At 39.5% G+C, this 72,089-nt stretch overlaps 1 long non-coding RNA gene across 1 annotated transcript; it reads left to right on the top strand.

Moving 5' to 3' along the window:
- The first annotated feature begins 25,958 nt into the window (after nt 1-25,958).
- Nucleotides 25,959-71,281, top strand: LOC132070501 (uncharacterized). The gene is made up of 3 exons (XR_009418011.1): nt 25,959-26,264; nt 27,047-27,124; nt 71,158-71,281. It is a non-coding gene; the product is annotated as an uncharacterized LOC132070501 (long non-coding RNA).
- Nucleotides 71,282-72,089: the final 808 nt, after the last annotated feature.

Genomic DNA, 72,089 nt, shown 5'->3' with positions numbered 1-72,089 from the left:
TCCACAGGAAAGAACAGGGGAAAAAAACAACCCAAAATCCAACCCCAACACATGCCCAAAACCCACCTGGGGCTGAGGTCTTTGGAGATGACTTTGCTCTTTGGAGATGGCAGACAGATGCATTTCCAAAGATCAAGATAAAGAGTGAGTACACTTTCTTTTTGTAGTAAACGGATTGTAAGAGTTATTTACTTTACTCCATGGGTGAGGAAGGGAAACAGGCTGAGGGTAGACACAGAAGATGAAAACATGGGATGGCCCAGTGCCAGATGGGCTGGACATGGGGAGAGCAGGAGCTGTGTGGTGCTTCCTATTGCTGCTGCACCTGGGGAGGTGAGGGGGGAAAGCTGGGGCAGAGGATGGAGCTGGTGGCATGTTCTTACTGCAGTGTAATTGCTGAGGAGTGATACAATTACAGACTATTGCTTTTGAGTAGGTTAAACCCATTTGGGCCAGTCATAATTCTGGTGTTGCATTTGTTTTGTAGACTTTGTTTTGGTAACCTCCTGACCTTATGGCTGTTTAAAGGGGTATTGTTCGGGGTGGTGTTATTTGCTGATAAAAGAAACCTCAACAGGACATTCACCGCAGCAGGAGAATTCCCAAGCAAGATGTACCTCACCAGAGGGCTGCATCTGGGGAATCATCAAGGTTGTCCTTTAAAAGAGGAGCATTGTCACAATGGGCCATGGAGGGGTAATTATTAGCACAGACTCCCTGTATTTCAGAAGGCTGATCAATCTATCTTTATTAATAAACCCATTGCTCTTATAGACAGTTAGATTATAGGTGGACCCATTGGTCCTCCAATCCAAACACCATCACCACTGGCTAATTGAGAAAACACCCATTGGTAAACAAATCTCCATAACATATTCCATGTGTTCACAACAACAGGTGCAGCAAGTGAAGATAAGAATTGTTTATCAATCTTTGCTCTGAGCTTCTCACAGACTTTTCCAGGACGGTGCCTGGGAAAATTATGTGTTTCTCTTTGTGGCCAGAGAGCTGCTGCCACTGAGGGTTAGAGATTTATTCTGGTCTCCAGAATGGTTTAAAAGAATGGGAATTAAGAAATCTGTCTTGTCCACCATTTCTATGTCAAAACCAACATAATGGGTCTGTGCACATCACTACACCTCCATTCTTTCTTCAGGAGCCATGATGCTTGATAGCATCACAGGGAGATCTGATTTGACAAGTGAAAGGCTGCCTTTGACTCCAGTTCTGGCAGCCACAGGCTACAAAACTCTGTCTGAGGTTTTGAGTCCCTTGATCTGCCTTGCTGTGAGCCAGGGAAGAGCAGAAAGATGTGCCTGCCTCTGCCAGTGCTCCCTGACTGCTGAGGCACTGTGAGATGGTCCTTTCCCAAAGGCCAGAAAGAACCCAGAATGCTTTTCATGGATAAGGATTCAGTCCCAGCTGTGAGCACACTGGCAGAAATACATTTTCTGTTTGGACTCCTCTGGATGAAGCCCAGAGATGTTGTATTCTGGATTTCAGTGCTGAGAGGGGACATACCTTTTGGAAGCATTTAAAGATAACATCCTCCACAACTGTGGTTTCAAGCAGTCCAGCCTTGGGGTGTCTGGGAGTTGTTTGCAGGCTGGGTTCAGTGTCCTTTGCCCACACTGGATGTGCTGGATGCTCTCTTTGCCTGCACTGAGTGTGCCCCCTGAGGAACAGAAATAAATCACAGGCAGCTTCTCACCTCCAACCCCAGGGCAGCATCATGTGCATGGACGTGGGAATGGTTTATGTAGAAGAATTAACTCTACAGCTGCTCTTGTTCATGAGGGCCACTTCAGAAATTAAAGGCAGCGTTCAGGAGCTGGCTCAACTGTCTCCTGGCAAATCTGTTCCCAGTGAACAGTGTGTGCTGCTGGATGACCATAGTAAAATGCAATCTATGCCTCCCAAAATAACTGGTTTTCCCCACCTTTGGGTTCTTTTTTTCCACCTTTCTTCCACACCTGATGCTGTGCTCAGAATGGTGGGAGAAGCAAAGTGTGTGTACTGTATGCTCTCCATGTTCTTGGCCAGCTGGGGCTTTCTGGACTGGAGGCTGCATCATGTTCAAATCTCACCTGTTTTGTGTTTTCACTTCCCACTTTTATCATTGGAAGTATTTTTTACACTGTGAGAAAGTGGCGTGTGTGGTCACCTTGAAAAAGTTATTAGGGCTGAGCCAGGAATTTAGGGCTGCAGTGACAGAGCCAGTGTGGGGCATTTGGCTTGTACCTGCCCAGACCCAAAAGGACACCTTTGCACAGGGTTTGGGAGGAGCACTGGCTGCTGCCCCCATGGGGCTCAGAGAATGTAGCAATTTCAGAAGAGACACAAAACAGCATTTGCCTTGGTGGCAGAGAGGAATCAGGTTCTGCATTTATGGATGCAGCATGAAGCAGTCGCATCATCTGTAAGTTATACCTTGTGATTAGACAGGTCACTGAACTCATTTAACCTGTGGCTTTGGCAATGTGATTGCATCAAGAGAAGGCTGAGAAAAGAATTTCTCTCCTTGAAGAATATCGTAGATGTTGACCTTCTCTTTTGCCCTGGAGGAAGGCAAAGAAAGATGAAAATGCAGAGGTTTTGCAAAGGCAAAACTCACAGTGATTTCAATTTACTGCAGCTCTTTTACTCCATCAGGTCGTTTTGATGGTAAGAATAAAGTTACTCCAATAAAATCCATTCCACAATTATTTCCCAGAGGTTATTTCTGTTGAGTGCAGTTTTTCAGATGGGAAGCTCATCTGGAAAACCAGGAAACTTCCCAGCAGCTCTAGAGACCCACAGGTTTTCTGTGCTGGGAAGGACAGTGAAGCCCCAGCACTGTCTGCAGTTTGTCAATACCCGTGGCTGACATTACAGCCATGCTCAGCAGCATTCCTACACAGCCAAGAGCTGGGATCAGCTGAGTTTTGGGACAGGGAGGAAAGCTGATCAGCAGGAACAAGAAACCTCTCCCTTCTGAAATAGTAAAAGACTAAATGCTTGGTATTGTTAGGAGATTTTTGTATGTTTTTCTTAATGGGACCTTTTTTGTGCAAAGCAGCAGGATTCCTGCACAATATCCACTCTGATGCCAACACGGAACTTTCTGAGTGACACAGCTGAGTTTCCTGAGGTGTAACTCTTTCTCAAAGAATTATTTTCTAAAGTCCAGTCCCTTGGTTTATAGATTTGATGAGAAGATAACATGGTGCAGGAGGCTGCTTTACAGCCCTTGCCCTTTCTGTGAATGCTGTGCTTTTCCTGAAATTGTCTCCAGCCCTGTATCAATTCTATAGAGAACTTGTTTTAATAATAACTAGTCTAAAGAAACAAATTTCATTATCTAAGAATAAAAGGGAGCCTGGCTTTTAAAATATACAACCTGCCCATGTGACACACAGAGACCCTCTTTGAGCAGGATGGGTGGGAATCTTCTTCTGCCTCCTGACTTGAAGGTGTGTGAGAAAGACCTTTGCCTTTAGTCCTGGTCAAATACTTGTGTTAAAACCCCACCCTTGAAGTTCCCAGCTTGGCAAAATTCTTTGTTGCTGTTGTGGGGGGAAGTGTTGCTCATCACTTTGTCAGCTGTGTCTTGGGAGTTACTGGCAGTTTTCATTAAACTAGGATTTAGAATAAGCAAGTTGCTGTGGTCCAACCATAAATATCAAATAGAGGTTGTTTGAGAACTGATGCCATATTTTTGGGCAGGATAGCTGAAATGAATTTATTTCTGAAAGGAGTACTTGTGATTTGATAGAAACTCAGTGTACAAACTAGCAAGGGTGAATGGTGCTTTTTTGACTGAATAAGTAAAACCCTTTGGCTGTCTACAGAAAAAACCTTAAACAAACCCTGTTTGAGTAAAAATCCTTCATTTCCATTATTATGCAGGAAAACCTCAGGGGACCAAAGGTTTATATGTCTGTCTTGGCCTGCTTTCTACTGTGAATAGGAAGGTCATATCTGCAGCATGATCTGTCCTTCAAAAGATGTCAAAACTTTCCCTCCCCTTGGAGGTATCTGGCCTTGTGAGTGAAGGTGACTTTGCCTAGGCTGTCCCTCAGTGCTAAGGCTCCAAAGTCTGCTTTTCTCCTCCTCTTTTATGGGATGATGAAGTACAAAATCTAAACTTTCAGTAAAATAGCTCATAATTTATATGAGCTAGATCTGGTTATAGTGAGAACTTTGCCCTGTAGGTTTGGCTGGATATTATTTTTTTTTTCCTCTAACACTCTTATTTGGACTTGTGTATTTGTGTTTTGGTTTGGGTCTGTCTCAAGTTTCTAAATTTAGGTGAGAATGAAGATGTGCTTTTACCATTTCCCATGTGAATGGGTTCCTAGCAGCTTTACAGGGCTGAAAATAGCCAAGCATGGAGGCATGTGCTGAGAGCAGCACAGAGGGAGGCCAAATGAAGTGGGGAGAAAAGCCAAGACCTGCAATTCTACAAAATAGGGTCTCCCTTTACATTGGAACCAATCTTCTTCTTCCTCAGCCAAAGCTTTTCTCTTGCTACAGACACAAATCTCAGCTCATTCTTACTGCTGTGCTCCCAGTTTTATTTCTGTGGTAGCACTGATGGAATTGCTCAGCAGTAGGGCATGTGGCTTCCCACCAGTCTCTGTGCCCCAGCCATCAAATCTACTTTTCCCTTCCTCCTGCTGAGCCTTGAGCCACTTTCAAAGGGTCTAAAAGGAATTTGTGTGGTGCTGAGCTTTAGCAGACCAGTGCTATTTTCACCCTTATATTTCCCTTGAGCAAGTGAGAGCTGTTTATGACTATGGAGCAAGGACATTTAATTTTCATCAGTCATTCCTAGTTTTAGCCTTTACCTGAGATTTTAGGAATAACCACAGCTTCCCAGCAAGAGTCTGCTGTCTGTAGCACATTGTGTGATGCCCTCATGTCCACACAGCTTCAAGTAACTGAACCTGCCTTGGTTCATCAGTTTTGCTCCAGAGAATGTCTCAAGCTTTAACTGTGGCTCATTAATAGGTGTGGGGAATAAATAATGGCACCAAACTTATTTAACACCTCCTGCTTTTTACTAAGCCTTACTGCAGTGCCCACTGTACACAGATCAGAGCTGCTTGCCCCTGGGTCAGTGTTGCCAGAGAAGTGCTCAATCAATGAGAAAAGTGGCTGCTGTCAGGGATGTCGACAGGTAAAGGCATCACACTGTCATCAGGTTTTTAGCTAAGGAAGGACTCTTGCTAGGAGAGCTCTCTGGGAGCACTTAGGCTCTCATTGCCCACTGTCAAGAAGCCAGGTTCTGGATTAAGGAGGTGACAAAAAGCCAGCTGAAAATCACCCCAGGGCTGGGCTCTGGTGGGGATGTTTGTTGGTATTTTCTTGATGAAGAGGTGTTTCAGCAGGTGAAAAGGGAAATGGTGTCTGTTCTTGCCATCACCGTGACCTCTTTCCAAGCATGCAAAGCTCAAAGGTAATTGCAATTAATGCATTGTTAGCTTGTTGATACTCTGGTTATGTAACTGTCAGTGCTTCTACCCTCTGTGGTCTTTTCAATTTAGAGAAGTGAAAATGAGACTTACAGATTATTTTCAGTAAAAAACCTCACTGGGGAAGAAGTCTTTTATTCGGGTGTTTGAGGTGCATGTTGAGGAGGGTTGGGTTTTCTCTGTAAGCAAATGCATGCTTAGATCTGTTTCAAAAGAGGCAAATAGGAATGCTTCACTTTGGTCAGCACTCTGAGGAATTTCTGGCCTTTCTAAAGGTAGCATGACATTGTACAGCAGGTGGTTGTTCACAGGCCACATGGAAAAATGAGTGGTGTAAGGGAGAAGATTCCATCCACTCTGGCAGAGAAAGCAAATCAACTCAATGCCAGGGCATGCAGAGGGAGCCTGAGCATTTTGCACACCCTGAAAATCTTGGCTATCAGGATCATGGGAACACACTCTTTGGCTCTGCCCATTTGCAGAGGCAGCAGCAAGAAACATGTGAATCCTGCATGCTTCAGTGGCCAGCATAATTGAAATCTCTGATAAAATGTAAATTAACAGGGAGATCCTTCCTGTGCCATCCTGAGGAAGTTGCTTCCATTTTATTCAAGATGACTGTGAAGAGTGGACCTGTTATGGTCCACTGTGTTATGGTTATACCTTTTCTGGCCCCATAATGAAAACAGAAGGAGATTTTAATAATTTATGTATGTGTATGTATATATATATATATATATGCATGTATACATTTTAAGAAAATGTTGATAACTGTTGTCACAGAACATACAAAATTTCTCCAACAAGTGGCATAAAATATCTGCCTGAGTTTGCTTGTAATTAAGGAGCCCAATGCTGTAAATTGGACAGATAAGTGGCAGGCCCTGATTTGACAGTGCACTGGTGAATCCCAGTGTATGAGATGTTCCCAGGAAGCCACAAAGATGATGTTCCCTTGGCCAAAGAAGGATATACAGAAATGCTTTTCTGGAGAGAGGCCATCAGGAGTCAGGTGTAGGGACTGGCAGAAGCAAAGCACTAATAGAGTAGTAAAGTTGCTTTGGGTAGTGTTCTTACAGAAAGTAATCCTAATTTCATGAATAAGAATGGGGAAACAGGATGCTTGCAGCTGAAGGAAAGGGGCTCTGCATGTTTCTCAGCAGGCCCAGGGTGATGGTGTAGATTTTCTGTAATTATTTTTTTTTAACTTGGTAAATGTGTTTATCTTGTAGGATAAAACTATCTTGCTTAGCCAACTGCTGGAAGGTTCTGTGAGAAAGGTAAGAATTAAACTTGTTTCAGGATATTTACTTGAACAATTTGTATTCTCTTATTCAATCAGTTGTTTTCTTGTTATGAGGCTGAGAAAGGCTGTGAGCAGTGTTCAAGAAACAGGCTCTAAGGGGAGATGTCTCAGTTTATTGGTCCCATTTGAAAAATTGCATCCCTTCATCCCCTCCAAAAAAGAGCTGTGATCTCCTCCTGCTCCCACTCATCACTTGCAATATTGCAGCGTTGTGCAGCTTGTACTCACAGTGCCAGAGCAATAATACTTCTTCCAGACCTGCAGGAGGCCTGCAGCTCCCCACAAACACAAAGGAACTGCTGGCAGAGTTTTTCCACCTTCTCACCAACGTGCAAAGACGTGGCTCTCTGGAGCCTGGGAGATCTCAGCCCATCTGTGGAAATAAAGGGATTTCTGAAGATTTTTTTTTTTTTTTAACCTTGCAGGCTGGAAGAAGTGACATCCACAGCTGGTTACCCCATGGGTGTGGTGGAGAAAGCCAAGGAATAGAGACAGGAGTGTGTGCCACTAAATTAATGTACCTGCTCTGCTGTGGGACAGCTACATCAACATCACTGCTGTCACCTGGCACGACCACGGGCATTAAGTGAGAATGAGTCTGTCACACTCCATTTACCAGGCTTTGATGATGGATTTGGTGAAATTGTTGTCTGGGATGATCGACTTTTCTCTTGTATAAATGTCACAGGAGCACTTGACAGGTCTGATGGCATCAGCATGGTGGTGCAAAGGCAGCTGTAATGGACTAGGGGAGGCAGAGCTGAGGAGGAATCCCAGCTTTGGGAAGGGAAGGCTCTTGGAAGTCTGCAAGCTGCTACAGCAGCTTGGTCCAATGGATGAGTGTTCCCCTGTGGGAATAAACTCCAATAACCAAAGGTCTGGTTCAATATATGCACAGGGGAGCCCTGAGACCTATTAGTGCATCTTGTGGAGGCTTCACATTAATATCCCAACCCATGGATTGATCTCCCTGCTTCCAGGAAGGAAGCAGTGGGTTTAAAATAGATATCCAGAGATGTAAATAATGTGAGCTGTTGGTGTTCAGGACAGAACCTCACAGATACGTCCTGCAAAATCACAAGGTGTGTAAAGAGGGATGGAGAAGCTGCAGGCCACCTTTTTTATTCCTATTTGGAGATTTTCCATGGGGGGATTGTTGTAAGAAGTCCCTTGCTGAAATGATAGGGCTTCCTAATCTGAAGTCAAAATTGGGCTAGTCTGGAGCCCTTGGAAACAGAGAGTGATTCACTGGAGCTGGCCTGAATGACTGGATTTCGATGCATTTGGATTCCTGGCTTCCCTGGAAATCGATGTCAAATGTACCCTTTGGCATCTCAAATGCTTTTAAAATCTGGCCCTAAATGTATTTATGCTCCAGGAAGTGTTGGAGTTGCAATCAAAATGTGGAATTTATGATAGAATCTGACCTGTGGCAAAGTCTTAATGTTGCTCACCCAGAAACTAACAGTAAATGCAACACTGGTTATACTGCAGAGAGAAGTGGGAAAAAAATACATATTAAGAGAATTTATTTTTTTCTTCCTGAATTATTTAGCAAAGTATCCCAATCACCATAGAAAGTCTTTCTGGACCATGCTGCCAGTAGAATTATATGGGCTCAAATAATCAGTGATCTCTGTTTGAAGAAGCAGAATTTGGTTGGTGTCCCCTCGTGGTGGGGCACAGTTACTCCTGTCTATGCACTCATCTTCCTGGTTCCTCACATGTGATCCTCACCCACAGTACCACGAGACCCAGGACAAGCTTTGGATAGTGGCACAGGCAGAGAGGGGCTGGCTTAGCAATGCCCTGGGTGTTGTCTTGTAAACTTTCCATCAGCTCCCTGCTTTGAGTGTCCTTTCTTGCCCTTCCTGGCCTCCCACTGGAGCCATGCTGGCCTCTGGAGGAGAGTCCCCTGTGAGAACTGCTCATGTCTCTAGCTGTCACTGTCATATTTTCTGAAAAATTCTCTTTGCCCAGGATTCTTCTCCTGGGAAGCTGAGAAGCCTCAGAGAAAAAGGAAAACAATATTATCTCATTTGCTTCTCCTGTGTTTTGCTGCTTTGGAATGTGGTTGGAGATTGTTTATCCAACAGGTGGTTGTTTGATTGGTTTCATGTGAATTGTTTTTACTTAATGAAAAATCATAGTCCAGTCGTGTTGGGACTCTGGAGAGAGTAATGGGTTTTTAATTAGGATCTTATTAAGCCTTCCGTAAGTGTCCTTTATTATTTAGTATAGGTTTAGTATAGTATTCTTTAATATAATATAATATTATAAAATAATAAAATAGCCTTCTAAGAACATGAAGTCATATTTGTAATTTCCTCCCTCCATCCAGGGGACCCTGAAAATACCACATCTAGCCTCTCTCCATCAATCAGTAGGACATGCTTTTCCACCTGATTTTTGGAGCAGAGCCAGCTAAAGCAAGGCCATTAAAACTAATTAGATAAATATATATGTATTTCATAATCAGGCAGTTAATTATGGCTTAGGGAGCAGGTGGCAGTTCCTGGCACTCATCTCTTCATAGCTGGTTTAAAGTGAAGTGTATATATATATATATATATATATATATATATTGCATCTAATTATGACTCAATATAAAATTTGCAAGTAGTTGGGAACTTAGCCCTTGTCTCACTGCATGTTGTTTGTCTGAAGAGCTCAGGTTGTTTTGGGAGGCTTTAGGAACGGCCCCTGTGGTAATACTTCTCTCCTCCCCTCTCCATGATTTGGATGACTGTGCCTCTGATTTGTTACTTGAGATCTTTTACAGGGTAGCTCAGGCTCTCTTTTTTCAGCTCCTCTTTTATTTTTTTTTTCTTTGAAAGGTTATAAAATGTTAAACCCAGTGTTTTAAAATACAGATGGGTGATAGTGAAATAATGAGAGTCCTATCTCTGCTGGAAAAAATATGGAGATAGGGACTCATCAAAACATCAAAGAAACATTTGGTTTCCTACCAATATCATCTGTAAAATTATTTTGCTAACACCTGTGAAACGTTATATCATCTTTTCACACACACCCCCAAGCTGGAGTTTCTGTTGGAAAGAAATATTTGCAGTAATATAGATTGGGAAAAGCTTTGAAAGAAATATGGAAAATGAGGAGGCTGAGTTTTGGCTTCCAACAAGAGTGCACCCTCCATATGCTTCTCTGGGTCTTTTTCTCAGTAGGAGAGAGACATCCTGATCCTGGAGCATTTGTGCTCTCTTCACTTATCAGACTAGGAGATTTTCAGGTCTAATTTAATTTGAGAGTGTGCTGATTTACAAAGGGAGACAGGAATTAAATGTCAGAGGAATATCACCCTATGTGCCTGATGAGCTATTGGTGGGGTTTTTTTTAGCAATTCCAAGGCATTTTATTCCTGCATGAATTATGCTTTCAGAAGGGCAGAAGGAAAGCCAGCATTGCATGCTGAGAAATATTGTGGCTTCTAACTTAGATCACAAAACTTGAAAAGACTGAATCCATAGGTGCTTACCCAACCAAAACTTTGGCCACAGCATAAAGCTGCTTTTAAAGGAAGAATCAGAAACACAGAATCAACAAGGCTGGAAAAGACCTTGGAGATCATCAAGTCCAACCTAAGAAGCTAAACAGGAGGCCAGTGTTGTCTTCAGCTGGTGTGATATGACTAAAATGATGTGAGGTAATTTTTTTGTGTTTTTTTTTAAACTGAGTTCAAGGTATATAAGAATAAGTCCACCTATAGATGTTGCTGGTGAAATCCCTTAAGCCTTGTAGATGTTGGCACTGAAGAGCTAAAAGGATCCATCACAGAAATGGTCCATGAAGTCCATACTGTTGTTCTGCTGAAATTGTTCAATCTGTATATTCCAAGGTCAATGTATTTCTGCCTCCTGTTGCTCCCTGTAGTTATGAAATGCTTTCTTTATCTGAAAAACCTCAGATACTTTATAACAGCTTACACAAAATTCTGTGAAAGGCAGGCAATGGCTCTTTCATTTCTATGTTTATGTTGTGACTGAATAAGCAGAATTTTTGGGAATATGCAGTTCTTGTACATACAATTGATTAGGTCCATGTGGATGTATTCATATTCTGATGACAGCCTGTCATGTAGATAGAACAAAAAGGGTGTTTTGTCCCATATGTGGTAAATGCTGAGATCTAAAGTGAAACATGATTCAGAACACCAAGTTGTGTTTGGTTTAGGACTTTATCCCCCAAAGAGCAGCAGTATTACATTTTAAATAAAGAACAAAACAAAACATTTCCAAATCCAGGCTTCAAAAGGAAGCATTTCTTTTGAGTATGCTTGATAAAAAATTAAAATAATAAAAAATAATTTTTAAAATCATGGTATTTTCCCCATAGCTTGATATTTCCTGGTGAACCCATTAGATCTGATGGTAAAATTATATTACAGAAAAATTTCATTGTTACCAGTAAGATGGTAAAAATAGGAGGATCCTGGAGTCTTGCAAGAGCTCCCCTGTACTTTAGGAGCACCTCATGCTGAGCAAAATAAGAAAGTGATTCCTGAAGAAGTGCACTATGTATTGTGTCAAATTATAAAAACACATGAGTAAAGGAAGTCAGCATTGTTGTTACTGGGCGAAGACTGCAAAACTAAAAGTATCTTCCTTTGGCATTGCAGTTGCCAGAATTTTAGGAAGACAGATCTTTACAGCCCCCTCCAGAGACCCCTGTGCATGAGCCTCCTCTGTTAATTCAAGCTTCTCCCCACTCCTGCTGCTTTTGGAGCTCTACAAGGAGGGTGCTGCTCTCTGATTTTGCACAGCTTTGTCCTTTGTAACCTTCTTGGAAGTATAGAGAAAATCAATTGAATTATGCTTGTTTTGGGGGGATTGGAGAATAATGGAAGCAGCTCTCATGGATGTGGCACACAGGCTGCATCCATTCATCCCCGAGGCACGATGAATGGAGGTGAGAATTGATTTTGACTGCACTACCTTGAGAGCCAGGACTTCAGCAGGAGCCCTACAAAATAAGACAAATAGCATTCTGTATTGTGTAGAATTATATCCTTTTTTCTTTAAACAGCTCTTATGCTGAATAGCACCCAGGCAAGTTACATGATTAGAGAACTCCTTGGAAATCATGGTAGTTTCTGATGCTCTGGAAGGGCTTCAGGGGAACTGTAGCCTGATGCACACAGTTAAATTTGCCTGCTGGGGAGGTTTAGCAATGATTCCAAAGAGGTCAGCCTTCTTAATTTGTTAACTGTGTGGCATAATGTTTCTGTCTTTGTGAGTTATCTTTATTTCTAATTGGTTTTCTTCTTATTAAATCATAATTTAATTTTCATTTGACTGTACCAGAACACTTTTGCCATCATATACAAAAATAAAACTGGCACAAGCATCACTGTGTAACCACACAGTTGTGCTGAAGGCTAAGAGGCAATTCATCTATACAATGCTCTGAATTCTCCTGCAATGATCAGTTCCTTCCCAACTTTGTGATTGACTATTGAGTGTATATTGTAAATATTAGCCTAATTTGACTGAAGTTTTTGGCTGGTTTCCATCAATAATTTTATAGTCTGTAACCTATTTCTTTTTTCTCAGAGTTTTATAATATATATTGAATTGACTTTTATATTGAGTGCTTGCCCCATTTACAAGCATGCATTATCCTTATTTTACTGAAGTGATTGAAAAATACCTGATTTAAATATCTAGGATTCCCCAAACTATATCATGCCAGAAAGGGGGGAGAAAACCCAATCCAGAAAAATGTTAATGAGTTCTTAGTGTAGTATAGATCTTATTGGGAAGTACATGTAATTTTTTATTGTTTCATTAAAGAATTACAAGGAAAAACTTACTTTAAAAGTAAAGATCTATTCATTCATCAATTTATTCATCCATAAATTGTTGAGGTGCAACTTTTAGGTCCTTGAAATGACACTTAGAGGGTAACAGTGAGTGCTGAAATCTTTACTAACCACAGGTGAGCAGAGCTTAGTGAGAGTTCACCCACAATGTGTGTATTCTTTATGTATTTAAAAAATATTTCAAGACAGTGGAAAGAAAGAGGAGCTAAGGCCCTAAAGACCTGTGATCACTTCCAGCTCCTAGAAACACATGCACATTTTAGACAAACACAGCCTTCTTCCCCTCCAGCTAAAAATTAATCCTGCTAATCGAGCACTGGACCTCATAATTTGTTCATTAACTAGAAGATAATTGCCATCACAGTACAAATACTAATAAAATTATTCCATTGTAGCAATCATGTTAGAAGCTCCAGGAGAAGGAAGCACTTGGAAATGAAGAGCAGTGCATGACCTCACACTAATCAGAATTGCTGTTGCTGAATTTGGTGCATCTGTGGCATTGTTAATAATAAAAGCAAGCGATGGATCCTGCCCTGGCAGGTAATTACACTTGACCACACTGAATTGATTTGCTTTGTGTTCACTTGAGCTGAACAGACATACAAGTAAGTTTATGGCACTCATCCTTGAATAAATGACCTTTTCAGAGATACAGAATTAATTTTCTGAAATGCTTCTGATATTGAAGGAAACTACCCTATTCACATTAGCTTAGGAAATGGAGGATTTCTTCCCTCGATTAGAAGGCTCAAGGAATACATAAATAATATTTAATGTATACTATATACTGAATCTTTGAAAATTTGAATGAATCTTGGAGAAAGCCTGTCCTCATAATTGTGATTTGTGAGATACTTTTATGTGTTCTTATCTTTGATATTGAATTTCTCAGTACTTGAATGCTTCCCTCAAGGCTCCTTGATTTGTATCAGCTCACAAAAATTTAAAAACACAGACTTGTTGCTATGATGTGTCTAAACATCCCTTTTATCACCTCAGCCTCTGGCTGCAAAGGCAGTGCTCCCTTCAGTGGCAATCTGTTCAATTCATTTTCCGCCCAAGTGCAGGCAGAGTTTGCTCCTGCTTTAAAGATGGCCCTTGCAAGAGTCAATCATTTGCCAATCATTTCAGGTAGCTTAAATGTATTCACCCAGATCATTTCTGTGCTCTGTGTTTAGTGAATGCTTTTAAAGATATCCTGTAAGGTTCCAGGGCGTTAGCTGCTCCAGAGGATGTCTGTCTATCCTCACTGTGCATGCAGTAGATGCTTTGTGCTGTCAAAAGTGTGTTATTTATTCCACTAATAAACAAAATCAATATTTAAAGTCTCATCCTGTTATGGTCTTCAAATCCACTCTGTTTAGATGTATTTTTTTTTAATCTTCTCTGGAGCTAAGAGCAAAAGAAGAAACCTTAGCAATTCTGTAAATGGATTTATATCTTGAAGGATGTGACTTACAGGATAATGTATCTTGCCTCTTAGGTTTAATGCTGAAGATATGTTTACACAGTCTTTGGGATGGAAGTGACAAAGGCAGCAAGGACAGACTGTCACTGTCACTGCCATCTTCTCAGTGTGTAGGCAGACAGGGAAGGAGCCAGTCCCTTTGGGCTCTGTAACAATGCAGCTTTCTGCTGCAATATGGTTTGCTTTCTGCACAGAACAAATCAATAGACACTGAGGAAAGAAAGTGGAAAATATTTGAGTACCTTTGGTAGGCAGCAATTCATTCAGCTTGTTTCATCATGGCAATCAAAAGAAAGGGTGTAAATGTTTCTAGCTCTTTGTTTTTGGTGCCAGAGATAGCACCAATATATAGGGGATTATAGTGCCATTGCAAGGAGTGTAGCATTGATTTATTTGCCTTCCTGTTTTCTTTCTTCCTTCTCCTCACACCAAAGTTATGGTTCATATGGAGTGAGCAAACTCTATGGGCTGATGGAGTAATACTCTGGCACTGCTATGATTTTTCCTCCATTATAAAAAAATAATGGAGGAAAAAAAACAAACGAGTGATGCTGGAAAGTATTATGTTTCTCTGGGGAAAGGTAGACCAGGATGTGGGACACAAAGCTTGGAAAAGTGTGAGCAACAGGCACATCTTCTGCTTTGCAACATAGCTCTTTTGGGAGAGTGTCACTATTCTGACAAAATCCATCCTGTCCTGACCTGGCTGTGTGACTTGAGCTATGTGGGAAAGCTCCTCTCTCCTCTCTGATTTCAGAAAAGGTGTTAAAAGCTTCACTAGCAAAGGGCAGTGCTGTCAGGTGCCCATCCATCACTTGCTTGTTCTTGTTCCCCAACCAGAACAAGTTTTCTCCAGACGCTGGCAGAAGTGTCAGAAATTCAAATAGGTTTTGCTGCTGAACCGTGCTCCTGTCAAAGCCTTGCTGCTCAGATCCTCTCCTTAGCCCACAGTGTGTCCCTTGGGAAGCCTGGGTGCCCTTGGAGGTTACTGGGGTATATCTCTCCTGACATGGAGTGGGCAAAGGGATGTGACCCTACCCTGAACATGGTTTGAATGATGAGCTGGTTTCCTTCTCTGCCACTGCTTGTTTGCAATGGGGAGATGGCAATTTCTTTTTCTCTTTTTTCAAGTGCTTTTGGAATTTTTGAGCGTAGTTTTGAAAATCCTGATGGTGTAGTTCATGAAAATATAACTTGTGTTTGTAGTTTCAAACACAATGCATTATTAAGAACAATGTAATATATTGATTATTCCATATGTCTTCAAGCTTATGTCTTTCTCCAGTTAGTTATTGATGCTCTAAGCTATATAATTAATAACCTATTTTCATATATTGCAGCAACTATCCATTTTAAGGTTATCGAACTTTTCTCAGGGAAGCAATTCAAATAATGTTGCAAAGAAATCACCCCTCAGCCTCAAAAAAATTCAAATTTATGTTGAATTCAAAGTAACCTTGGTTATGTGATTTAACCCTTCTGGGATGGGAGGCCAGAAAAATGTTTCAGACAAAAACCTAAGTGAGGCCTGGATTACCCAAAAGTGATGCTGTAGCTGTTCACCCTCACAATCCAAATAAGGCTCGGGGACAATTGTTTTTATCAGCATTAAGCTCATAAAATTGTGTGAACTGGATAATCATTGGGAGGAGAGTAATTTAGTAGCAATTTCTAGGAAGCCAGTAGTCCCTTCCTCAATGCCCATTTGACTTAGCACACTAGGGAGCCTGAAAATGTAGACAGTAAAATTCTCCTTTCATAATGGATGAATTAATTTAGCCAGCCTAGTTAATTCAAGTGCAAATTATGTGTTGAAAATGTCCATTATTTATTGCTTCATCTAAGACTGTTTCTCTGTTTCTCTCTTTAATTTCTGAAGTGCAGCAGAGAAGTGCTGAGCCACTAAATGCTCTGTCAGACACCAGCCAATTTTAGTATGCTTTCAAATGACATTTGATTTTTATTCTCTGGTTTAAACCTAATTTTGGGATTGTTTATTTGTTTTGATTCGTTCATGTTTTCCAGCTGTGGCACATTTCTGCTGCCAAGTGTTTCATTTTAAGCAAGCAGTTGGATACCAGCAGGAGGAATACCTCATCCCAGCTGGATGACCACTGCCAGTTGCATCCTGTATTATCCTTAAGGTTATGTTGGAAACCAACACATGGTCCTGTTCTGTGTATTTGCACATGTATCCATGTGCACATGTCCACACACATGTACTGGCCTGTGCAGGAGTCCTCCTAAATATTTTCCTCTGGCTTGGTGTTCCTCCCCCTGCTCCCCCCAGCTAATTTCATAACACAGGAAACTTTTGTGGCTATATTTTGAGGAAGGACAACAATCACTTGATATTTATTAGCTTTGAAGAAGGATGATATCCTTTCTTGGGGTCCAGCAACTCATCAGAGGCCCAGCAGTCCTTCAGTGCCAGGGCCACAGTGACCTCAGGCACTGTCCATCCCAGACCATTCAGGGTAATAAACATTTTTTTATGAGAAAAAAATAATAAAATGAAGGCAGGGGCAGAAGAAAAAAAAAAAAGTAAATAATGGAATATATGGAAGCTGTCTTATTGTGGTATTTATAGGACTTTGTTTATTAGCATTCAATATCTCTCTCTGAGAATATTACACCATAATTACAGAATCATTTAGGTTGGAAAATGCCTCTAAGATCATTGTGTCCAGCCATAAACCCAGCACTCCCCAACTTACCACAAAACCACCCTGTCAGTGCCACACCATGTCTGTTAAATACCTCCAAGATGCTGACAGCCTCTTCCCTGGCTGTTTCACTACTTGACAATCCTTTCAATGAAGAAATTTTTCGTAACAGCCAATCTAAACATTCTTTGGAACAGCTTTAGGCCATTTCTTATTATTTGGGAGAAAATAATAACTGAGTGGAGGGCAGCTCTTGTTTTACCAATGTCCCACCAGAGCAGAGGTTCCCATTTTTGTCATTGAAAGGTGACATTGTTGGAACCATCAGTCTCAGGGGGAATCCATTGCAGACGTCTAACAAAAAAAATGCTGGAGGACTCCCACCAAATATAGATGGCACCAAGTAGAAAATCAGCTAAAATCTTGTAGAGACTAGATGATGATTAAAGAGTCTTGTATTTAACAGCAAGAAAAGTCCCTTTCCTTTCCCTTCCATGCAGAAGAGGAATTGTTATTTTCACCTGGTCAAACAGGTGAGGCTGAAGGGTCAGATACCCTTGCAAGGACTGCCAAAATGTTTCTTTTCATCTGACACACACTTTTTGCTAGACATGGCTCTCCATCTACCATTTTCCTTCAACACTCTCCAAAATCTCTGCTTAAAATGGATGAGGGAAGCCATATGCCTAAAGACCAACCTGGAGCTACGTTATGCTCTGTGAGCTCTACAAAGAGATCTGAAAAAGAGCACCTGAAACAGAATTTATTTTCCTTTGAGTGGGGACAGCCTTTTCTTTCAAACAGCATCTTTCTACCCTCTGTACATCATCCAGATGAGATTATGAGTCAAGCTATGGATGCTGCATAGCTTCATGTCCTCTCTAGTCCTTGTCTTGGATCTATTCCACTAGCAAGCATTAGAAAAACTTTCTAGCCTTGAATATGTATCTGAGAGAGCAGGATTTGAAATAAGAACTTTGCTTTGTGCTCTTCAGCTATTCTGAAATTTCCAAATGTCTTGGACGTTGTAAAATCTTGGAATTCAATTGGAAAAACATCCTTGATAGTAACAGAATTGTTTTTGTATTACCTAGTGCTCATTTTCTAATAATTTCTTAAATTGATTGATAGTTGTATTCATACATTGCACATAAATAAAAGTGATCCCAAATGTTCACAGTATTTTTTCTGTATTCCAAACTTTCTTGTTTATAAAAATATGAAGAAAGAATTTTTGTTTTTTCAGAAAGGTTTTAATCCAGGTTTAAGTTCTCTTATTTAGGCTTTGTGCTGTAATAGCAGCCTTGCATAAGCACTGCAGGTCCATACAAATTTGATAATTATATCAATTTAGCACTTTGTTTGCAGCCATGCATCATCCGTTGCTTGCAGACTTGCCTCAGCTGATGGGGCACAAGGCAGGGAGAAGCATTCAGAAAGGAAAGTGCTGTGAATCAGCCATCCTAAGTCTTGTCTGTGCACGGGGATACTTAGCAAGAGGTATCCCTGAATCCTTCCTTATACACAGATGTCTTGATTCAGGATAAAGCAAAGAAGCAAATGCTCAGTTTCAATTGGAGCCAAGTTCAGAGGAGCCTTGCCTACAAAATAGATATCCTAATTTAGGTAATATAGCTGCTGCAAATTAAATGTATACGCTCCCTCAAACTGAATTAATTTTCAAGTGTAGACAAGCTTTAAGCACTTGGAGGCTGACTTTTAATTAGTGAAGCTCTGACAGCACCACCACAGAGCTGGTTTATCTTAATGACAGAAGATAAACTTCATTAAGTTTTCCAAGCAACATAAGAAAATGCAAATAAGGCAGAACTCCTTAAAGGGCTTGTGACTCCTTCTGTCATTTTATTACTGTTGTGATTTTCAGTCATAATCCCATCAGCTTCCCCTCATTATTGTCTGTGTCAGCTGTGTTCCCAGCTTGGCACTGTACCCAGATATTTGGTATGGCAGTGCCTCTGTGAGAATGGCTGCTTTGGGGAATGATGTACAGCCACAGCCCCAGGCAGCTCTGTATGGTTTTGCTCCATGTCCATGTGAGATGGCACAGGCAGAGTCTGGCTTTCCTGATTTCTGAGACACAGACCAATTTGTGTAACCACACCCCAAGAAAAGGAGCTGCAGCTGGTGTGGCCCCATCCTTCAGAAAACATGTATTTCCCAAAGATATGTTACCTTGGAGGGTTTGTGTTACATTAACACACCACTCTCCCTCTTCTAGGAATATGAGCAAAATTATGTTTATTTGCTTTGCCATTTTGCAAATGGAAATGTGGTCTCAGAGGCCTCTGCTTTCTGTGTTTATCAGTAATCAGGAGCTGTTTTATTCCACAGCCCAAAAGCTGGAGTAGCTGCAGTGACCCAGGGAAGGATGAGGTTGCAAAGCACTCACAGCTGCAGCAAAAGCAGGGCATCACCCCAGCCTGGAGATTAAATGCTGCAGGCAACTTTCTGCAGCTCAGAGACAGCTTTTCTTTTCAATCCCATATCTGGATCTGGATGGTGACTTAATTCTCTTCTGCTCAGAGAAAGCAGGGTTTGGGTGAAAGAAAACAAGAGAAAAAAGGAAAAAAACCCCAAGATCCCATCAAGAAATACAGTGACAAATATATTTTGATTTAGTGGGAAGCAGCAGATTCTTACTGACATTTCCCCACCTTCCCTGTACTCTCAGGACTGCTGTAAAAGCCAACATCAAACTTCTGGACTTGGTCCAGATCCAAGTAAAACTGGAGCCAAAAGAAAAATCTATTTTGGGGAGTGAGAAGGAAGAATATGGAGAGAATATAAAGTCAGTTTGTTATTAGAAAAAGGGGGAGGAGAGTAGAAGGGAATAATGTGTTTGTTTAACAATGATTTTATTACAAATGTGATGTACAGTGACTGTATGTTAAATTTCCTAGTCAACAGGGATCTATACAAAACAATTTGTGGCAAAAGGAAACAGATGCAGTTCTGTCTGCAGCTTCACACATCTGCTCTGCAAGCCACTGCTCTGCCTATAATTCTCTAGGAGGGATGCAATAAAAATGATATAAAATTTTATTGTGTTAGTGGCACTAGTTATTACAGTGAGAAGCCAGAAAACTTATCCAGGGCTGAACTTTTCCCATCTTTTAGTGCAGGGTAAATGATGAGACTGTTGCTGGTACCAACAATACTAGTGTGAGACAGGTAAAAATCCTTTAGAACATTGATCAGGCTGGGTGGATGGGAGGGATAAACCAGGGTGGCAAAGCATAGTAGTAGAGTAATAGGGAAAGATGCATTGGGAAGCATGGAAATGAAATGTCGAACTGGTGTTTAAAATAAAATTTTACAAGAAAAAAAATATCTGCCCCTGCTTCACTGTTTGATGCCATCAATTATAATTTGCCATCCTTTTATTCTGCATTTCAAATGGCTGTAGCTGAGGCTTCTCAGCTTCCCAGGAGAAAAATCCAGGGCAAAGGGATTTTTCAGAGAATGTGAATGCCACACTGGGAGGCCTCCAGGAAATGGCTGCCACCTCCCCTCTTGAGGCCTCATAGTGCCTTGCCCTCTCCTGAGCTTTCACACCCATTTGGGTCATATTGTCACATGCTACAGCAGCAGGTTTTTTATTTTTGTGTACTGTGGCTTTTTCTAGATTTCACTAACTAAGAGTCCCAGGTGATAGCCCCAGGCTGGCTGAGTTTTTTGGTGTGGCAGTTTGGAGTGACCAGTGTTATTCCCTCTCCCTGCTTTCCCTGGGTGTTCATGGCGCTGAGGTGCTCAGCAGAAACTTCTCACACAGTCCAAGCACAGGCTTTAACCATATCTTTGAACATGTTATTTTTATTAGGAGGGTCTGTTGTCTGCCAAAGAGAAGGTTCAAAGCATTGATGGAATCTCACCTCAGTGAGAGCACAGCAGGGAGACCAACGTGTTCATCTTTCTGTCACGTATCTTTCAAGAATTGGAAATAAATACTAGGCTGTGAAGCTTTTGCAGAATACAATGTTATTTAGACACTGGAAGACTCTTGCCAGGGAAAACAATGGGCAGGCTTTTTTTTTTTTCTTGTAATGACAAAATATTACCCTTCATCCCTTAAGTTAAAGCCATGTGAATATGTATTTGGGACAGACAAATTAGCTTACTTTATGTTTAAGGTAGTTTTGTTTCTTGTATTATAAACATAATCAGATGCTAGAAATCCTAAACATTTAGAATTTATTTTACTGTGGAAGATTAAAAAATAATTATATTGACAATAAATTGACATAAAACATAACAAAAATTAAATCTGGAACCAAAGTTCAAAGAAATTCTTCAAATCATAATGTCCAAATACAACCCTTCAGGTCTTTAGCTGAAGTGAGGTAATTTAAACTTTTTCACATAAAAATTAATTTCTGTTTGCAGAGCCACACTGAAACACTTTATGCTGGCTTATGTTACTGAATCCTTGCAGTGACCTGTAGGAAATTTCTCTGCAGGCTGAGGGGTTTTGTCAGAGAGTTGCATGTTATCACCATAACGATGCTAATATTTTGACTCTGTCTCACAAACCAAATATTGCAATACCAGATTACTTATCCTGAGGCAAAATATTTTGATCTCACTTCCTCAATTAAATCCAAACATTTTTGAAAGAGCAGAGCTTTTCATTCCAAGAATTCCTTTTCCATCATAAGGAACAGTCCTGTGCCATTACAACTTCCAGTTACAATTTCAAAAAGAACAATCTTTTAGAATCTCACTTGCTAGATAACACCATACTTTTCTGTGTGTTTTTTCTGAATAAACAAACCATGATTTAGAGCTGTAATGAAGAAAAGCTTTTCAACACTGGTCTAATACTGGCTGGTTAGAAAATGTTTGAGGAAACGTTTTGCCAAGTAAATACATTATTGATTATTTTAGAATAAAATGAACCAAGCTGATAACTAGGCAAATAAAATGGGTCAATATTTAAGAGCAGTTTTATGAGTTCTACATAGGAAAAGCCAATAGCAATGAGATTGTGGTGACAAATATGCTTGAACAAATGCAGTGTTTCTGATAATGTTCGTACCCATTCCCTTGTCTCCTCAGCATACTGAACAATAAAAGTAAGAAAAACTGCTGGCATGGCCTCTGGGAAGTAGATGTCTTGACCTGAAGAAACTCAGAACTTACCTGAGAATGACAGAGCAGGGGGCCAAATTCCTTACTGCTTAGGGTTTGGGGACATAAACTAACAAAAAAGGGCCATTGGAATCTTAAATTTGTAAACTTTGCATTTCAGCTCAACATTCCAGACATCTTGTGTTTCAGAAACATGGTGACCTGAAACTGGAACTTGGCCTATGCTGACAAAGGATCTGTTTGCTAATCACTGAGGATGATCCAACTGGAGCATTTGGATGCCCTCAGCACACCAGGGTGCACAATCTATTCAGAAATCTGGAACAGACTTCTGGAAGGCTACAGATTCAGATGAACACAACAGGCATAAATTTCTGGGAGCATAAACTTCTGCAACCCTACCTAAATGAGAATAATTGAATCCATAGATTACTATGAGGTGATTATTTTATGTTTTTACTTTGTGCTAAAAATTAAGCTGGAAAATTGGGTTAATAATTCTGAACTTTTTTTTCCCCTTGAGCTCCCTTTCATTCATTCCTGGCTGAGCAAATGAGCAAATGAAAGGGGCATCTTGCAGAAATACAGTTAGCAGAAAGCAATGTAATGAACAAGCTTGTTTTGGAAACCATGAAGTGCTATCATCCGTAAGAATAATTCTGAATAAACTCTCTGATAGCCTCAAGCCCAGCCTGTTCTTTGTGGACTTGTGGGTAATTGCCACGGTGAAGAACATGCATATATTAAATTACAGGTATGATTTAAGTTTTTTTTTTACTTTGTTAAATGCATTAAATTCCGTGCTTGCTTCACTTAATGTCAGCATAAGACTCCAGGCAACTTGTAATGTAATAACCATTGGTGTCATACATACAGCTGCTGTTCTGTGACAGGTGACAGCACAGCTTTGCATTAATGTGAGGCTATTATTAATAACACTAATATATTCACTTGTAGAGATAGTGCATATTGCAAAAAGGTTATTATTTTTGATTAGTTTAGTCTGTTTTCTATACTTCACTGAATAATGCCACATTTGGAAACAGCCAGCCATGGGTGTGTCACCTGTAAAAACAAACACCTTGCATGACTATATTAAATTCAAACCTTGTTTTTCTTTGCTTGGGTTCTGAGCCATGGCTGCTACCACAAAACAGATTCATAACCATAGGATTAGCAGAAAATACATCCTGTGTGTGTGCTGCAAAGGGTATGGCTTATCCTTTGGAGATGACAAAATAAACTCATTTATGCTTCAAGAGAAGCAGAACAGCCTCACAGACTAGCAGAAGTTTCCTTCCTATTTCACAGAACCATTCTGTAATCAGCCTCTTAAATTGTATTATCTATAACATAAGGTCATAATGCAGCAGCCTGGTGGCCTATGTGAACTGCAAATCACTGTCCTGCTAAAGAACTTTGCAAAGAGACACCACAGAAGTCACCCAAACTGAGACAAGCATGGGAGAAAGCCATGCTTTTAAATACAGAGCAGCTCATATCACAAGCCAGCTGGCTGAGAATAAATAGATTGCAATTCTAAATCAGTGGTAATTTCTAGGTGTTATTTCTCCTTGTATTATGCAGTCAGTATGAGGCAGAAAGCATTCTCAGAATATTTACACATTAATGTTTTACACAAAATATACCAGACAAGAAGAGGAGTTTTCAAAAGCAGCAGACTGACCTAAGCTACCTCTAATCACAAGCCTCTTCAGGAGGTTTTGAGAAGTCTCAGCCAAAGGGTTTGGGTTTGTTTTGCTCCAAGTGCAGGCAGGAGCAGGGACATGCTGTGGTGTGCAGAAGGTGTCTCCTGGAAATTTTATTGGAGTGAATATCAGAGGTGGCCAAGGTGGCCGCCTGGTTTTGGAAGCAGGGTGTCCTGCCCTGCCAAGGGCTGCAGTTTCTGGTCACTTTGTGTGACCTGGAGGCAGCCCCAGGCTTCCCTCCCTGTGGCTGATCCATCTGTCCCTGGAATTGGTTCCCAGTCAGTGCAGTCATGCCCCTCTGTGGTTATTAGTGTCCACTAGGATGGACATGGAGGCAAACAGAGAGACTGGGGGGCATTTTGTGTAGCTCACTGGGGAAGGAGGCAAAAGCAGCAGGTGCTTCTGGGGCTGTATGGTTTGGAGACAGGACATTTGTTCGTCCAAACAATTTGCCAAATGTTTCTTACAAATCCCATATCTAAAATAGTAAGATCTGTTGAGTTTCTCTAGGATTTATAACAGCCTAACAACCATAATAAATGACTGTATTAGCATGGGGTGGTCAATTGTGTTTTCTTGAAGTTGTAGATATCAATGAACAGCAGAGGAAAGGAAACCCTTCATATTGACACCGTGGGAGCTCTTGTATTAATTGGCACATAATCAGGTACAGCTGCTGATAATCAGGCAGCTCTTAAAACTGCCACACAGAGTACTGCTAATGCAGTCTGAAGAGCTAGCAAATATGTAAATATTTCTAAAATTCAGGTTGCTGGATGAAAGTCTTGTTTTCTTCTAAGCTTACAGATTGCTGGTCCTGGGTTCTGCTGATGTCAAGATGAGACACTGTGGGATTCCCTCATGTCATAAACCATCTCTTCCCCTACTTGCAGGTCACTGAAAAGTATCTGTCAAAATACACTTTTTTTCCCTGTGTCCTGTATCTTGATAGCACCAGTCTCCAGAGCACTCAGTTTTCTTGATGGGACATTCTGCAGATTCTTTGTGGGATCTTCTTTTTTATTTCTTTTATTGTCCTGTGGAGAAATTATGCACCTCAGCTTGCCAGAGCTACTCCAGGGTAACACAACAACACGCAGGTTCAAACAAGAATATAAACTCAAGAAAGCAAATTGTGTGGCAACAAAGGATTGAGCTCTTGATAACAACCTTGGAAGCACTCACAGGCACAGCAAAAATTCCCCAAACATTTAGGAAACCTGCAGTGACTCTAATAACACCCTCTTGTTCTAGCTGTCACTTAGGGGTTTTTCTATCAGCTATCAGTCAAGGGGCCAATTCAGCCAAATTCTCCTTCCATGGGGTGGATTTCTGAGTAGCTTGTCATCCTGGTGTTTCCATTAACTTTAATATGCAAGGGCTTTCTTGTTGCTATTGAATGCAAACAAAGCTGGAGGATGTCTGTCTCTTTGCCCACTTAGAGTCTCCTGCTCCCTGCAGCCTTGGTGTGGGTGTTGCACGTTCACATAAGCTAATGAGATGTCTCTAACATGGAGCATGACAGCTCTGGTTTGTGAATAAGGTTGCTGAAGGGCTGAGCTTTTCCTGTTCTCTTTAGAAGGTGAGCTGAACTGCAGTTAGAAGCCTTTATGTGATGTTTTATTAATCCCATGAGTCTGCTTGCACAACACTTATGTCCTTTGGATTCATGACACTTTTACAGTGACCATGCAAGTGGCCATGTTGCTACACACTACTCATTTCAGAGTTTGTTCTGCCAAACAGAGATATCCTAAGGTTTGTGTTACATTGCTTTAAGAATGGCTTTTGGGATACATGAAACATCTTTTCTTGCAACCAGTCATAGCTATGACAGCTTTCATGCGTACCTTTACAAAGCTGCATTTTTTCTTCTCTCCAAAACACCCTTCTCCATCTTGGCCTAGGTGTTCCTTGCATTAATATTCATAAATTTGATATTAATTAAGTGTGAGATGTGGTCTCTTCTATTTTCTGAGGTTCTTTCTTCTCTTCATGTCAGCAGCATGCTGGTTTTATGATCTTTCCCCCCCCCCCCCCCCCAAAGAAGTAAAAGGATAAATGAGTAAATACAGACACTTGTGTGAAAGCTGGTGCCACGGGTTGCCAGGTGACTAATACCTGTCAGATCTAAATTAGCCAGCCTGCTCTGGAGACAGGTGATTAACAAATAAGGACCTCAGGAACAGGAAAAAGCACAAAGGGGAGGGGATTAACAGAGCTCACAAGAGGGAGCAGGGGTCAAACACTTGGAGAGGTGTAGGCTGAAGTCCCTGCAGTAATAATTGTTTTTATTTATTGCTATGCTGATGAAAGAGTTTCTACCTTTCTGATTTTTGTAAATGGCCTTGTTTTCTCCCTGGCCTGACCCTATGGTTTGCTTTTTCTGATAGAAATGCAAAAGGTTTGGATAGGGGTTTTATAATTTGTTCCACATGTGTTATTTTCTTGAATAGACCTTGCTCTGTTTTGTGCCCTTGAAAGGCACAAGCACAATAAAGTGTATGCAGAGTGAAATCAAAAGTGGTGCAAAGAAGGTCTTGCGGAACATCACACTCTTGTTCCTTATCAGTTAGGGTGGTTGTTATTTTGTGGTTTGGTTTTTGGTTTCGTTTTTTTTACAAGGTCATCAGAGAAAATAGGTACTGGAAAAATCCTTACAGCTTGAGAATTTTGCTTGGAAGCATCTTCTGCTTTTTCCAGAACTGGTGTGTACATTTGATTCCGTTTTTCAATATACTGAGTGTGAAGCTTTCTCTTTGAAATATGCAGTAGTTCTTATATGTCTACATAGTGATTCTATGGAATTTATTTATTTTTTTCAATTTTCAAATAAGAAAACAGGAAAGTGGAGTTTGATTGAATAAAAAATAAATATGAGGAAAATAATAGAAAGCTGGAGAGAATGAGAATAGAGTTTAAGAGATTTATTGAAAACTTTGAAGAGAGGAGCATGTGTGGGAAGCTGTCCTAAATTTGTGGTTACACTTTAAATTCTGCCTCAACAGTACTTCAACTACTCAGTATTAATGAATTGGTTTTGCCTAAATTGTATTTTAAGCTTGTAGATGTTATGTTTATTTATTGGTTTTAAGGAATGCTATGCTAAAGAAATATGAAGTACCAAAAATAGGGCACAAATCCACTCTGAGGTACTGCTGATGATCTCATTTACAGGAAAGCCCAACACTGGGTTATTTTGGATATACCCTGTGTGAATCTCTCTCTTTATTTACTGTGTAGTCAGCATTAAAAATAACATTTCACCATATGTGAAGAAAAAGAAGTGATCAATACAAAGTCAGGCTACCTGCCAAGGAGGTTTTGTTTTTAAAACTTGTTTTTGTTTGTTTGGGGTTTTTTTTTTCCCAAATATTAAAAACATAAAAACATGAAACAATAATACTATTAAGAACTTTATTCTGTGTTGTTTGAAAAAGAAAAAATTAATCCTTAAATATGACTTTTGTGCTGTTCTGTAATTCACTAGGGTGTAAATCCTGATGGCTTTGGAGCTTTTTGATACTTCTGAAGATGTACATGAAGAGCTGTCATGCCTTTTCTGAAGGTAAGAATAATTACCATGCTTTCTTTTGGAGTAAAGGGAGAACCCGTAAGCTTTACTTTCCTTAAATCAATGGTTTGTGGGTATCCAAGTTTTCCTCTATGAAAAAGTGCTCTAATCAATCAAAAGACAATATTTGATGTCCCTCTGAAGCAAATAGACCTTTTTACCTCCTTCAACTGCAAGAGTGGTTTTGGACGTATCTTAATATTGCTATGATGAAATATACTGCAATTGAAGTAGAACCATTTGGGCTAAGAATGAAAGAGCTTTTTTCCATTAACTTAACATATTTTTTCTTGCTCTAAGTTTGTGCTGTGGTTATGATAGAGACAATGCTATGAAGGGATGAGGAGTCTGGTGCATTTAAGATCATCATGATTCATCTCTCTCAAGAGAGAGCTCAGAAATAGAAAGCTTACTGAAGACAGTTAATTCTAGTCCTGTCAGAGGATTTTGAGACAGCAGTATTGAGTATTAAAGCAGCAGATATGAAATAAACCCAAAACTTCATTGGAAACAACTGAAATAGATGAATTTTCCCATTATGCTTTTCCTATCAGATATTAGAACAAGTTCCCTGTTGGAATGTCTGTGTCTGTTCATTAGCCCCCATCCTCCTTGGTATTTCTGATGTCCTCAATTTCTGGGACTTCAGTAAGCTGTGCTTTATTTTTCTGGTTGGAAAATGTGTAAATTATAGTAATTTGCATAAATTGTACATAATACTTCACTCTGGCTCTTTTGCAAATGTAAAAGCAAAGCTATTGTGTCTATTCATGGACAGTTTGGCTGTTCCATTCTGTCCTTTATGCCTGCAAGGGAAAACTTGATTTATAACACTAGACATGCTCTCTGGATGATACTGTGGTACAGTTACATTTTTCCTTTAATTTTAAGCCTCCTTATCCTATTCTTGATATGGCTTTCCATCCAAAAGGGCCCTTGAAACACACTTTTGTGAATCTTTCCATTTACTCTGTCCTCAACTTACTACTCACAAATTGTATTTCTAATGAAGTTTTGAATCATCACAAGAGAGAGATATAAATTGAATGTTTCTTAATACCTGACCATGAATATCTCAGTATAAATCCATCTGGGAGGCAAGGGGCAGGGGAGAAGAAAGTTGTGTCTCTGTTGCTGCAAGTTCTGGCTCTGATAGTAAGCAGACAAGGTTAGTTGTTGCTTACCATCCTAGAGGTTGTCCTTGCACATGTCCCTCTCCTGTGTCAAGCTGGGCTCATGCAGAGGGATGTGAGGGCATGAAGAGCTTGGGGAGAGCCTCAGGTGTCCCAGGGAAACCTGGAGCTGGACTGTGGGCTCACATCAGGTGAGAAGCAGAATGAAATGTCAAGCACTGGAACATTCATTCAGGGAATGAGGTGGTGAAGTAAAACAATGCTGCATGTCACATACTGAGGGGAAAATTCTTTGCATCTGCAGCTTCAGGATGGGAATGGTGAAGTGGTGGTGATAAGGGTGCAGTTTGTGGGGAGGACCAAATATGAAGCAGGCTGAAATTAGGCTGCTGGTCAGCTACCTATGTCATATGAAATAAGTATACATGGTTTTATAAGAGCTTCTGAAAGATGTGCTGAGCTAAGAGACGTTCTTGATGGTATGAAAATGGCAATGCAATTTTCTTCCCTTTGCTTCTGCCTTCTTCTTGTCTCAGTTCCCCCTCACTGAACGCTTCCCTTTTGTCAATCATGTGAGAAGCACCATTTTCCTAGCACCTAGCAGCATATAAGCATCTCTCACTTTCCACCTGCTTCCTTAAAGATTAGTTTCATGTTATGATCCACCAAAGTAACCCACCTAACACCTTGCTGCAGAGATTGCAGGAGCAGTTTCACATCGCCGACAAAATCCCATCAAAGCCGGAAATTGTTTTCTTTATGTGAGTGGCAAGGCAATTACCGAGCTGAGTGACATGAGTGAAGGAGTGCATTTACACCAGAAGCTATTGCTACTGCAGAAACTACTGGCAGGAAAGCAGTGACTGACATCCCTTGGCTTATTATTATGGGCCTTGTATAAATGGAATAGAAGCAATGACTGTTACTGCATTTCTAATCAACAAAGTGTTGTGCCAGTAATTGAGTTTCGACTGACTCGCATCTCCTTTCTAGGCGTTAATTGGAGGAAGATATGCAGATTGCTGGTTAATAATAGAATGTTTATAGTTCTATAATAATTTTCTTCATGTTTATCCATTTGTTTGATTGCTTGTGTGGCAAATATTTGATCCTGGATGTGTCTGTTTAGCCATCAGACTGTTTATAAACATCATTGTTTATTGTGGTAGTGACATCTTAAAGCTCTGCAACTTGCAGTGCCTCATAGCAGCAAATGTAGAACTTTATTTTGCAAAACAGAGGAAGGCCTTTCAAAGAACACTCCAGATTGTCCAAGCCACATATGGATGTCAGAGATGGGAACAGTGTGAGCTGCATGCTGAACCTATTTTAAACTCCCACTCATGATTTCCAAATGCAGTACTCTGTCAAAGTGTAGGCATAGAGAATTTTGGGTGCTACAGCACTCATGTAAATAAAGGCTCCAGAAATCTGTTTTGTCAGAAGTGTTAATAATGTTGTTACAGTTTGTGGTGGTGCAACTAAACTGGAACCTAATGTATAGATGCAAATAGATTGTGACTAATTGTAGAATATATTTATGTTTACTGCCCAAAGAAGCCAAAAAATTGACAGAAGCATTTCCATTGTTTTGTACAGGATGACAAAGGGCTTTGTGGGGAGAGGAAATACCCATGTATCACATAGTGGCAGACATATGCTTTATCCATTGACCCAAAACCCAAATCCAAATGCATGTTCTCACACCTTTCAGTAGGTGTTGGTACAGGAGAGCAGCTCTGCACCAGCCCAGGTTTCAGTTTGCTCTGCAGCCACTCATTTGCAGCTGTCTGGAATCTGCCATCACTGCCTATGAAAAAATTTACTGTATTCCTGAATTGGGAACCAAACATCCATTCCCTCTGCCTGGGCTTTGTCAGTATATCAGCTTTCCATAGATGCAGTCCTGTCCTCAAGAGTTCTCTAAAGTGTGCCCTATTCCCTCTGTTCTAGTAAACCAAAGATAAAGTATTTGGCCAGAGAGACAGCCAGCCAGTCTTCTTATACAACAAACAGTGTTGTTTGGCTTAGCTAAGCTACTTCCTTGCACCTCCTGGGGAAAGAAAAAACTGCTTGGGAACAAACATTCTTTATTTATACTGAAGGGAAATACTGTTTCTTATAATAGCAGGTTTTTACATGAAGCCTCTAGACAGTTTTTAATTCACAAGGTGACCATCATGCACAGGAGTTAGCTGGTTTGAAGTTTTGTGCCTTTGGGATTGCACAGGATGGCTGAGTGCTGCCCTCCAGCCTCTTTATCCAGCAGGAAAAAATGAACTTGCTTAATTCTGATTTTCCCCTTGTTGCATCTTTATACAAATGACTCTCTATAAACTTGCAGCTTGTTTTTAATTAGTTTCTGGAAATACTGCTTTGAAAAAACCATCAAGGAGCTCTGGAGATCAAGTAAAAAGTGTTTGGTTTTTTCCTACTCCCCATTCCTTTGACATTTTAGCAAACAGATTAATTTTATATTTGAATGGCTGCTGCAATTTGCAGCATTGTGTAAAGTCTGGATATACCACATTAAGCAATGGTTTGGGACTGGTGTCAGAGAAGGGCCTCTTCCTGGAAAACCATCTGCTTGCCTGTGGTTCACAGCTGAATTTATAACCAATGTAAGTGCTTGTGACACTTCTTCCTTTTGGAGCTACTCAGTGTAGCTGATGGGATGGAGAAGTCTCAGGCAGCTGCTTCTGCACTCATGTGTAGCTTTCAGTCTGGGATTGCATGGGGTCACACGGACACATGGGTTTTGTGCAGATATTGCTCCAGGTAAGCGCTTGATGGGGGTGGTAAAAGAAAGCAGATGTATGGGAAAAAATCTGAACTGCAACCAGAGGCTTAGGCTTCCACAGAGAAGTGTCTAGGCAGGAAACACTGTCAATATCCTTCAAATACTTGAAAAATACTTTAGAGATGATTTTAGTTTTTCAGTCTTGTTTCATCTTTTCTGGAATAAAGAAAAATTATGAGCACCTCCAAAGTACCTTTGTAAAGGCCTTCCATTTTAGGTCACTCCTCTAAATTTGGGTTGAAATTGCTTCATGCTCTCTAGGAAAATTTGATTTTTCAGTATTCTTACTGGAGACCAAGGTTTGAGTTTGTAACTATCTCTCTGAAATCACATCCATGCCACAATAAAAATTGCTTCAGTAAAATAAAAAAGCTAAACTCATGAAAGATCTATGTACTTCTATAGTGGTTGAATAGTGGAAGAATGAGGAAGGAGAATGTGTTTCTGAATTAATTGATAGGAGGAATGTGCTCTTAGACTTTGGACAGGAATATTCTATGCTGCGATTCAAATCTCTTCCTTCTGTGATCCACCAGTCTGGATTCCTGTTCTGTGAATGCTTTGGAAGTACTCTTTTTTTTTTTTCTTGAGGGTCATTAATTCCATTTCTGTAGCTTGTGTTTTCTAGGTCCCTGATAGTTTTCCTGACTCTCCTCTACACTCTATCCAGTTGAGTTGTAGACATCTACACAAACAAACCTACAACTATGATATTTGAAGCTGAAGCTGCTAAGACACCCTAAGAGATAATCTGCAAAAAATCTTTAAATGAGAATTCTATCTCTGCCGAAGTTTAAATCCCTGCAGGGGTAAAACTGATACATTTGTCTTACAGCTTTCAGTAAGAAGGAGCTACATTTTTCCAGGGTGGTCCTACTCAAAAAGATTTCCAAACTAGCATACCTGCAATTAAGAACAGACTTTCATGTAGGTCTTAATGATACTGAATGGTCTTTTTAAGGCTTGTTTTCAAAATTATCAACATTCCTGTGAGACCATGGGGTCTGGATGTGTTGTGGTCTCTAAAGTAATATTCTCACGGGTAGGAAAGTACTATTATACCCTGGGAGCTGAAGCATCAGCTGCTCATTTATCTTTAAAGATACTAGTCAGTTTCCAGAATTGTCAGGGAAGGGGGACCACTACCTTTAAACATTTTAGCCTGTTCTTTATTGAATATAAGGAGCCTTGAAGAATTACAGACCTATCTGAGGTATGCCTGTTGTTATCTTAAAAAAAAATCAAGAAAAATTAGGGCTTTGGACTCTAATTGCTTCAATCATACATAGACCTCTAGCCCAAGTCACTGGACTTTCTTGCTTCCACTTAATCAAAGGGAATTGTGATATAAGCACCACTCCATGGTGGTGCTGCATAAAGAAACTGTAGAAAATGAAGGGACCATCTACTGCTGAAAGAAAATGAGTGGTTGTTCTGCTGGGTGTTGTGAGGCCTGTTAACCTCAGTGGAGACCGATGTTTTAGGGGAGAAGAACTGTTAACCTGCTCTCTGATTAGAAACGGGAATCTTCATTGTTGTGAAAGGGCCTATACTGAAAGCACTGGTGTTTAAGGCTTTTATTCACTGGACACAGAATTGCAGCAAATTTAGTGTTTAAATAAATAAATAAACAAACAAACTTTGACTGGTAATAGCTGGTAATAACCTTTTGAGCCAACAGACCTGAGCATCTTCTGTTTCTTCTTCATCCTAGCCATTAGTGGAAAACTTAAAATTTATTTGTCATGGAGACAGCCCAGCTTAGCATATGTTTAAAACAGTCATTTTCCCCACTCATCTCCTTGACCCAAGTACAAGCTGCTTGTGCCATGCTCTGGTAGAGATAGGAAACACTCTACCTCAGGAAATGCATGTGCAAAGAAAGAACAGATTGTTGATTAAAATGCCTGTGAAGACTTCAAAATGTTGGCCTGGATATTTCTGGTATCTCCAGAATATGCCAAAACACCTGCATATTGCATCCTTCCAGATGCAACATGCTCTGTAAATGTTTAACTGTGTGATTTCTTTATAAATAACTAAAAAGACTTATCCTTCCTTTTCTCATATCTTCAAGCTTTCTACTCTCTTCCTGTTTATCTGGACTGCTTTCTTCTGCTGCCTGCCACAGTTGTTTGGTGTCATGTAACTTCCTTGCAGTTCAGAAGGAAAAAAAAGGCTAATTCAAATATTAACACTTCTGCTGAGACCAGATAATATTTTAGCTGAAACAGCAGCATGAAAAAGTTATCTTTATAGTGCAAATCTATTTTAATACTAGTTTTTAAAGAAAATAAGCTTTCTTTTTCTGTGAGGAAGACCTTAGAACCAGGGGAGGAAAAATGCCCACCCAGACCTTTGCCCTACTTTGCCTTTTGGTGTGCTGAGCTGCAGACACAAATAGATGTGTGAATATGAACCAGTCATTCTTTTTCCAAAATCGTATCCTGTTTCAGCAGATAATTGTGGTCTTCTGTTGTAGATCATTTGACATGTGCATATTCTCCTGTCACATTCCTTAGGTATTCCAGGTATGGTTTTGATGGATGATGTGTTTTGGTCTAGACTTCCCCTTTGATTGAAATTGTAATTCTGTTTTATACCAACTGCTAAGCATCACAGAAGTAAAATTTCCTGAGTTTAGGTCATCTATGTAATTTGGAGGGTTTAGTGGTTTACAAGACTAATGCAGGGTCTCTGCACAGGCATGAGTAGATTTACAGAAAGTGATTTTGTAGGCAAGAGTGCATTTGAAAGGTATTACTCCTAGACTGGGTATAAGGGTTTCTTGCTCTTTGCTATATCTGAATGTTTCATATCTATTTGATGTTTCATCCCTTCATATCTCTGGACAAAAAGCTGAAATCTCTTGTGGTTTCTCTGAAGAGTAACTCGCTTTTCATGTACACCAAGGAGTTTCCTTAGGCTGTGGGTCAACAGAAATCTGCTTTTCAACTTCAAGACAGCTAAAAATGCCAGGGATTGGGGAGAAGCAAAATATTTCTTAAAAGCAAAGGAGAAAAATTGATTTACCCATTACACTTCTGTCATCTGGTCATTGCCTGAATATCTCTGACTGGAAATCACAAAATGGAGTCATTTTCCTGATACCAAGGGAAAATGCAATACCAGAAAGCATTATTTTGTGTTTTGCTAATGGAAGGTGCTCAGAACATTCTCTGTCCATGGCTAAGAGAAGAATCTTAGTTATTGACAGACTGCATTTTGCTGATTCAGAACAGATGCATTTCTATAATTTCAAAGAAGTTTAATCCCTTCTGCAAAAGCCTCTTCCCCAGCCTACTCAGTGTCTTCAACACCTCCAAGGGTGAGGCATCCTTCTTTTTTAGATCCCATAAGATAATCAAGGAAACTTGTCTTTATAAAGGTTTTCATTCCTGTTGTTGCAAAACGTACTGTAGCTGTTTCATCTTTAGTCTGTTTTTCCCTTACATCCCTGAATAAGTCTGTCATTCACGTTGAAGTTTTGCAAACTTGGTAACTTTTAGAGCATTTACTGTTCTGCCTTCAGAGAGGACACAGATTTCATTCAGCAGAAGTTTAGTGACTCTGCCACAAAATGACATATCAACTTCTAGCTGCCACTTAGTCTTTTTTATAATACATATTTCTTTTATATCAAATGTGTAAATGCTGACATAACCTTCAAGTTTTGGATAATATGAGTGTGGGTACTGGTGAGGGTGTGAGGAGGAAGGGGTAGTAAAGTCCAAGGGAATGGTTTCCATTGATGTCAGAAGGCTTTGCTTTCATTAACTCTGCTTTCAGTTGAAGCTTTTTCCCCAGAGGGGTGTGTGACCTTCTGAGTACTGCTAAACAGCTGCATTGCAGTGCTGGCTGCCAGGTCTGCCTTCCTTGGGATGGACTGGTTGTGCCCTCAGTGTCAATGGAATGGCTTGTCTCTCTTTCCTGGGTGTTCCATAACATTGTAATACAAAAATGCCCTCAAGGCATCCTAAACTTTGCCAATACTAAGAGAAAAGAGGAAGGAGAAATTTGGTTCCTCTAAATAGAACTAAACAGTAGGAGATGTAGATGCTTTTACAGTGTTTCTGTGTTACTGTTGTCATTCTCTATGTCTAAAGGACCTTCCTGTACTTTAAAGAGTAGCAGCACCTGGAATATTTTTTCCAGATTTGTAAATCTCCTCACAATTACTTTACTTCACTGACTTTTCTTTCCTATTTGATTTACCCATGACTTCCTGACAATATTTTTAGCTTGTTCTCAAGCTCACATTGATGTCTCTATGTGAATTAACTGATTAAAGTTTGTCATTCAGAATAAATATTTGCTTTAGGCTTACCTTTTCCCATCCTGCCAGTTTTCACAAACTGCAGCTTGTGTTTTGTCAGCTAAAGAACATAACTCCAAAAGCAAAAAAAAAAAAAAAAAAAGAAGAATGCAAATTAAATTATACCTCCAGTAAAAAAAAAAGTTATTTTCTAAAGTTCTGGTTATCCTTCTGTGTGCATGTTTGCAGTGTGTTTGAGCAGTAGGGAAACCCAAGATCTGCAGATTAGCCAGCAACAGCTGCTTACACCAGCAAGGCTGGTTTGTGGTAAGTGTGCTTGTCCTTGGCTGAGAGATGAATCACCACAGAATGGGTTGAAAGGAACCTTCAAGATAATCTAATTGCAACCCTTGTAGCTTGGGCAGTGACACCTTCACTAGAGCAGGTTGCTCAGAGCTCCATCCAGCCTGGCCTTGAACACTTCCAGAGGTGGGACAGCCACATCTCTGGGCACCCAGGGCCAGTGCCTCAGCACCCTCATAGGGAAGAATTTTTTCCTAATATCCTAGCTAAGCCTGCCCTCTGTCAGTTTAAAGTCATCGCCTCTTGCCCTGTCACTGCAGGCCCTTTGAAATAGTCCCTCCCCACTGTCCTGTGGGCCCCTCCTGGTACTGGGAGGCCACAACTGGGTCACCCCTGAGCCTTCTCTAATGGCAGAGGAGAAGAGAAGGAGACAGGCTCCATCCCTGTCATTAATTTGGTGGCCTCCTTTGGACTCACTAAAGCAGATCATGTCCTTTGTATGCTGGAACTTGCTGACAAGCTGACTTGTTTCCCCCTGGAGTGAATCCCATGCTATTCACTATTTCTATGGCCTCCTGATTCCCACTGGCCTTAGTGGTGTTCCCACGTTCAAGAGGAGAGATTCAGCTGGCTTTGTGGGGTGCATATCAACTCTCAATCTTATGCATTGAAATGCCTTCTGCAGAATGAGACATAAAGGAGGGCAGATTTTGCCTCCTATGAGTACACAGTTTATAAATAAGTAACAACAAAAGACCTCTGAATGGAGCTGAAACATATGAAAGACCTTATCACATTAAGAATATGGTAGTGAAGTGCAAAAATGTTACATAGCACCTTATTTGTCACTAAAGGGTATCCAAAGGAGGCTCTTTGTTTTTCATTCCTTCTCTGATCCCTCATTCCCACTAGGCGTTGAAGAGTCTGAATTAACTCTTCATAAATCTGTTTCTTTGGATAAAAGTGGCTTGAGAGTCAGCAGTCAGGTGGGGAAGGAATGACCTCTGTTCCCCTTTGGAACAGAGATCCTTCACAATGTACCATCAACTTCCAAGTCTCTTTTGGGTGTGGTTTTTTTCCCTGCAGGGCTTTAAACATTTTCATGTTGGTGGGATTTTTTTTTCAAGTCCTTGAGCTTGTAACTTACCTATCTGAACAATCTTATCTTTCCCTACAATTTTACTTTTCTTACCTTGGGCAGATATGCTCGATTTGTTTTTCACAGCTTTTTCTCACAACTCAGCAATTTTCTCAGAAGTTTGAGTCAAGGTTACAGAGCTGTGCTGTATCAGATGGCCTTGGATTACACACAGCTGAACCCTTGAGAGTACTGCTAGCAAAATGAAGACAAGAAGTTAATTCAGCTTACTTCTAGTAAAAACCCCAAACAGTTTGGGATGAAGAATCAGAGTGATTGTTTCTTTCCTAATCTAGTCTGATTAAGTCTAGGTAATTTGAAGAAGCATCTTTTAATGAATTAGGCCTGAGGTAATTGCTGTCTGATCCTTGACCTAATACCTGTTAGTGATGCTTGAAAAAGATTCTTGCCTTGCTCGGAGCTGAGGGGGGTGCATAGAGTGGGACACAGAAGTGATGATCATGGAGTCATGAGGATCCCACTGTCGTGGTTGTTTTCTCTAGGAACAATATCTCTTTAAAGGACTGAAATGGATTATGCTATTCTTTTAAACTCTCAAGCTGTTTGATAAATCTAGGCTGAGATACAAAGGGACCTGCAGCAATGTTTAGGCACAGACACATCCTCAGATTAATTTACAGAATGTAGCTAATTACAATGACAGCTTTCTTGCTTGCTTTTTTTCCTGTATCTTCTGTTTGCGGTAGTCTCTGGCTAATAAAACTGTCAATTTTCTTTTACTTCAATAAAAGGTCACCCCCTGACAACAGCCCTGTGCCTCCTAACAGCTACTGCCTTTATTAATATTTAAAATGTACACAGTGATATTTCCAAAAGGTCAGACTTTTAAAAGACATAAAATGTCATCCCTAATTCTTTTCCTTCCCAGCCTAATTCTCTGCCTCCTCTTCCCCATCCACCATTTATATGTTCTATTTTGGGTACAGTATTTAGCATGGCTTGTGTTAAATCAGATAAACATCAAGTGTTTCCCTCGTGCAGTACTACAGAGAGGCAAAGGATAAATTTGTCACTGATTCACAGTCCAACAAGTTGTGTATGTGGATTCCAATTCTGGCTGTAGCATAGATTCCCTTGAGTTCAATGAGTAATTTGTTCTGTCAGTTCCTGATTTAAGAATGCATTTAAGCCAGTACCTACCTTCAGGCAGGTAGGGTCAAGAGGGTATCAAGGCTTCAGTTGTGAATAAGAGCTTAAACTTTTTCCTCCCTGAGGCTTCTCTTCTTCCCATCTAACAGGCAGTCTACAAAATGGAGAAAGTAATACTTCCTAACCTCAGCTCTCTTTAGATGGCAATCTCTCTATTCAGGGTCAGTTTTTCCAAGTATATTTATCTAAACAGCAGCCTATTCTGCCTGAAAGAGAATTGAGAAGGGAAAGCATGAAATTTGTCTACTGGCCAGGTTCAGGAAATGGTCACTTTTTCTATGAGAAATATGATTATTAGGGCTTCAGAATGTCAGTTGTTTCATCCTCTGCCCAGAGACAGGATTAAAAAATTCTCTCATTCCTGGCAGAAGCTTGATCATGCTGTTACTTTTTAAATTTCTCCAAGAGTAAAGATTGCCTGTTTTGTGGTGAGTCATGGATTCTTCACTCATATTGCGCAATAGATAAGAAATACCCAGGCTCACAGGAGTCTTGGTGAATGAGTTACCAGCTTGCTTCTGAAATCCTTTCACAGAAGTCTGAACTGCAACTGGATGATCCTAATTAGATAGCTATCCTTTTTTTTTTTTTTTTTTTTTTTTTTTTGTGGAGGTTCTGCTGACACAATCTTTCGTCTTCTAGACTGTGACTGGTTATAACATTCACCTATAAGCACTCAACAAAATTAATCTTCAGAACAAGATGAAACATCAAGGAGCAAGCTCTTGTTTGGTGTTAAGTTAGTTCCTCTGCTTTTTCCCACATGTTAGGATTGCATATGAAGATACTTCAAGAACTGATCCCTCACCAGTTACATCACATTTATGTCATCACTGTTCCTCATTCTATCACATCCATTATTTTTTTTTAAATTAGGTTTATTTTTCTAGCTGATTACTTTATCATAATTAACAGTGTCCTGGATCAGACAGTCCAGAAATAGAAGTGAAGAGCTTCTAATACAGTCATCAGTCTCTGATAATAAATTATCCAGTGAAGATCTGTCAGTGCAGGTACTGGGGAAAAATGTGCAATGAAGAGAATTCAACTACAAGGAGTAGTTGCTGCTGTTCCTTAATGCCCATGACTGATTGACACCAGATTGTTATTCAAGTTCTTCCTTCTTTCAAAGAATATGGGTAATTTTTCATGACAGTATGAGAAAAGTACTTTCTATGCTGAAAGGGACTAATGGCTAGTATCCATCAGCGTAATTTTCTATAAGATAATTTTAAGTCCAGCTGAGAGTCAGAAATAAGATTTTGTAAGCCTTCAATTTGGTTTTGGTTTGTTTTAAAGGATTAAGATGATAAAAAAAAAAATGCATTGGTTATGATAATGTAGTTTAGTTAAAAAATTGTATTTCCTGCTGTGGTTTGTACCTAACTTTGAAGCCTGTAAAAATGCACAGGCATCATGGCTGGGTTAAACATACTGCATTCTAACTAGCTTGATAGCCTCAAAGTTAGTTGTTCCTCTGCCCTGAATGGTGGAATACTGATTTCCATAAGGAGGGGAAAGACTGCTGGGATAAAGGACAGGCCACCCACCTTGTGTGTAATATCAGGTCAGTGCACTTGGTGACCATGAATTGAGAGTCCTGGATCAATAACCCCTTCAGGTGAAGGAGATGCAAACTTAGATTTCTTGGTTCCCAAGGGTATGTCCAACTTCAGGTCATAAGCAGGTGGTCAGATGTGGAGATGGAAGGGCAAGGAGTAAACATAGCATTGCTCTCCCAAAATCTGACTGCAGTGCAGTAAATGCTGCTTAAAAGAGAGAAAGAGCTGTCAGGAGCCATCGAGTGCAAAAAGGATTTGTGGGCCCTTGTCCAACACGTGTCTTCTTCAGGCTACATCCAAGTATAGCAGACTTGGGGTGTACAGAGAAAAATGTCATTGAATTGTTAACACTCGCTTCATTTTCAGTTTATTAGAGGGCTTAGGCAGCTCCCAGCAAGCCCTTCCTCCTCCACTGTGCTGACTTATTAATACATTTTTAGGTGTTAAAGTCTTACTGTCCTTTTTACTGGATAATTAGACACCTAGCTTGAATCACGAGTTTTCCTGGGTGTCTGTCATGAGCCTGAGCCAAAGAACTTATGCAGTAGTTCTGGCAGTTCAGTTGTGGTGCAGTTTTACTTTGAAAGCAATACAGAAAATTATTGATCATGATCTAGGGTATTTGGAAGAGATACTTAATGATTGGAAGCTCTGGAGCTTTGAAGATTATTTTGTGTTATCTTTAATATTGGATTACCAGCATAATTTGTGAGAAGAAACGCTTTGTCTATGTGAATTTTGGCCTAACAGTGCTTGGGACTAAGCGTTAGGGAACTGTTCTTAGTATTCCTTGGGGATGTTATAAATACCAGTGTGAGAATTTCAGGCCCTAAAATCTTCAAAGAAAGGAAGTGATGAATAGTGAGTAATGAGCACAGCTGGAACAAGACTGTTTGAAATCAGGAGCACAGTGATGTTTGATTGTGATTTTGGGGAATGTAATCTATTTGTGAGCTTAGCAATTTTAACTCCCTTGGGTTTTATAGCTCTACTGATTTATCTTTAACTATTTTGCTGGTAGTACGGTTGAAAATATATCTCTAGTGATATGTTCCTAATGAAAGCATAAATAGCTGAGTGAATGTGGCTGGCATGTTCCAGGCAGCAGAAATTTCTGAGCCTGGTGAAAGGTGGCAATGACTAGAACAAAGCAAATTAGTGATTAGGGATATTTTTGATCAGAACTTCTTAAAGGGCCTAATGTGGCAACAGCAGTGCTTTCAGCAAATGTAATTGTTATTGAACTGGTCTCTATTTTAGGGAAGGAAGCAAGGAAACAGGAGTACATAAATAGTCTGAATAGCCTATGCTTTATTTTTTGTTTTCAAAATAATGCTTGAGTTTATTTTAGCTGAACTAGCTTTTTCAAATACTTTCTTTAGCAAAGTAATGAGTTTAGAATTGTAATGAAGTGCTCCATTTAGAACTAATATTTATTTAAGTCTAATTTTGCAGGTTTTACTTTTGCTTATCACTGGAACAGGTTTTGCTTTATGTTAGGCAAATTAGATTTTGTCTGTCTACCTGTACTCAGTAAGCTGAAGTATTTTTTGACAAATCAATTAAATCCTCATTGCAAAACTCTACCCACCTGCTCATCAAAGCCCAGGCATTGTCATTGTAGGCTTATCAATCAATACTACAAAACTGTTCAGGATTAACAATTAACTGTGATTAATTCTGTAATCACTGTACCATGGAGGTGGCAAACATATTCATGGCACTTCTCAGCCTGATCCAGAGTTCCAACTCAGATTGCCTTTGTCCCAGCTAAATACCTTTTACAGGAAGGTAGAAGGCCTTTGAGTTTAGCCTAATTGTCTTGCTGATTACACCATTAACTGTGCTAAAGGCTCGAGGATGCCTTAACCAGTGACAGGTTCAGTGTAAGTTATCTCCGTGCACATGCACAGACTCGATCTTCTGTCTCCCTTCTGAATCTTCGAGGGGTCTTTAGTTCATAATGTATGGGACAGTAGACTAATGAACACCATCAGAAAAACAGGCAATTGCTTCCTTTTCAATTCGTGGAAGAGTTATATCTGTGTAGCCATCATTTTCTTACTTGGGGTTTTTTCCCCCCATACTGCTGCTTCTAAACAAACATACAGCTCACAACTAAAATGCACAGTCTTTCGATGAAATCTACCAAGCAATGACCCACCTTAAGTGATGTGATTTTTATTTGCAAAAATGAAAATCAGTGAAAGCTAAGGCCACCTGTCTGAATAGAACACCTGAGCCCATTTTACCTGTGGACAGATTTGGTCCTGCCTTTACTATAGACCTCAATGCTGTATTTACTAGTTTGCCTGCAAAGCAAATTTATCTTGCAGCTATGCTCATTGCTATGTAATCAAAATTAATGAAAGCAAATACAATTACTGCAGGCTCCAGCAAAGGAAGGGCATACTCTTCCCCTTTTCCCACTTAATTTTGCACCTACTAATATTTATTAAAAATAAACCGAACTCTTGTGAGCAGAAGCAGTTTTCTTATGTGATTAGGAAGAAAGAGGGATCTAAGATAAGCAGACCTGAATAGAACTGAACTGATCAATAGAACTGAAAGGTTACTGAAAGCATATGTGCTCCTGGTTTTGAAAGCGAAGTCAAAATTTATTTTAGCCAGTCCATAATAAAATCTATTTTAACCATCTCACTTGGTGTACCAACGTGGAAAATGGATGGTGTTTGCTGCTACCTCCCTGAAAGCATCTTCTGAGAAAGCCACTCGGGCAGGCACAGACAGTCACTCAATCCACACTCACACCACAGTTAGATCAGTGAAAAGGACAGAAAGGGTCTCCTGTTTAGAGTTCCAGCAAGGTTTATTGTAGAGTCACTGAAGGGTTCCAATGACAAAAGACAAGAAAACAATGCAGTGCCCTGTGTTAAGAATGTGTGTCTGCAGCTCTCTTCACAGACAGCAGCAGGCACAACCTTCCCAGGATTTTTCCTGGGGAAGGTAGTGAGAAAGCTCAGAGATAGAAGAGAAAACAATTCTTATCCATATTTGCTGTTCCTGTTGTTTGGCACACATGGAATATGTTCTGGAGATTGTTTACCAAAAGTGATTTGTTAGTTGGACTCTGGTGATGGTTGTTTGGATTAATTTACCAATTAGGTCAAAGCTGTGTCATGACTGTCTGTAAGGGATCAAGGGGTTTTTCTCTAGTATATAGTGTAGTGTAATAAAATATAGCTTAATAAAGGAAGTGTTCAGCCTTCTGAGATCACTGGAGTCATTCCACAACCTTCTTATTATTGTTGTTGTTATTATTCCCATTTTTGGGCTCCCTGCTACAATAAAGTATAGGCTCAGGGGCCAATGGTCTGTGGGCACAAGGGCAGGGCAAAGGGAACTGAGGAAGATCAACATAGTGCTGCAGGACACCATGGGAGAAGCCCCTGTCTCGCCCTAAGCTGGAGCATTCTCATAACCTGTGGTAGCCTCCTCTAGGGCATTACCCTAGAAGTTTCCTTAATAGGCTCAAAGGCCTCCACAACTTGGTGTCTCCTTTCTTTGGAGATTATAACTAAAATGAGTCATATCACTGTCATAGGTTCTTTTATTCTACTCAGCCATGTTCCTTATAGGAAACTGTGAACAGCTGAGGGCAGAATGTGGGGGAGAATGATCAAACTGTGGTGTGGTGATCAAGGGCTGAGGAAACAGTACTTTAACAAGAAAGAAGCAAAGCCAGAGAATGCTTTTGCAGGGCTCATCCCCACCCCTGGCTTACACAGAACTGGAACTCCAAAAGTCTGTATTATTATTGCTAAGTTGTAATAACGTGACTGAAGCCAATTTGAAGATTTCTCTGCAGAAAAATTCCCTCCCTGCTCTAGTCAAACCTTCTGTGCTGTAAAGGCTGTCAGAAGAAGGAGCTTGCCCCTGTTGGATAAGTGATGTATCACAAACTCCAGTAATGCAGGAAAGTTTACAAAGGGAAAACCAGAGTGAGAGAACTTTGAAGACTGCTCATCTAAACAGCAAATACTTGTGCTTTGATTCCTTTTGTATCACTTGTCTGAAAGTTAGTCTGACTGAAAAATACCTAAAATAATGATCAGATGTATAAGGTTTTGGGTTGGTTTTTGTGGTTTTGTTTTGTTTTTGTTTTACTTTTGGGGCTTTTTGCTTTTTCCTATATTTCCTGATTTTCAAGGTGCTGCAAATTCATGGATGATGATGAATTGTGGTTTTATTTATGCAGCTAAACTGGCAGCTCTCTAGGACTAAATCTGTTACTCTGAATTTGAGCTGGGTAGAGCTGCAATGTGATCCTACCGAGCTCTTTGACAAAAGATATTTGACCAAATTTATGAGATCTTACTGTGGCATTTCCTGCATTTATAATACTTTGATTTAGTTATTAACTAATGTCTCATTTTCAGTGATTCAATCTAAATTGTATTGGCAAGAATTACAATGCAGTTGCTAGACTGGGATGCACTTTGCAATAAAGGTAATTACATTCTGTTACAGTATAGTGTCATATATTTTGGATTTCCTAGTACATGTATATTTTTACTCCTATCAGAATCTTCTGCTTTATTGCTGTTCTGCCTCACATTTTTTTATTTCATGTATTTGGTATGCTCAGCAATTTAGTGTGTGTCACTGGTTCCCAGATTTACTTTTCTATCCCGTGATATATCAGTATACTTACTTTCCTGGTAGGAGTTCAGCTTTGCTCCTTAGTATATCATGGTAAATCACTGTGAAAGAATGACATTTTAGTGAAAATTATCCAGTCTATACATACCAAGTAGGATAACAAGACTTCACTTCAAGCTACTCTGCTCCCTTTAGCTTCAAAACCAGTTCACCTTCTTTTCCTTAAATGTGATCAGCTTGCATACACGTGCTGTTGAATGATGGAATCTAGCACAGATCAGTTTCCTACTGTCATTTATCACAGATTCCAGTTTCAGGTCAATTAAAAATTTCTTCTAATAGCTGTAGCAACTTGGTGGAATTCAGATAATATAAGTTTGAGTTCTGTAACAGCCTTAAAATGTTGCTACCTCTACTTCACATTCTTCCTTTCCTGCATTTCCCACCGGTCTTTCCTCAAAAAATTGTTTTTGTGGACAAACCTATAGGTTTTAGTTTAGTCACAAAGCTGAAAGCTGGAAGAAAAACAATTGTTCTGTCTCAAAATTCACAGTGCTTTGCATTTTTAAGAGAACTAAAAATTTAACAGGAGAATTGTTATTTATTTGAGGGGTGACAAAGACAATTTATCTAAAAAACAGCTACCGAAATTCAAAATTATAAGAAATTATAGATTAAATTATTTATTTAAATTAAATATTTTGATTGTATATTTATATATATTTATTTTTACAATTTATTTATAATTATATATTTAAATTATAATATTTAAATTATATATTTCAAAATATTACAAGTCGCAATACTGAAAAAGGGTTTTTTATTACTTTTTTTTTAACTTTTCCTACTCACATCAAGTAGAAATAGCAAGGTGCTTTAGATTAAGAAACCCCATATTAAGAAACCCCAAATCATTGTTCCCATTAAAAAATATCATATATCTTTTTCCACATTCTTACTGTTATCCAGTGCCACAACCCACCTTTTGTGGTTCACTGTGCTTCTGGTAGGTTACAAGTAACTGAGTTTTGTGTGGTTGGGAACTTTGGGAAGTGAGATTGAGCTTGGTGGGTGTTCTTTCTCCTTTTCTTTGTTTTCAGTGAAGCATTTTTAATCATTGTCCGAGTGTAGTGCTCAGAAATATAGTGGATCATCAACTTGTGCTGGAAACTGGCAAAATTAGTTTCAATGTTGTTTCATTATCTGTGTGTAGCTCTTGTGGGGCTTTCAAAGGCTGACCTATGAAAACTTTTTCTTCACCCTGACCTTTTCCAAACAGATGATGTTGGCACACATAAATAGCAAACTGTGCAGATGGGCTTGGTTTTTCTTGAATAGACTGAGAGCAACAAGTCTAGTAAGTTGTACCTTGAATTTTGATTTGAAACTGAATCCCCAGGAGTGGGAAAGTTATTTGATTGCTCCAAACCCACTGAAATGCCAGCTTCTTCAAGAAGATTAATTTGATGGAGGAAAAAAAATCAAAAATCTGCTATTATAGCTTGAAGATTGAACTGAGACAGGCTTTGTCATCTGTAGCTAGCTAGGTTTCTTTCACGTTTGAATTTCACTCCTTGAAAATGCTGAATTAGCCCATCTGTTCATGTTTAATTTTCCCTTTCTGCTGGGACTTGACTTGGTCTTCTTGTGTGTCACTCAGGCACATTTCCAAAGTGCCTACATGTAAAGTATTCATTGCTGTCTCCTGAAACAGTAAAAATGATGCCTGCTCTGCTTAGCTGACAACAGCCTCCTAGGATACTCTGTAGTTCAGGGAACATCTGTCCCTGGAATGTGTGCATGCTTCATCTGTGCAGTGCCTTCAGTGGTGTTAACTGAATTTTTTCCCCAAAGAATTAACTTTAAACTCTTTTCTGGGCAGTGTTGCTATCCCAAATTTTTTAGTTACACTGAAAATATTCCCACTTTGTGTATTTCTTTTAAATAAAGAGCAATAAGGATAATCAACTGGAGCTTCCATGCACCTTAAACTAGGAGAAATTTTTAAGCATCTACACTTGCCAATGACACTGCTGAGGTGTCTAGGCCAAGTGTTGTCACAGTCCTGCCTTGTCTTCCTTGGGCTGCTTCCAGCCTGCTTTCAGAACTTGATTTGACTCAACCCCTTTGGTTTCAGGATTATTTAGCCATGTGCTTCTCTAAGGATGCAGAGGTTGTCTGTGGATAACTCTGTACCCTCTGTCACTGCATGCCTTACAGCCAGCCTCCCCAGGAGCAAGTTGACATTTCCAGTAAGCCAGAACTGACACACACCTGACCAGAAGTTCTTCCACACTTGAGGATAAGTGTGGATTGAGAACTGTGTGTATGTACACTCTGGGACAGAGTTATTCTGCTGTCACGTTTCCATGACAGTATGACAAGGCATGTGTGTTGTTCACTAGGTTAACAAAATAAGCCTGCGTACTCTGTTCACTTAAATAACTGTTCACTTAAATAACTGTACCTTTAACTGATCCATGAACATTTTCACCTGTGTTGCCCTGATTTTTTAAGATTTCTGATTTTTTAAGATTTCTTAAGTTTTTTAACATTCTTGTAATGAATTTTCTCATACACTTTTTGTAAATAACTTATTGTTTTGCATTCTTTTATGGAGAAGGAGAAATTTGGACTATTGGTTTGTCTAGTGTCATTGGAGAGGTGGCACTTTCACCCTCCAACACACTGTCACTTTTGGAAATCTATAAATGTTAGAGTCAGAAAATAAACCTCCCTTTTTTTACCTTGAGAACAGCACTGTGTGCACATCATGTTATTTTGTGTCCACACCAGTTCATATCTTACCACATCCTGGATATCAATATAATACCAGTTCCTGTGACTGGAAATTATCTACCTCTACACTACTTTGTTCCTGGTAATTAGAATGACCCCTTGTCAGAACAAATGCTCTTTTTCTGCTGCTTTATTTTTGTGCTCAGGCAGACACTTGAAGCCTGGGGACTGTCATCTGGGTTTCCAGAGCTGTGCTGTCAGGAGGCTCTGTGCTGTGCAGCCTGACTGCACATTGGCACTGAACCAAGGCCTTCCAGAGCTGACAGCCATAGTAGAAGATGATGATTTATACCTACTAATTTCTAGATTACTGCACAGCAGTTTACCTATTTAAATTCTTCCATGGGACTGGGGACTGGCGTGGATTTCAAACAGCAGTTCCCAACCATTGACACTTTGAGGAGGTAATAAAGCTAGCTGCAAATTGACCATTGAATAGCAGGGGGAAAAAAAAATGTAGAAAATCAGCTGTCACTGTTGCACAGAAGGAAGCCCAGCATCCTCTGCCCTTAGTGTGAAGCAACAGAAGTTTGATTTCCTCCCTCTTTCTAGTGAGTTTGAATTTCTAAACTTCTCATGAGAGTCATAAATTGTGAATTGAATTTGAACTTCTTAACTCCAGATCTCCAAATTTGTGAAGCAGAAAAGAACTTTTAGGCATAGACAAGTTCTCTTTCCTGGCACAAAGCACTATTGAAAAATTATAAATAGGAAGCAGAAAAATTTTGCTTTTAAAACCAAAGTACTTACTATCTGGGCTTTAGCTGCGTATTGCTTCCCAATTCCATTGCCACGGACAAAATGGGTCATTAGGTTTCTTTCTGCATTTTTTTCTTCTTTCTCCTGGGAAATTTTTTATTTCTTATTCTACCTTTTTACTCTTTTTACTTACATGACACTAAACAAAGATGTTTTTGCCTTTTCTTCTCTGTATAGCACTGAAGAGAGATGGATTTTGTGTACCTTTTTGTATATTTTGAATAGACCCTATCCTGCTCATATAAATTGCAAAACTGTTTTGTTGTAGCTTCTGACAACCTCATTAGTTTATTACCAGAGGCAATTCATTACAAACCTTACAAAAAAAGCATCCCAAATATCCCTGTGTTGGTGCACCATTGAGAGCCAAAGTAAATGGGAAGAAACTAATCTCCTTGGGTTTTGGGTTTGGTTGGGTTTTTTTTTTAAGTAGGAATTAATGAGATAATGGAAGAGGTTATATAAGAATTTGAAGAACATATGCATCTTCTGTTCCTCCTAGTTCTATACACATTACTTTTAGCTGAATGAGTGCATCCAGTCCTTGAAGACTGCAGGATCTTGTGGCCTGACAGAAAAATATTTCCCTACACATGCAAGTTTTCTTTGTGAATTCTCTCTGTGAGGAAAAAAAAGTGAAGCAAAGGCCTGAGCTGTGTCTTTTAACAGTGCTGTTGTTTTAAAAGCCAGTTCTTGAGGAAGCCTTGTTGGTGGGATGAATGGGAGTTTAGAAAACAAGCATGTGCTAATCAAACAGGAGTGTGAGGTGGATAACTGCCTATTTTTACCAGAAATTGTAAGCAAAACATCCAGTTGGGATTTACTGGAATGTTTGATGAGGGATCAAGTGCTGTGCTAACATGTTTCTATCCCAGCTTGTGGTGTGACACGTTTTCTGGCAATCTAGCCTAATACTTGCAGTATGATTGCAGGGACATGAGGGAGAAGGTTACAAAAACAAATTTTACCCTTCTAAAGGTTACATGCCCAAGGCAGTTTCTCCATCACTGTAGAAAGATGCTCCAAGTTCCTCAGTAAGTTTCCGTACAGAGTAATGCAGGACAAGCATCTCCTTCACTCTCTCCTCTCTTCCTTCCACCTGCCTGGGACAATAGATGAAGCTTGAAGAGATTAACCTTCTTAGTTTAAACAGAGCATGGCAAACAGTTCCCAGAACATTAAAGTGACAGAATTGGAAAAAAAACCTATGAAATCTTCATAAATAATAATGAAAAAGGTGAACTGATAATAAAGACTTCATGCTTGTGACTCTGAAGGCTGCCTTCTGCCCTAATGGGAAAGATAATTTGCAGAAGCTAATTTTCTGGGTCTATTTCCAAAAAAACCCATAAGAGCACTGATTATTTTTGCTGGTAATCTGTCAAACCACAACTGGAGTGAAATAATTACTTTATTTCATGTAGACCATCAAATAGTTTTCTCCACATTAATTCTCAGCCACCAGTGATGCTGGTTACATCTGAATCACTGACCTGGAAAAGCTCTGAAAGTTGCTGCCAATTCCCCAGAGCCATCCAGATTCCTTCCCAGTGTGAGGCAATTGTATGGGAGACCAATTAAAATAGCATCTGTGAATTAAATAAATCTATAAAAAGCATCTATTTTTCTCTGCAGTGTGCATGGAAATTAGCAGAGTATTTTTAAATAAATGCCTGATGAACAAGTAAGCCTCTTGGGGGAGGAGGGGAGTAGATAAATTTCCTGTATGAGCTTGGAATAATGAAAGAGTAAATGATTAATTGTTGAAGGTTCCACTTGGTATAATTTGGGATATTTGTGGTTAAGATTAATTTCAAAATTTTACATAGTAAAAAATAAAAATCAAAATAATCTGAATGTCTGGAGAACTAAACTGTCTTTTTAAAATGTCCCTGTTAAATACTTTTGGTATAATTTTTGCCTTTTCCACTTCAGTTTGGAGCATACAAATTCTGTATCTTTTGAGGAACAAAAATTCCTGTTTCCCCACACAGCATTAGAGATCTTGTCATTATTTCCAGTTAAAAGAATGATGAATGGTGTCATTACTGCTTGATAGTAGTTTAGGATGGATTAACCTGCAGTACTAAATCAAAATTCTGCAGACATCTTCAGAGATATAGAGTCTTTCTTCCTTTTTCTTGTGGTGATGCCTTTTGATTGTTCCTTAGACTATGAGAACTTTCCTAGTTTTCATGTAGACTCATAAATACAAGGGTTTGATAATTTAGCATAATTTTACTGCAGCTATATTTTATCATCACTAGCCTTGAGTTTTATAGATTTGATCAACTGCTATCCAGAGGTAGGTTTTATGCAGTTTGTACCCAAAAATGGATTGGCACAGGAAAAAAAGGCAGCTTTGACAGGAAAACTAAGCCTGTTCATTCTCCAGATTGTTTTCAAACTAAAATAGGCCTTAATTATGTAAATACTTTTACATAATTAAGTTATACAATAAGTTATACAAAAATTCAACTTTACATCTTGTAGCTCATATCAATAATAATACAGGAGCAACAAATGCTCAGAATATCAAAGAATGAGCTTTGAGTGTTCTGATGCAGAACTGCAGGCATGGAAATGGACAGTTTGTAGTGATTGGCAAGTCAGGTGGTGAACACAGGTGTGTTTCTGAAGCTCCTGCCTCTCTGTAGTTATTTGTCTTGCAATAGGCATTTGCCAATAAATCCATTTTAATGGTGATCCTCACAACCTCTAATTTTCTTGCCTGCTCTCTTGCCATTTGCCAAAGATGCTTGGCCACTGCTTGCCAAGAGAGAGCAACGCCCTGCAATATGGCCATGTGTGTTATGCACCTAGAGCTAAGGCCCAGGCAGGTCTGGAGCAGATTGTCCTACTGCTTTTGGGGACCTCCAGGGCCTGCTGTGTGACAGACTTTCTAGGAGTTTGTCAGTGAACAGATTTGCCACCCACAAAAATACAGGCTGCTTCATGCATGTCAGGTTACTTAATGTCAGATTTTTTGCTAGACAAGATGAAGGATAAATTAATAGGCTTACCTTGAAAACATAGCTTTGAAAATGTGGAAAACATTATTTTTAAACAACATGCATGTTTCTTTAATGTTAGATTGCAGATACTCTAGACATTCTTGTGCTCTTAAGCAGATAATTGCACTTGACCAACTTGGAAAGTTTCAAGACATGGCACAGGCAACCTGTCCATTTTCAAGCTATTATTTATGTAGCTCCTCTACCCCCTTATTTAATACTGGTTCTGGGAGTATTGTTCACCAGAAAATATCATTCAGCCTTATAGATAAGAACTGCACTTAGACTATCACATGGCCATTAATCTGCTAATGCTCATCCTTTTGGCAAAATGTGACTTTATCTCTGTTCTTTCCTGTCACATCCCAGTCTCTTTGCTTCCATCCAGCTCCTTATGGCACTCTCTAACAAGTTCTTAACTTTAACAGACATTGGGTCTTTTTCATGCATCAGAGCCCAAAAACTTGGCACCTGTTTAGGTACTGATCTGCACTCTTGGAAAGCTCTGCTCAGGAGGAGCACAGTGAGCTGCTTGCAGCCTGGCACTGCTGTGGTGCTCTCTGGAGGTGGGTGTTGGACTCCCAAGGTTGGCAATGTAGACAGGAAACTGCTGTGTTACACTCATGGACCTGCATGAGTGTAGGTAGGCGCAGACTTGTGGCTTTCTGTGTGATAAATTGCATCTCTCTCATTCCATCTACCTTGGATGGAATTATCCATGAAAGGCACAAAAATTTTATGCCTTTCTGGCAGAAGATTATGGTACTCCTGGTGCAGTTGGGGTTAAACATAGAAGCAAAATTAAAATAATAATAAAGTAATAAAGCTCTTTGCTTTCTGGCCCTAAATCACTATAACCCTGTGTCTACAGTGATCATGCTCTGTGTTGTCCTTGTGTATTTGTACATAGAGAATGCTTGTATCAGCTTCTTGGTTATTCTCATTTATTTCCACAAGTTACAGAGAACTGGAAATGATCCAGTGCTTGCTCCCAACAATAGCACCTTTAACCAGTCTCTATTTGAAGGCTGGCAGTGTAGACAGGGAACTACTGTGTTATTCTCATGGACCTGCATGTGCAAACTTGTGGCTTTCTGTGTGATAAATTGCATCTCTCTCATTCCATCTACCTTGGATGGAATTATCCATGAAAGGCACAAAAATTTTATGCCTTTCTGGCAGAAGATTATGGTATTGCTGGTGCAGTTGGGGTTAAACATAGAAACAAAATTATAATGAAGCTCTTTGTTTTCTGGCCCTAAATGGCTACAACCTTGTGTCTGCAGTGATCGTGCTCTGTGTTGTTTTCCTTGTGTATTTGTACACAGAGAATACTAGTATCAGCTTCTTGGTTATTCTCTTTTTTTTCCACAAGTTGCAGAGAACTGGAAATGTTCCAATGCTTGCTCTCAACAATAGCACCTTTAACCAGTCTCTGTTTGCACAGATTGTATCTCTGGAGTTTATTTGCTTTTTGCAGACATATTCTCAGTTCTTCTCAGGTCTTTGTAGCTACCATTTGAGAAAGAGGGGAAAAAAACCACATTTTGATTACAGCTATTGATCTTTAATCTTTGCTGCTCAGGTACAGGTATGCCTTGCATACTCCTTGACAGACACTGAAGATTTATGGAGCTTGAAAGAATTAACCCTAAATTCAAGCTCTTGGTAATTTTTTCCTCCTCATTTAGTGTTTATTTTATTATTCAATGGATGGACTAAAACTAGCTCCCTCAAACTAGTTCTTAAGAGCATATGTATAGAAATAGACCTATCATCCTATTAACTCAGGGATGAAATCATATTAACATTAATACTTCATAAGCAAAAACATATTCTATGCATGGGTTATGTGTTAGTGCCCTGAATAAAAGGTATTTTTTTTGTCCCAAGTTTCAGAGCAAATTAAAGCTTGTCCATGCTGACTGGTTTTGATTGATAGGTATCCAATAGATAGATATTTTTATAGTATTTCTGAAAGAGTTTTTCATAAAGGATTACATATTCTGTAGGGGTTTGCTACTTTTCCTGCACCATTGCTTGTTATTCCTGACACTTTCTCCACCACATTTTGCAGAGGGGAGGAGAAAACACCTTGTTTTGTGGAGAGCAGTGAGCAAGCTATGGGTGGTAGCCAGGAAGAGGGGGAATACATTAATTTTGGCCCTCCTTTAAGCCCTGTCTTTGTCCATTCCCCCTGCATCTTTGGAATCAATAGCAAGGCTCTTGGGTCAGAGCTATCACAAGAGATCTACCTTTGTGGAGTCTAAATAAATTAGATTCATGGTGTGTCATTTCTTGGGCAATAGGGATGCCACAGTACTACAAATGACTCCTGTTCATTGAACTGGTATCACCCTGAAAGTGAGTCTTTTCTTTCACTCTATTCCTAGTTCTTCTCATGGGACACAGTAATCACTCACTGTTCAAATAATCCATGCATAAAGTTCAAATCTAGACAGATAGATAACAGTATGGATTCAGCTCTCCAGTAACACAAATACCAATGTGCTTCCAGTAAAATTTCCTGAATAGATGGTCTTCATGAACAATCTTCCCTCCATGACTCCTTCATGTATTCCTCAACCTTCATTCCTTCTATTAGTGGAAAAGTCCTTTTTATGTAGAGAAGTAGTTAAGATGTGCATGTGTTGTTAGACATCCATGGAGCTTGATTAATTAATTCCCATACTATCTGCCATCACTCATTCCAGAAATAAATTTCACAATATCAGCTAAAGGACCCCAAAATAGCAAATGAAATGCTGAAAAATGGAGATAAGGAGAATCTTTCACTCACAAAACTTGTGCTGTGTCAAGTGGACTGTTGTGAGAAATGTGTGTGGCAATTAAGAATTGGTAGAATGTTATACTGCCCAAAGAGAAATGTTTTTAATTAGCATTATTGTCCAGTATTTTTTGAAAAGGGCATATTTGAATATTCCAAAATATTCATATAGTTAAGTGCCTAGAGCCCTGACATGTTTAGAACTGATACTACACTCACATGAAATTTAATCTCTTTCATTTCAAATTATCATTGAGGGATGTCATGCTTGTAAGCCAGCAAAGTATGTCTGCTGTGGCCTGCAGGGTGTTGAGAAGAAATGTATGTATTTCATAAAAGTATGTATGTGTGTGTGTATGTATATATATATACACATTTCATATATAGATATGTGTGTATATATGTTTATATACTTTATATTATTATATGAAAGAAATGCATAAAATATTTAGTAGGAACAATAGGAAGCTGGCAGTCACCTTCACAGATGTGGTGACAATAAAAGGTACTAAGATTCTTTGCCAGGGGTTTGAGTTATGACAATGGATGCAGATATCTTAGTAAAACTTGGAAAATTCCAGATTAAATGCTGTTGTTCCTGTCTAAATTGTTGGAAGATATAGGTTTGTATGCTAATTACATTTTTATCTTTGTCATTCTCTAATAGTTTAGAAATTTCAATCAGTGATCACTTCTCGGTTTTTCAACATCTGTTTTTTAAATTAAATCCCTGCATGATTTACAACTCAATCCTTATCAGCTTTTCCTCCAAACTGTTGTCAAAACTGGTTAATTTGTTGCCATGTCTAAATAACTAAAAGGGAAGAAAAACAAGACATAAAGCTTTCTTAATACTGTTTGATATGAACAGGTTTAAAACAAAACCATGCTACCAAACCTACAAACACTGGCAGTACTGTCTCTTTGCTTTTGTTGACTCTACATCTCAAACCCATTGGTTATTCTTCCTAAGCATTGTGCCATGTAGGCCTAATTTCCTTGTGTAACCTGAACCATTAATCTAAAAAATATTAAAATATTTCTTGCAAGATCATGTTTGAGTGATAGTGTTGGTCCGCAGAAACCCCAACACCCAGTCTGGTTCCATTTCTTCTTCTCTAAGCCTTTGTGACAGGTTTGAATAGCAAAGATGTCTTTTCCAGGATAGCAGAGGTAGATAGCCATGCTCCAAAATCACAAAAGATTTTGTAAAGTGTACAACTAGCCAGAGTTGAATATGTACAAGTATATAGCTTTGCTTTCAAACACAAAGGCATTTCATCTTTGCCTTCTTTAATAGAAATGCTGTGTCTCTGCAAGATAATTTTTCTGTTTGTTTGTTTAACTTCTGCCTGTTGCCAGGGATTTTTTTCAATACCCATTATGTTTGTTTTCAGATTGTATAATATTTCATTTTGCATTAGGCTGTTCAATTATGGCAGGCACACAACAGCAGTACAGGAAAACAATAAAGAGATTTTTACAATGTGGGTAAAATATATGAAAAGAAATACTATTTTTCTTTTTAGCAGCCTTTTATTAAGCCAGAATTTTCTTCCAGGGGACAGACTAAAGAGATCCTCACAGTCTATTGCAATGTGTATTAGCTGGTTTGGTTCATCTTTCATTTTGAACTTGCTGTGGATACAAATTGAAACCTTTCCAAGCAGCCTGGAATCTTTGAAGCCTCCCAAGACCTGAGCCTCCATCTGCAGCTAATTTTGCAGATGATTCATCTCTTGTCTTCAAAGATGATATGGGTGCAAATTATAATCACACTAAGTCATTTCAACTTTTTGAGATCTTCAGCTGAATACATATATGCATCTGTTTTCTTTACTACAGAATGAACCAAAACTTTAACACTTAATCCCCTGAGCTCTCAGAATACCGGGTGCTCTATAGTTGTGAAAAACAGCCCAGTCATTTCTGTGCTTTTCCATAACTCTTGATGACTATGCTGAGTGCCAAGTCTGTCACAATCACAGTTTGTCCAAGGGTAAAGCCTTAGAATTGCATGTTCTAATGCAAAAGAACGTTTCAACAGATGCCCAAATTACAGCCAGAACTGAATCACAGTTCTGAATAATACTGAGCCTACTCTGTGTGCTAGATGGTAAATCTTTGTCTAACATTGGGGAACAGCTGGCTGTTCCTTTGGACCCAGAGAAAGTTCCTTTCACATGAGGAGGAAAAAGGTGTTTGCAGCTTGGTCTGCAGTACACTGCCTTTACCAGCCTTGCCTTTCTACCACCTTTCCAGTTTCCCCTTTGGTATTTAGTGTACCTGCTGCCCCTGTCTTACCTGTGCTCTCAGACATTGGCTAGGCAGAAATATCAGAAAAATGCTTATGCAGTTTTAATGCCAAGTTTAGGGTTCATGTCTGCACTTTTAAGCAGGGTGAATCTCCACTGATTTCCTTCATTGTCGACAGTGCCTGATCAGACCATTTAAAATGTTATTTTCATTTTCAGTCTTTCCTTGTGTCACCTTTCTGTGTCAACTCTATTACACACCACAGAAGCTCTGAACTCTTGCCTCTTCCTTTCATTGTCATTTCTTGTGCTTTGGAGCTGCTCTTTCCTACAAGCTCTGTGCCCTCCTCAAAGGTGTGTCATGGACTGGCTCCCAGGGAATGGACCCACAGGGGATGGGTCACCACCCCAGCCTTCCCCAGGACACAGCCTGGTACATCTATCATCTCTCTCTGATTCTGCCAAAGAGCAGCTGCTGGTGGGTCACTTTTCATACAGCTCTGTTGAGAAACTCTGAGAGGTTTTTAGTTTCTAGTTTTGTAGGATAGCTTTGACTCTTTGTGCTAGCTTTCAGGAGCAGAATATTTTCAGCTTCTTCATTATCCTATGTAATCTTAATTTTACACACTGTTCTTTTTTGAAAATGTTGTGGATTCCTTCCATGTTGTTGGGCTGGGTTTTTTCTGCTTCCTGCTTAGCTTTTCAACCTCTAAAGATTTCCTTCACCTCAATGCTGCAGACAGCAAGATCCTCTTTAGTGGTAATTAATCCCATTAATCAGGGATAGAGACTCCATATCAAACTGCCCTGTAGATTTTGTTACCACATCAATGGCAAGATCTCAGGCCATTTAAGCAGTCAGGTTGTTGCTTTATCTTGTTTCAGCTCCCATCTTGAGTGAGCCATTTTTATGCCAGGTTGTTCATTTACAGTAAATAATCAGAAAGTGGTTGGGACAAAAGAGATTTGCATGGAAACTACAGGATCTGGGTTTGAAATTAATATTTTCTGTACAATCAGCCCTGGCATGCTGGTCATACCTCAGTTTTAGCACTTTGTTGTCAAATAATCCAAAAATCTTTGCATTTCAATTGTATTTGTGTGTACTTTTGTTTTCATATATGCAGAAATATATTTGTTCTATACCTTATGCGTGTTAGAATGTGGCAAAATTATTGTTTCTCTTTTAAAAATATCATACAGGAAGTATAGAAATATACTGATTTCACATATCTTGGTAGTTCTGTATAAAGCTTACAGCTAGAAAGCACTAGCATGTAACACTGAAATCAGAATGCAGAACAGAAGCATTCTGTATTAACTTGTAGATTAAATTGGTTGCATAGCAAATGTATTGCTGAGCTCTACATCTATTTGTGTTTCTGCAGTACAATATAACTTCTTAATTCACTCTGCCTCTGAGGAATGCCTCATTCTACAGGAAAAATGGAGCACTGGATAGTTAGTCTTGAATCTGCTGTTGGCATTGTTGAATTAAGGGATGAGACAAAGGACAGGAGAGGGACCAAGGTGCTTTGGGAAGGAACAGAAAGGAGAAATAGAAAGGGGGCAAAAGTTACTGATCTATTGCTCGCTGCAGTTTGTCCTGTATTCTCAGTTATCTCAATTTCTACAGGTCCTGCTGGGTGAGGGGCTCTATTCTGAGTGCATCTGTGTGTGCAAGGGGGTCTCAAGGACAGGGAGTGGAATTGAACCACAGAATGGGCTCATGTGCCTGCAGTGACAGCAAAAGGACCAACTGTGTGTGCATCTGTGTAAGACTGGATTACCAGGATCAGAGGCCTGTGAGCTGGGTATCAAGGCAACTGTGAGTCATGGTCAGATAGATGTGAGACCAGGGAGCCTGCAAGTTGGTTTTAGGAGGGTCCCAGAAGCCCACATCTAGGGAGACTAGAAGATCCATAAGCTAGGAGTGGGATCCATTTGCATGTGAGTGTCTCTTTGTGAAGCAAACAGAAGTTAAAAGATGCTGGACAGGCTGAGTGCCTGTGACCAGTCACTGGAGGGATATCTAATGTGCATGGAGGAGTGTTTGTGGGCCAGCAGCTGCACTGGGGCTGCTGAGGTGCTGCAGCTGGGGAGAACAAGGTTTGGGGGCAGGCTGGTGGGTAGGCTGAGGCCAGTTAGATACAGATGTGTAGATACACCTGTTATATGTGCGTGTGTGTATTTTCCATCAAGAGACTTTAATCCTGTTCAGCCAGAGAGGAAAACAAGAAGCTATTACTGTTTGTGTGAGTGCTTGGTGTTTCTGTCTGCTGTGAGCTGTATAGCTGGCCATGTGCCTACACATCTATTGGTCATTTACCTGTGTTTTATGGGCACCAATTTGGCATAGACACTACCTGTGTTTTATGGGCACCTATTTGGGATAGACACTCAGCCTCACTGCTCATGGAACCTGGGAACATGGAGTGCAGCAGCCTTGCTCTATCTGGCTAGTGCATTTGACAGCTCCTAACATGTTTGTCACAAACCCTATGAATGCTAAAAAGCAAAAAGGTATTCACTATATATTTTTCTATTGTGACTGCTGAGAAATAACCGTAGGTCTTCGCGAAAAAAAAATTGCTAAAATTGCTTCAGACCTCCTGCAGCAATAATTTGCTGCACTGTTTGGTGATCACTGAAAGGCTAAGCCAGAAAACAATATTCTGTTCTGTACAGACAAGAACAGACTGGATTTTTTTTTGTGTGTCATAACATCCATTCTGTAACAGGCTGGAAAAATCTGCTGGAAAAAAAATTGTGATGAGGAAGAAAAGTTAGTTGGCTGAAAAAATGTTACTGAACAAACACACACTCCATTTTGAAGCAAGTTCTTGTGCAGATGATAGACTGCCCTCAATTGGTACACTTAACTTCTGCTGACAGAAGTCCTGCTTGCAACTTGCTTATAAAACATAGTAACAGAAGGCTCAGAACAGTCTTCCATGTTAACCCTAATGAGTGTGTGATGTAAGCCCACCAAACCAGCATGATGTCATTTGTTCTGCATTCTCTATTCATCTGTACCTTAGTTCACACAGAGCTCATTTGAGGGAAAAGCTTCCAAACCTCTTACAAAAATCTAGACAGCAGCTCTTGAAATATGGCTGTGAATTTACTTTACAGGGCTCCATTCCATTCACTGGCTTTGTTTTTGTGATCTTGTTGTTTGGTTCCCTTTTGAATAAAAAGAGAAAAACAAATTGATGTTTCTAAACCACTACAAGGTTTAATCACACAAAAAAATAATATGTTTCCATCAGAAGATGAACACTGCACAGAACTCACTTCAGGATTGGACATCTTCTAGACAAGCAGCTGCAACCTTTGAGATGAGCTGCTGTTTATGCCAGACCTGAAGCTCCTCCTCCCGGCAGTCAGTCTGATCAAGCATAAGTAATGTTGCATGGTGTCTTCTGCAGGGGGTGAAGGGTCAGAAAATTGGCTCTTCCTGCACTGGAATACATTTGGTTATGATCTGTTTCGAGCCTTATTCAGTTTTGGGAATGGGCCATGAGTAGCTGTAGGTTAGGCAACAATTTGCTGACAGACTGGCTGTCAGAATAATCTCTAATTATGGTTTTCTTGGTCTGACTGATGTCTCAGCAGCTACTGTCAAGACCAGCCTTAGGTAGACAAATCACTGCTGTTGCACCATTGAAACCATTTCAAGTAACACCAGTGTTACACCCACAGCCTCCAAATGATGATACTGAGTGTCAGCAGGGAGGGTGGCTGAGGAGGCAATTTGCATTTAGGAACATTTGGTTGCTGCTTCTCAGGAGAGTCCATTGTTCTACAGACCCAGGCTCCTCCTGAAACCTAAATTCAGTATGTTCACATCAAAATGTTTATTTAGGAACATTTCAATGGTTAGATAACAGCAGCTGGGTTTCTCTTCTACATGTCCAGGGTGTTCTCTCATCTGACATTTCTCAAAAAAATCTTTTCCACTCACCCAAATCAAATCTAGATCTAAGCACAATCCCCATCTGTCACAACCTCAAAGCCTGGTGTATCCTCCCTACTCCCCCTGTCTCAGAATGGGAAGATCCAACTACATTGTGCCAAAGAACATTTCTCTTTCTTGAGGTGTCTCTTCAGACTGTGGTTTTATTATTATTATTATTACTGCAACATCTGCAGGCCTGGCTGTGCTGGGAATTGTAGAAACAAGGATGGTGGCTCTCACCCTTCTAATCTACTGTCAGAGATAAGATAGAGCACACAGGCAGGGAAAACAAAAGCCTGGGGTTAAGGTGGGATGAGGAGGTAAAAATTAGACATTGGACGATGCAGTACTTGGCTGTTTATTTGCTAAGCTTTAATACTTTTAATACTCACCAACATATACATCATGTTATGAAGGCATAGGGAAAAAAAGAAATTGACTCAACTGCTATATCTGTGAATTTTTGGTAATGTTTCAGAACTGTAAGGACTTTGTGGTGATTGATCAGTATTGCCTAAATTTTTTCCAGGTGTCTCTGATAGGCATTTGCTGAATGATTTTTATGATGATGCTTGTGTAATTCAGCTCAGAAATATTTTGAGTCTGCTGTTAATCAGATCTGGGGAAAAAAAAAGAGCAGTATTGCTTACTTCTAAAATTAATTTAAAGCTTTTTGAATGCCTGGATCACAAATGTTCCATATCTAATTACCCAATGCCCTCTCTCAGTGTGTCATTGTATTACTTTTTTTCCTCTTTTTAATATTATGGAAATGTAAAATAACTTGACCTTGAATAGATACCTTGTGGGGATTCCTGTAATATATGCAGTGAATTAGATGAATGCCCGTTGATAGCTGAAAGAATTTTAGCTCTTCTCTTTGGTAAGAGAGCTTTGCACTTCAGAAGAGCAAAGTTTCTGGTGCTCATTCATTGAATTTTTATTAATTTGTAATATGTCAAATTAATAAGTGATCTCTCCTACTTCTGCTGATTAAAAAGTTCCATTAAGAACATAGATGATAAATATATATTATATGAAATGAACTGTGTTATAAATCCAAAATGTAGATGTAATGTAATTAATAAACCCACCTTTTCTTCCACCATCATACTCCATTTTTCTAATGTGTAGACACCTATTGTCATCTTAATTATTGTAAGGTAAGATCAACCTTAATTAATCAAAGAAGAGTAAGACTGCCTTTGTAATAGTTAATTTTTAAAAAGAAGTGGAATAGATGTATCTATAGTTAACAGAGTACAGATAAATCCAGATATAAGAAGAAGAAATACTGGTAAACTGAGTCAGAGTAACCAAGGATGTAGTTGGGGTTTATGCTTCCTTGACACAAAGAGGGATAACTTGCTGTCTTCATCTCAGAAATAAATATTACTGTGTTGGCTGCCAGATGCACCAAGCAGAAAGATGATTGAATGACTGGTGTGCAAGGGAGGAAGAGGAGAGGGATACATCCTAAGATTTCAGAAAAATGGGCAGATGTCAAGCTTATTGCCAATTGTTTCAGTTGTCTAATTCCTGTGTAAAATAATTCTGAAATCATAAGCCAAGCCCAGCCACCATGTTAACCAGTTCAAGCAGTCCAGCATCATCAGGGTGTTAGAAGAAATCCAAAGCTTGCTGCTAAACAGCTCAGGTTTTGTTTGAAATGTGGTGTTTGGGCTATGGTTTTTACTTAGATGGATTCAGACTACATTGATCCAGGGTCTGTTTCCTGTGAGTGAGCACTTTTAGGAAGTCATTAATTAAGCTACAAGCTGAGTTCATTCCTCCCTGTAGAGGCACATTGGCTGCTGCTTTGGCTTTTGTGCGATCCATTGGGATCTTAGGAGTTGCACCCCATGCGTTTGAAGTTCCTGCTTATTCCCACATGAATTCTCCACATGGGGAGAAGCAGGATTCACAAACTATGGCAAGCCTTGGAAGAGAAGGCCAGTGCTGGCAGCACCTTCATCCAAAAGCCAAATGAAGTCCTTTACCTGCTTGATTTGATAGCCTGGGCAAGGAAAAAGCAAATTCTGCAAAGGGCTCCAGCACTGACTCTGCTCACACCTCATTATTCCCATGTTCTCCTGTCTGGGAGATGAGGTAGGACTGGCAATGTCATCTTTGTGTCCCTGCCTCACTCAAGTGTGGTGTGCTATACAAGGACTTTGGAAATGACATTCCACACCTAGAAACAAATCAGTTTTAAATTGAAGATTGGTGAGAAGGATCTAATTTTCCCTTTTTCAGTGTGTGTATGTATATTTGGGGGAAAGGGACAAGAAGGGGTGAATAAATTCAGACCTGAATGTGGTGGGATGTTTGGGTTGCAGGTATTTGTATGTTGGTGTTGCAGCCCTCATTTACTCTCACCACAAATCTGGCTGATTCTCTTTTCCTCAGAGTGGAGCTTGATTTATTTTATTTACTATTTTTCCACACAGCTTTAGTGCAGTGTTTTTGTGGCAGTTATGCAAATTATATGTCACACCACCACATATTTTCCACATAATTTGATTTGACCTTTAAAACTAATAAGAGAATTATCATTTTTATGGGTAATTTGTGTTTCATGGTACGAGACAGCAGGACAGGGACTGATGGGAAGAACATCAGGATGCAGGAGTCGTGTTGCAGGATGGAGGGCCCTAAGTAGGTATCCAATATACAACTGTGGCTGCCATGAGCTCCTAAAGAGTAGATTAGAAGATACATTGTGGAATAAACTTCCCAGGGGGGAATTTTCTTTTCAATAACCTTCAGTGAGCTCTGGGCTAGCCATTGTTCTTCTGGCTCATAATTGTTTATAATACCTACATTGATATCTTATAAAATATATACATGGATGTGGCTATGTATGTATTTCAGGTAATGCAATACAGGATATTCATCTTTCCATGCAAATGTTGATGGCTTATATGTCATGATACATGTGCATGTCTAATCCCACTTAATCACAACAATATACTGCTATATTTTCCTTAGTTAATCAATTCTGCTGGTTAATAATACACTGTGTAATTTTTCACTTATTTCTGATGCTGCTATAGTCAACTTTTCTATGCGTCTATGTGCTAAACTACTTTGAAAGGTAAAATGCTAAAAGCAAACAGAATTATCTATATATTGTCTATAGAACAAATGTGATTGCTAATAGGCCTATTAGCAGCACTGTAATACTCTCCTTTCAGCCTCCTTCTCCCTCAGAAAGACCTCTGGAAAGTTCAAAGTGTCAAGAAAATTGTTGCAGAACTGTGATAAGGCATGACATTCAAGCAGTGAAGACTTCCATAACACTGGCTAAATGCCTTATTAATCTAAGATGTGTCAGTAAGATTTTCTGTGTGCCTCAGATGATGCCTGGCAGGAGTGTAGGATCTTCTGTGTGGGCTGTAGTTTGGGAAGAGGGAGGCAGAGTATTGTTCTCCTGACAGAAAATTAGTATTTTATGTGTACTCAGCTGGGCTGGGAAGTACCTGTATACAGAGCCCTAGGATGTGATGGGAGGGCTCCCAAATGGAATAATGTACACCAGTATTTTGATCACACTTAGCACTTCCCAGCTTCCCTCATTCCTTTTATATATTTTGTCCTCTTATTGTTTGATTAGTCATCAACAATTTTGTTGTGTTTTGTTCCGTTTCTGCCCTTTCCCTGTTCTTCAGTTCCTCTCTAGACTTCTTTCTAACAGGTGTTTGCTTGTACTGCCACATTTTGGGTGGGTGGTTCTGTGTCCCACCACAGCAGAGCCATGTGGAACTTCAAGTACTTGAACATGAGGTTCTGCTCTATACTTATCATGCAGTGAAAACCAGCCTTACAGTGTTAGTGTCAGATCAGAAATCAAACTAAATTAAAAAATCACAAGGCATTTTTGGCATAACCTGATTAATTTTGCAGTCACATAAGACCTGTGAGTATCCTGTAAATACTTTTCTCACCTTGAAAAGAAGATTGCACCTGTTCCTCCTCATCTTGCAATGCATTTGGTTCTTTTCCCGCGTTCTGCTTCTTTCCTTTTCTGAGCATGCTTTTTCCTTTTCCTTGACACAGCAATATCTTGAGGCTTTTCTTCACATAAGAAATGTAACAAAAAATATGAAAACCATCTGACTGGAACACAGAGGTACCCAGAAACTTCATGCCAAATTCCATTTTTTTCAAGACAAATTACAAAAATGATAAAATCTTGGTAACTATAGCAGCACAAACACCACCACTACAATATGCCGCAACAGATTGTTCATATGTCATTATTTTTCCAAAGTTCCTTGGCAAACGTTTCCATCAGTAAACAAGTCAAGTGAAAGAATTGTAAAATGGCCAGCAAACCCCTCAGATCTTCTCTAGGTAGTGAAATAAAATTCTGCTACTTATCACTATTATTGTGTTCCTCAGCCCCTCTTCTTTCACCTGTGCTGACAGACTGCAGTTGTCTTTGTTTCTGCCTTCCCAGTGAGGCTTTTGCCTGTCATGTTGCCATCTTCTTTATACTGCAAGTTTATCAAAGCAATGTCATGTCTAAATGTTGGGTCACATTCTCACCTGGGGAGAAAACGTACACAGATCCATTAACTTTGTCAGAAAAATGACAAATTGCGTGAACTGCTGAGCTGGCACTGCATGTTGTATGTAGCATGGCAAGAATCAATGGAACTGAAAAAAACATTAACAGTGCCAGTTCACTAACAAAATGATGATTCATTTTTTTTCCATTATCTATTTTTCTTTGCTGCTTAATGTGCTGGTATCATCAGAATTTATTGCTCAAAGAAGTGCCTGGGGTATGGGCCAGTTTATGCTGCATCTTAATGATGTGCAAATGCTAAAGGTTTGGGAGTTCTTAATTGATTATTACTGGAATAATCTCTTGAAGCTGAAAAATATGTATTTCTACCATGCTAGTACATATGGCATTTATAAAACTGGAATTGGAATATTGGTGAGTTTATGGAAAAAGTAATCTGATTAACCAACATTTGAAACTGTCTTTCTGGTTAGAAATGGAGGGGATTTTGCCTTTTATAACTACCTGAAATTTGAATATTCCTTAAAGCTATATAAAATTACAGTAAATTGCACTGGAACATTTTTCTCTTCATGTATTGAAATAACCTGGAAAACTGTTATATTCACTGAAACCAGCAAAAGCTTTGTCATGAGCTTTGAAAAGAATGAATTTAACTTCCAACTCTTAATGGTTTCACTTAGCACATAAAAAGATGTTCTGGCTGTGCTTTGACTTTGGCATTGTCTGGAGTTCAAAGTGGCAGGGATGAGTGAAAAAAATTATATAAGAGAAAGAAATATTTCATCAAACACCCAATGGAATTTTAAAAACCTGAGAGATAAATGTTTAAATGTATATTTTACTGATGAAAGGAAAAAGAGATATAAGTGGCCACAGATGCAAAATATGCAAAATATTATGGATGTATCAATAGCATGTATCTTTAATAATAGAAAAACAATTTAAAACATCAACATTATGGAGGTCATACAGAAGAAAGGAAGGAAGAATTTTTTTTTTTTTTCTGGGCATGTGATAAAATGAGAAAAGTCCAAGATACTTAGCTATGTTTAATCAAAATGTATAAGCATGACTTAGGACAGGGACTGGAGCACAACAGCCCTTGCTTCTTCTTTATGGCCTCCTCAGTCCTGAATTCTCCTTTCATGCACCTTCTTGGGATGGGGCAATGAGTGCCTGTGGAGCTGACTGCCAGATGAGAAAAGCTTTTAGATTTGGGAGGGTTGCATCCCTTTCCCTCCCAATCCCAAAGTAGGAATGGAGTTAGTGTTCCGTTGCTCAGGAGGTGGTCTTTTGGATATACTGCAGTGTTAAAGAAGTGGGCAGTCTTGCAGAGAAACAGGTCTTGTGAAGCCCAGCTGTAGTTTGTACAGGGCATGGGTAACTGGGCATTCTCATCAGTCATGATGTGTATCAAGTTGTGTGCTAAAAAAAATGTATTTTATTTCCCTTCTCTGAAAGAAATGTTATTTACTCCAGAGTTGACTTTAGCTCTGTCCCTTGAATTAAAAGAGTGAGGGGGCTTGAGGGGCCTCTGTTGTTCCCACTTGGCTGGCCACAGTGTTTTATCATAGCAGTAGCATAAGCAAAAGAAACCATCAAGCACAAGTCCTAGGTTGTCCCCTGATCCATTTTTAGCAATTTAACACATTCATCACTTTTATGCCATCCATCCTTGACTTACCAAATGTAATGGACGGCTCAGCCAGGGCTTTCTATCAAAGCTTTCAGAAAGCTCCATCCATCCATCCATCCATCCATCCATCCATCCATCCATCCATCCATCCATCCATCCCTTTCTGTGTTTATTTCTCCGAGTGCCCTTTCACAGTGCTCATTTCTCTCTGTGCAGCATCACAAAAGCTGTGCTAGGTGAGCTGAACTCTGGGTTGCTTAACTGCTGTCGTGACCTCAGACTCCTGCCCTCACTAGCCTGAGTTGATTGTGACAACATGAGCAACAGGACTTTAACCCTAACTTTTCTTCAAGGACCGTTCACAATTCACACCTAATTCCCATAGTGAAATAGAGTTGAACAGCCTGGCTTGCCCTCTTTCCAGCATTTATTCCTGTGTATGAAAGCAGTGAGTTCCCAACAGGTTTAAAAAGGCAAGAGTACAATACCAACCCATGTGTGACCTTCTGTTGATTTATTCTCATCACCCAACAGGTGCCTCATACAGAGTTCAAACTAATAAATGCTGAAAGACAAAATTGACAACCTTACAGCGAAATGTTGTCAGGGACAACTTCTAATCCTCTCTCTTTTTATAGCAGTGAAAAGATGAGAGGGGAAAAAAAGAATAGGGAAAAGGAGGGGATGGGAGACAAAGAATAAAATTCTGAAAAAGTTAGTGCCCCAGAGAGCTGCATAATGATTAACAATTCTTTTTTCAAATTGTGATTTCTTTTCAGTCCTGGATGACAATAGAACCACAACTTCATCAAAATTACTTGAATAGCCTCATTAATGACACACAGTCTTGGTTTATCCCTGCCTCAATGTCTGATAATATTTTCATACCTCCTATTGAATGTATGTTTAGCTTTGTCCTCCTCGTTTGCACAATGCATTCATACATATCAGATAATCTTCTTTTGTTCTTTGATGTTCAACAATTCAATCTGATGTTAGCAATACAGGGGAGGGGGTAAAAAAGGAGGAGGATAAGAAGAAGGTTTCTTTTCAGTTCAAGCCAGCTAAACAATGGAAGGGGAAGTGTATTATAAGATCTGTAGAAAGCAGCCTTGTTCATCCAACTCTAGCTGCAGAGAGTATTTAGAAAGCACAGACCTTAAATATGATTTATTGAAGTACAATATTGCTTTCTTTGCACATATTAGAGGCATTTTCTTCCAGAATAGCTGATTAACAGAAGAAGCTCCCTTAAGAACAGCTGCACAGAGTATTCCTGTCAAGCCTCTACCTTGTACAAATATTTTTAATTAATAGATGCCTTCATCAAATACAAGAAAAAATTAAGCACTAACACTCACCAGAGACCCTGCTATTAGAGTGATTATTTTAGATTTAGTTTCATTTGCAGATGTCATTAATTTATTTTTAATAGATCGCTAATTTAGTTTTGTCTATTTCTTGTTCAGTTTTTGTAGATATTAGCAGGCTGTGCTTCCTTCAGGCTCTGTACTCTCCACAGTGCATCTGTGTTTAAATTAGCTGGACTGCTGCAGGCTGAGATAGCGATTAATCTGCACATCTGCCACAAGAGAGAAGTTAACAGTCTAGCTGAGGGACTCAAAGCAAAAAACAGCATTACCACTGCAAGTCATCTATTCAGTTTGGCAAAGCAGTAGTTGTGTCACACAGGAGCAGGCTGCCCTTGAAGTATCTTGTGTTTGAGTGAGTGGCAGTGGTATTGTTGTGCAGCACATAAACCTCCTTTTGTCAGCTTGCATTAACCACAGAATTGACTTGTAAGACATTTGTACTTGGGGAGAGAAGGATGAGCAATGTCCTGCCTGTAACAAAGGAAACATCAGTGCTACAGCACAGAGCAGAGATACCAGACCTGGTTTATTGGAAAACTACAGCAGCCTGTTCAAAGTCCTCCATTGCTGCTGCTCAGCTGCTTCTGCTTCATAGGTGTTCAAATTCAGGGTGTCTGTGCAAATGGACAGGATGAGGCGAGTCCCAGAGCAACGTGTCCAACAGCTGCCTGTTCCCAGGAGCTCAAACAACCCTTTTCTTGGTGTCAGACTCAGCAGTTTTAGGCTTGTGCACACAAGAGCACTTCATTGCTATGAACAGGCTAAGAAAGTTGGGGCTGTACAGCCTTGAGAAGAAAAAGTTGTGTGGAGACCTCAGAGTAGCCTTTGAGTGTCTGAAGGAAGTCTACAAATCAGCCAGAGAGTGACTCCACAGGAGCTGTATGGGATAAGGACTAATGGGTTCAAATTGAAAGGGGAGATACTGGTTAGATACACAGAAGAAATTCTTTACTGTAGGGGTGTTGAGACACTGGAACAGATTTTCAGTGTTCAAGGCCAGGTTGGATGGAGCTCTGAGCCACCTGGCCTAGTGGAAAGTGTCCCTTCTCACAGCAAGGGATTGGAACTAGATGACCTTTAAGGTCCCTTCCAACTTAAACCATTCTATGATTCTATGTTTCTACAAATATGGTGTCCAGGATAGTAAGAGATGGAGATAAATATCCTTTAGCCTTTTAGACTAATATGAGGAGTGAAGAAATGGAAAGTTTCTTTGCCTTGGTTTTGATCTGACAATTCTGATTCAGAGGGATGGCATGCCTTTTGGTTTTTTTCACTCACACAGGAAATTTAAGAAAGAGCTATGAGATGAATATAGACCTTCTTTGTCTTAATTCTTTGTTGTTTTATTACACATGAGTGGCATTTCCTAAAGGGCAGTGCCATAGTCTGGTCAGCTCTGCTCCATTGCAGTCAATATCACTTTATCACTGACTTTAGGACAAGCTGAGTACACAGTCAACCGCAACAAGACAAGAAACTGCTGACTTTATGTTGATTGAGTGAATAAGCTTCTCCAGCAGTGTGTCAGTTTCTAACTGAGGATATCTCTAGATTTAATTTTAATCAGATCTCTCCTAAATGGAATTAAAGAGTGTTGGTTGTAGTGGGAACCATGGAACTTCTATCTTCTGCAAACATTTTTGTTTTACTTCTGTGGGGATAATTTTGACTCTTACCATTCTTAGGCTGAATATGCACCAGCACCTGTAAGATTTAAGTGGTTTTCCTTGTCAGTTTGCTGTGTCAGTCAGGAAAGGGAGAATGTTCATTCATAAACTTTTCCAGTAAGTGACTGGATGGAGACAGGTATTCAGAATTTTTAGACACGCTATTAGTAAGCACATCATAGTAAAAGAAGACAAATATTAATGAAATAGAAGAAGGAAATTATGATTATTGTCTTCAACCTCAAGATAATACTGGATATTTTTTCTGTCATGTGTGTGATTTACTTTTTACTTCCATACATTTTTCTCTTTTTCTTTTAAGTGTATGAAAGGTTTGGGGTTTTTTTTAATATTAGTATCATTACACAAAGTATTACTTGCTTAAAGAAATATTTATCAACATACTCCATTTAGAAAAACAGGATGTTTTCTCCAGCTGTGTTGTTACTTCTGTAAATGATTCCTCCACAATAAATATTTTTCCTCTCCTGAAGAGTGTAAAAGCAGAGATGGTTCCCCTGTTTAAGGAAGGATAAGTGTTTTATGAGATTGACCTAACTGGGTGATCTGTGGGATCTTCCCGCACTCTAAATTACCTCTTTCCTATGATAGCTGTTATTATCTCTTTCACAAAGACCCTCTGCTACACAATTTCTGTAATAACCTACGCAATCTTCATCCATTTAGGTATTGCCAAAGACCTACTGGATTGTGGTACCATGAGAATCTTCCAAGACCATTGTTTTATCTAGGAATGAGATTCCTGTGGTTTGCCAGTTAATCTGAAATAGCCAAGCATAAGTACATATAGAGAAAATCTATTCATAGCAAACTAATCTTACCAACACTCCTAAAATGAACATAGGTATGAGTGTGGAGACATGAAGTCAAAGCATTGGGCAAAAGGGGCAGCCAAAGTTGCCCCTTTTGTGTCTTTTAAATCAGTTCCAATTAGATTGGGGTGTTGATCATGAAGTTAAATCATGATGAGAAGGTTAAGGAATGTAGTCTGTGCATCCCCTACATCAGCAACAGTGAAAGATTTCCCAATAGAAAGCTTATTCCTGGGCAGGGCTGTGAGTGACTGCAGAAACTCAAGGGCTCTGGGTGTGAGGAGCACTGTCTTAAAGACTCTGCTAGAGGATGAGATGTTCAGTCCATATCTAGAAATGTGGTGCTAAGTCTGCTCACTTGCAGGCCAGCAGGTCTCACTAGCTTCAACTCAGAAACATAAAAAGTTACAATATTCTGAAGCAGATGGGAATTTGGCAAAAAGGGATGGAGACTCCAGGGAAGAATTGCAAGTTAAAGTAAGCAAATTAAAGTAAGAATAAAAGGGTTGACAGCTCCATTATGAATGCATTAGCTGTAAATATGAAATACAGCCTGCTTAGCAGAAGCTGTGGATAGTGTCCATCAAGGCTGGAATGAAAAGGTACTAATATTGATAGAGATTTTGGAAATATTTCACAGTGACCTTTCCAATACACTTATAGGAAAGGATGTTACTTTTCTCTACTGCTAATGGCACAAGTTATTTTTGGCTGCTAAGGATTTTAAGTTTCATCTAGATGCCAAGCTAACCTTGGAGTGTGTTAAGGAGACCTGGCTGTAGTTGTTCCTCTGTGGGTGATAACTCAGCTTCTGAGGAGACGCTGTCAGTCTCTCCATCAGCCCCACATGGAAATGAGTGTCTGTGAAGAAGTTGTGCAGCTTCAGCAGAACCCAGCAATCTGGACAATTCCCATCATCCTGGCTGTGGAAAACTCTTCTGTTTAAATAAAAAATGTCCTATAAGAAAGACCACATTGTATGCAAGATAATCTATCTCCTGTATGGAAGATAATGAGACCATAGATTTTAAGAGTAGCTGAGAGTCTGAAAAGAACTTGGTTCTTAGCAGAGATGGTGTCGCTGTTTGCTTGGTGAGTGCCCACCGTGTAAACAATAAAATTTGCCTTAGGCTGCAAACTGTGTCAAGTACTAGGCCAGGAACAATTTTTCTGTGGTTGTTCACCTCACAGATACACAGCTCTTTAATACCTTCTGCTGGCATATAAATGTGGGCTACATATTTTTCCAGGAAAAAAAACCCTGGTCATTGTTTTCCTTTTTATGCTACACAAAAATACTTGCCCTTTGATTACTGCAGATTACTAACCTGCTCACAAAAAATACACCATAGTAAACACAAGATTGTATTCATTTGCAGAAGAAATGTGAGTTTCTTATTCCCTCTCCTATGTCCCAGTGTTGTTACAGGATGAAGTGTCAGGGTGGATGGAACCAAAAAGACCTCAGGAGTATTGTGAATGTAATCAGTGCCACATCCCTGCTGTTCTGCCTGTTCTTGCTCTCCAGCATGTGAATGTACTCATCATCCTCCTCACAGTCTTTGGCAAGTTTGGGAGGTTGGACTCTGGTGAGACTCCACACAAGGATATTCTACAAAATCATCATCTGTCTCTTCCTCTGATTCTGAGCTCATGCTCATGTTTGACTTCTACCATGTCAAAAAAGAACTCTTCCCAACACTGAGGGAAAAGACAAGATGAGGATTTGATACCCTGTGGACTCTCTCCAAAGTAAGTAACTGTAGATTTTTATTTTCTGTCTTAACAGAACCTTTTGCTTAACCATCATTGCCCTCTTTCCCCTGGAAGCCAAGTTTTGTAAGCCAAGCAACTGCTGACTGAGAAATAGTGTGTAAAGGGAAGTAGGGAACAGCAGAAAATGTATTTGACACATTTAACTTTTCCTTTCACTTTAACTTTAGCAGTGGTGTTTTGCCAAGCATATTCGTTTAGAATGATTACCTGGGCAACTCTGAGCTATAAATTCCTTTCAACATCTGTTCAGAAGAGTTAATTTATTTGATGTGTTAGTTGTGTGAAAGTGTTTCTGTTCTCTTAATGGCTGAGCCATAAACATTTTTATCAGGATTCTTGATTTTATCCTAGAATAGTTAATATGAAACTATTTTTCTATGTAGATTGGGAATTTCATTCTGAAAATCCTGCTTTATTGTAAATCTTTAAGTCCATTATAGACTAGAAGTGTTCAAAATTATTCTTGATTAACTACTGAACTAAATTTTTTTCCTTCTGTTCCTGAACTGATCAGCTTTTCTATGAATGCATTAATTGCTCAAAAAATTCTAATATTTCCCACTTCAGAAAAAAA

Source organism: Ammospiza nelsoni, chromosome 3, assembly GCF_027579445.1.
Source record: "Ammospiza nelsoni isolate bAmmNel1 chromosome 3, bAmmNel1.pri, whole genome shotgun sequence".
NCBI classification, from domain to species: Eukaryota; Metazoa; Chordata; class Aves; order Passeriformes; family Passerellidae; genus Ammospiza; species Ammospiza nelsoni.
The sequence above is the reverse complement of the archived record's forward strand: the minus strand, read 5'-3'. Positions and strand labels throughout refer to the sequence as shown.